The following is a 64,252-nucleotide window of genomic DNA, read 5'->3' as shown; positions in this document are numbered from 1 at the left end:
TTTGGATTACAGAAAATTATCACTAAAGTGCTATCTGTTGCAGCTGCACTGTTTTACATGAAAATACCATATTTGGATAAGTTTGACCATTTCTCAATCTGAAAATCATTATTTAATAAAACAGAAAAGGATCACCAAGTTACTCTGGATAAAAAAAAACTTTACAAACATTGAGACAAAGCTTCCTGACACATCTCCATCCAAACTCTTGGAAGAACTCATTGAAATCTCATCCGATACCACCTGGAGAGCTAGTTTCAGAGTGTGGTGCTGAGTACCAAGTATCTCATGATGTAGCAGTTAAGGTGTTGATACTATTCAGCACCACATATCTGTGTGAAGCTGGCTTTTCATCCATGACAGCTCTGAAAACAAAATATAGGGCCAAGTTGAGCCTTGAGGATGACATGCGTGTTGCCTTGTCAAAGATCTCCCCACGTATTGACCGTATTATTAGCCAGCAGCAGCAGACCTCGCATTGAGCTAGAAATGTCCACTGAGTTAATAACACTTTAAGAGCCAGCCGTGTTTTCCTTTTTACCCCCTTGAATGCCCAAACCCACTCCAATGTTAACTTAATATCGCCTAATCTATGTTTTAATATCGCCTAATCTATGTTTTAAATTATGGCTATGTGTCTAATCTGCCCGTCGCTTATCAAAGACTCATTTTCCAGTCAACATTGTTGTGGCAGATTGTTTTTTTAGCGCTTCATTTCCGTTTGATAGCATTTTGAAAATCACTCGTTTTCGCGGAAAAAAAACCCATTCTATGATAATCGCCTTTTACTGGAATATTCCAGAACGTTGTCATTTGTCGGCCTATTTATGAATCGTTTTCAAATAAACGCTAGATGATCGATAGTATATGTGTGCGCATGCACGCTCGTGCCGCGCGCTGATAATCGCTGCTCTTATTTCCTGATAGCTTTTACAGTCAAAACAGCTATATCACATATAGGGGAAACGCTTATATATCTGTGAAAACGAGTCTGATTATCCTAAGACTGATAACATAGATTCCTTACCTGAGGTTGGATGGTATCCAAATGGTTTATTCCAATTTCCGATCGCCATTCGAAAAAATCGCTCATTTGATTGATCCATCGTGTATACAGTAAAACACATATTCGCCGCGGCACCAAGGCTCCAGAATGAACTCTGGTAGACCCCGGTTACATCAGTGAGAAGTAAAATGTGGAGTCAGAAATCCTTTCTCCCATTCACTTTCATTGAGTCCAATCCAAAAGGGTGATTTACCATCTGGGAGACAATAGGGGGCGCTTTTTTCACATCTGAGAGCCTGGGGTGACTGGATATCCAACGGTAGGCTCGCTTGATGCAATATGATTTCAGATCGCTAATAAAAAACATAAAAACAGAGTATTCTCGTGATGGGCATTCAACCCGTGGGGGGTAAACCCGAGAAAAGCCGTGAGTGGCATTCAAAATGTTTAACAAGTGCTTATTTTCTATATTTATTTATATTTTTTGAGAAATGGTAACTTGGTGATCCTTTTCTGTATTTAAAAAAAATACATGATTTTCTGTTTTTGAGAAATGGTCAAACTTATCCAAATATGCTATTTTTATGGAGAACAGTGCAGCTGCAACAGATAGCACTAGTGATCCTTTTCTGTATTTAAAAAAAAATACATGATTTTCAGTTTGAGAAATGGTCACACTTATCTAAATATGCGATCTTTATGGAAAAGTGTGCAGCTGCAACAGATAGCACTTTAGTGATAATTTTCTGTAATTTTATTTAAAGAAATATGCTATTTGATTTTGCCATCCTTCTTATTACTGTGTTGTCATCCAAAAATACTTTAATTTAGAGGTAATTCACACCACAACCATGTTACTATCACAAGATAGTGACTTAACAATAACGTTATCAGCTCTGGAAACTAGTGATAAATTCGGTTTGGCAAAGAAGGGCAGCTATTTGGCTAACTGCAAACGCATTTTCTGCTTTGCGGTCCAATGTCCACCAAAACACACACTTTATAATTTTTGCCTCAGCGTTATATAGACAGGTAATGTTTTGTAAACTAACGTTACGTGGGACCAAGTAAGGTTTCGTGGATAATCCAATGTACAGTTACCCCACCCCGCTGCCAGGGGTGCCTTGAGATTTATAAAAAAATATATATATATTTTTTGGATTACAGAAAATTATCACTAAAGTGCTATCTGTTGCAGCTGCACTGTTTTACATGAAAATACAATATTTGGATAAGTTTGACCATTTCTCAATCTGAAAATCATTATTTAATAAAACAGAAAAGGATCACCAAGTTACTCTGGATAAAAAAAAACTTTACAAACATTGAGACAAAGCTTCCTGACACATCTCCATCCAAACTCTTGGAAGAACTCATTGAAATCTCATCCGATACCACCTGGAGAGCTAGTTTCAGAGTGTGGTGCTGAGTACCAAGTATCTCATGATGCAGCAGTTAAGGTGTTGATACTATTCAGCACCACATATCTGTGTGAAGCTGGCTTTTCATCCATGACAGCTCTGAAAACAAAATATAGGGCCAAGTTGAGCCTTGAGGATGACATGCGTGTTGCCTTGTCAAAGATCTCCCCACGTATTGACCGTATTATTAGCCAGCAGCAGCAGACCTCGCATTGAGCTAGAAATGTCCACTGAGTTAATAACACTTTGAGAGCCAGCCGTGTTTTCCTTTTTACCCCCTTGAATGCCCAAACCCACTCCAATGTTAACTTAATATCGCCTAATCTATGTTTTAATATCGCCTAATCTATGTTTTAAATTATGGCTATGTGTCTAATCTGCCCGTCGCTTATCAAAGACTCATTTTCCAGTCAACATTGTTGTGGCAGATTTTTTTTATTAGCGCTTCATTTCCGTTTGATAGCATTTTGAAAATCACTCGTTTTCGCGGAAAAAACAACCCATTCTATGATAATCGCCTTTTACTGGAATATTCCAGAACGTTGTCATTTGTCGGCCTATTTATGAATAGTTTTCAAATAAACGCTAGATGATCGATAGTATATGTGTGCGCATGCACGCTCGTGCCGCGCGCTGATAATCGCTGCTCTTATTTCCTGATAGCTTTTACAGTCAAAACAGCTATATCACATATAGGGGAAACGCTTATATATCTGTGAAAACGAGTCTGATTATCCTAAGACTGATAACATAGATTCCTTACCTGAGGTTGGATGGTATCCAAATGGTTTATTCCAATTTCCGATCGCCATTCGAAAAAATCGCTCATTTGATTGATCCATCGTGTATACAGTAAAACACATATTCGCCGCGGCACCAAGGCTCCAGAATGAACTCTGGTAGACCCCGGTTACATCAGTGAGAAGTAAAATGTGGAGTCAGAAATCCTTTCTCCCATTCACTTTCATTGAGTCCAATCCAAAAGGGTGATTTACCATCTGGGAGACAATAGGGGGCGCTTTTTTCACATCTGAGAGCCTGGGGTGACTGGATATCCAACGGTAGGCTCGCTTGATGCAATATGATTTCAGATCGCTAATAAAAAACATAAAAACAGAGTATTCTCGTGATGGGCATTCAACCCGTGGGGGGTAAACCCGAGAAAAGCCGTGAGTGGCATTCAAAATGTTTAACAAGTGCTTATTTTCTGTATTTATTTATATTTTTTGAGAAATGGTAACTTGGTGATCCTTTTCTGTATTTAAAAAAAATACATGATTTTCTGTTTTTGAGAAATGGTCAAACTTATCCAAATATGCTATTTTTATGGAGAACAGTGCAGCTGCAACAGATAGCACTAGTGATCCTTTTCTGTATTTAAAAAAAAATACATGATTTTCAGTTTGAGAAATGGTCACACTTATCTAAATATGCGATCTTTATGGAAAAGTGTGCAGCTGCAACAGATAGCACTTTAGTGATAATTTTCTGTAATTTTATTTAAAGAAATATGCTATTTGATTTTCTACTACAAGCAGTGTAATGTCAACAGTACTAAGCCATTTAGACCTGAAACACCTGTTAATAATGCATTATATAGCCTGCACATACACACAAATGTGTTTCCCGGTTTCTTAAATAAACATTATTTTGAAAGCAAGCACTTTTTGTAATCATTGTAGCAAAAAAACAGGACCGGAAAAGTCTTTATCGTATGTAGGGGTGCCCTGGAATATTTTATTGAACACAGGGGTGCCTTGGCAGCAGAAAGGTTGAGAACCCCTGGACTAGAAGATAAAATGAAGGAATGCATCACAGTGGTGGGTATATATCATAAAGGACAGTGGTGGGTATCATATATCATAAAGGACACAGGGGTATCATATATATCATAAAGGACACAGTGGTGGGTATCATATATATCATAAAGGACACAGTGGTGGGTATCATATATATCATAAAGGACACAGTGGTGGGTATCATATATATCATAAAGGACACAGTGGTGAGTATCATATATATCATAAAGGACACAGTGGTGGGTATCATATATATCATAAAGGACACAGTGGTGGGTATCATATATCATAAAGGACACAGTGGTGGGTATCATAAAGGACACTGTGGTGGGTATCATATATATCATAAAGGACACAGTGGTGGGTATCATATACACTGCTCAAAAAAATAAAGGGAACACTTAAACAACACATCCTAGATCTCGATGAATGAAATATTCCAGTTGAAAATATTTATTCATTACATAGTGGAATGCGTTGAGAACAAAATAACATAAGAATGATCAATGGAAATCAAAATCATTAACCCATGGAGGTCTGGATTCAGAATCATACTCTAAATAAAAGTGGAAAAATCAGATCACAGGCTGATCCAACTTCTGTGGAAATTCCTCAAGACCATTCTAAATGAGGCTCAGTAGTGTGTGTGGCCTCCACGTGCCTGTATGCACTCCCTACAACGTCTGGGCATGCTCCTGATGAGACGACGGATGTTCTCCTGAGGGATCTCCTCCCAGACCTTGATCAGGGCATCAGTCAACTCCTGGACAGTCTGTGGTGCGACGTGGCGTCAGTGGATGGAGCGAGTCATGATGTCCCAGAGGTGCTGGATTGGATTCAGGTCTGGGGAACAGGCAGGCCAGTCCATAGCATCAATGCCTTCGTCATGCAGGAACTGCTGACACACTCCAGCCACATGAGGCCGAGCGTTGTTCAGTTCAGAGTTTTTATTTGCCACATGGAATCATACAATCAGAGTTTCTTCATTACACAATCATAAATATCATTCCATGGACAAAAGGAGCAGGAAGAAAAATAAATCTTATAGTTACCTGCCCCTTATTCCTAAACTAAACAAGTATTTACTTAACACAATAGGGACCGGCCACGAGTTTATACGGGTTTCGGTGCCATGCGTTGTGGACCAGAGCCACGTATATAGCCGTGGCAAGTTGTTATTGTTTTATTCCATATTTATAACCGGATCATCATCCCCGATCGACTCTGCAGATCTACCCTCGGCAACATGCAATACCGGCCAGATTCTCTTAGGGGCGCCATCGCTCCACTGCAGTATAATTGTGGGCGAATGCAATTTTTTCACCCTCCAACGGAGCCTGATATTAAAGCCACACTATACACAGTGGATCACGTTTCGAATCGCAAATTTCACCATGGAATAAGAGGATTTATCATCAACCAATGGACATATCGATCTACCAGATGCCGATAATGGGGAAATGCTGGAGGGGAACCCACGGGGTGACGGTAGGAGCCTTTTCACCTAATTTATAGCCGGATCGGAGCTTGTTGTGCAACGTAAGCAATCGATCTGTGAATGTGGCTACTTACAACCCCGCCGCCCCCCTTTCATCCATAGATGCTCTGGGACAGTCCGGACCATAAGCAGTTTGTTATTTCATTATAATATATACAACGGAAATGCTGTTGAATATAACGTTAGTAGCCTTTAGCTCTATAACTAGCTTTCCAGAAAATATGATACGAAATATGCGATAAAGCTTATATTCACGGCGCTATAAAATGACAACCTACCGATGGATTTTTTTCTTCTTTAAGCCATTTTGAAGGGACGGTTTATGCACTCAAGTGACAATGAGAATGGACAGATAGCAATACTATAAAGCATAGATATAGCTGTTACAAAACCCACATGTTTGTTTACATTCCCCAGTCCTCTAGCCACTAATTAGACGGCGCCGAACGGTCGTCAAAGTGTTAATGGTCGGCGTACAACCTAATTTACACAAATAATAATTTATACCATTATACAAGACACACACAATCCACAGTTAAACAAGAACAAATTTAATAATAAAAGAATAAAGAATAAAAGAGAAAAAAAAATATCTCACTATTCAGATCACATTTGATTTTCATACTGACTAAATATATTTTTTTTATAGTTTTTTTTATTATTGATAAACACTATTACATCCCTTAAGCTCGCTATGGAGAGAATTCCACAACTTTACACCAATAACTGAAGGACACATCTGTTTAAGTGTGGTACGTGCAAACTGATGTTTAAAATTGTATTTTCTCCTACTAAACTCACTTTCTAAATGAAAAAGATTTTGTAGTTTTTCTGGCAGTGTATTATTTCTTGCCCTAAACATAATTAACATTGTTTGAAACTTAACCATGTCTTCAAGTTTAATTATTCTAGATTTAATAAATAATGTATTCGTGTGTTCTCGATAACTCACTTTGTGATTCTTACAGCCCTCTTCTGTAGTATATATAATGGTTTTATGTTGGTCCCATAAGTATTCCCCCATACTTCAACACAATAACTGATATAAGGTGAGATGAGTGAACAGTAGTGTTCTCATTGCCTCATACTCTAACACATCCTTTACTTTATTCATAACAAAAATACTCTTGGACATCTTTTTTTTAACGTGTGCTATGTGCAATTGCCATGTTAATTTATCATCCATAATCACACCAAGAAAACAAAATTCATTAACTCTCTCTACTATAACTCCATCTATGGTCAGTACTATATTTTCATCTAGTTTTCGAGTTAGTTTTTTTTGTCATGCATGAGAAGGAACCCACGTCTGTCACATGTGCTCAGTGTGAACATGCTCTCATCCGTGAAGAGCACAGGGTGCCAATGGCGAATCTGCCAATCCTGGTGATCTCTGGCAAATGACAATCTGGCTGCACAGTGTTGGGCTGTGAGCACAGGCCCCACTTGTGGACGTCGGGCCCTCATACCAACCTCATGGAGTCCGCTTCTCACAGTTTGAGCAGAAACATGCACATTGGTGGCCTGCTGGAGGTGGTTTTGTAGGGCTCTGGCAGTGCTCCTCCTGTTCCTCCTTGCACAAATGCAAAAGTAGTAAGTTTGACATTTCACTGAATCTTTTCTCCCAAGTGGATTTTTGCATGTTTTATCGAATATTCTAATTTACTGAATCTCTTCTCACACAGATCACAATGATGTGGATTCTCTGCTGTATGGATTTGCTGATGAATCAGAAGATGTGTACTTGTCCTAAAGCTCTTCCCACACTGGTCACAGAAGGATGCTTCCATCCTGTGTGAAATCTCTGGTGTGATTTCAGATGACTAAAGCTCTTCCAACACTAGTCATAGGACTAGGGCTTCTCTCCTGTGTGAATTCTCTGGTGTGATTTCAGATTATGTTGCCGAGTAAAGCCCTGTCCACACTGATCACAGGAATAGGGCTTCTCTCCTGTGTGAATTCTCTGGTGTGTTTGCAGACTAATCAGATGACGAAAGCTCTTTTCACAGTGGTCGCAAAAGTAGGGCTTCCATCCTGTGTGAATTCTCTGGTGTGATTTCAGACTCTGTTGCAGACTAAAGCTCTTCCCACACTGGCCACAGGAGTAGGGCTTCTCTCCTGTGTGAATTCTCTGGTGTGTTTTCAGATTACTCGGATGAGGAAAGTTCTTCCCACACTGGCCACAGGAGTAGGGCTTCTCTCCTGTGTGAATTCTCTGGTGTGTTTTCAGATTACTCAGATGAGAAAAGTTCTTCCCACACCCACAGGAGTAGGGCTTCTCTCCTGTGTGAATTCTCTGGTGTATTTTCAGACTCTGTTGCTGAGTAAAGCTCTTCCCACACTGGCCACAGGAGTAGGGCTTCTCTCCTGTGTGAATGGGCTTCTCTCCTGTGTGAATTCTCTGGTGTTTTTGCAGATTACTCAGATGATTAAAGTTCTTCCCACACTGGCCACAGGAGTAGGGCTTCTCTCCTGTGTGAATTCTCTGGTGTATTTTCAGATTCTGCTGCCGAGCAAAACCCTGTCCACACTGGTCACAGGAGTAGGGCTTCTCTCCTGTGTGAATTCTCTGGTGCGTTTTCAGATTATGTGGCCGAGCAAAACCCTGTCCACACTGGTCACAGGAGTAGGGCTTCTCTCCTGTGTGAATTCTCTGGTGAGTTTTCAGATTCTGTTGCTGAGTAAAGCCCTGTCCACACTGGTCACAGGAGTAGGGCTTCTCTCCTGTGTGAATTATCTGGTGTTTTAGCAGATTACTCAGATGATTAAAGTTCTTCCAACACTGGCCACAGGAGTAGGGCTTCTCTCCTGTGTGAATTCTCTGGTGTATTTTCAGACTTTGTTGCTGAGTAAAGCCCTGTCCACACTGGTCACAGGAGTAGGGCTTCTCTCCTGTGTGAATTCTCTGGTGTCTTTGCAGATGATGTTGACGACTAAAGCTCTTTCCACACTGGCCACAGGAGTAGGGCTTCTCTCCTGTGTGAATTCTCTGGTGTAATTTCAGTTTACTCAGAATACTAAAGCTCTTCCCACACTGACCACAGGAGTAGGGCTTCTCTCCTGTGTGAATTCTCTGGTGTGTTTTCAGACTACTTCGATGACTACATCTCTTTCCACACTGGTCACAGCAGAGACCTTTTCTTCCATCCAAGCCTTTTCTTCCATCCAAGCTTCTTGGTTTCTTCCCAGGCCTGACAGGACAGCTATCTGGATGGAGATAGTGATGGAGAAGAGTGTCAGAGGAAGGAGAGAAAGATAATTGGTTATTTTATTCAGCTTTAGTTTCTATTCCAAGAGGTTTATAATGGTATGTATTAGGGGTGGGACGGTTCACAAAATGGACGGTTCGGTTCGTATCACGGTTTTGGGGTCACGGTTTTCGGTTCGATATACGTTAATTTTCATTAAATTTTTTTTTTTATAGTTTAAGAACAGTGTAGTCCAGAGTCATCTAAGTTATAGACTTAAACCACTTTGTTTCAAGCACCAGTTAGTCAACAGTTTCTGGAGCAGAAGTGGTTATCGTGGCTATGTTAAGGTCAGTTTAATTTAGTCCAGGACTAAAGCCCCTTTAGTCTCAGGTTATGACAGATTTAAGTGTCACCTTATGGATAAAATATTACATCACACTATGGGAAATTTCATATACCAGTGTCTGTAACAATATATATCACGATGTATGTTTTCTGTAAATTGGATGAAACATTCGTCTACAAAATAACCACATAATCCATGACTACTTCTGAATAATCCTGAGTTTAAACTAAATACAAATTAAAGGCATTTTCTCTTTTTATTTGGAAGCAACGTTGAACAGAACGTGATGCTCATGTTTCTTACTACAGACCCAGACCCATGTACTGAATACTAGGGATGCCCCGATCGATCGGCCACCGATCGTTATCGGCCGATAATCAGTATAAATATGCGATCGGTGATAATGCTTTTCGATGACACGGAAAACATGATCCAATTCTCTGCAGAGTTCTCCCTCGCTCTTCTCTCCACAGAGCTGCTTGCAGCGTACGGCTCCACCTTCTCCTCCAGCCCCTCCCGCACCCATGTAAATAGAGGCTGCCTCCGGCAACAGTCTGCTCTAGTAGTGCATGCGACGTGAGCTAACGTTGGCTACCTACCGAGCCGTTGGCTACCTAACGTTACTGTTTAAACTAAATTACCCAGTGACTACATGAGGCATTGTTAACGTTATCTAGCTGGCTAGCTACTAATATCAACAAATGCTCCAGCAAGTCTAGTAGTGCATGATAGCTCACGTTAGCTCACTGTTCAAAACGAAACGTCCCATTAAACTAAATAGTTCACTGAGGCGTTGTCTTAACGTTATCTAGCAGTAGCTACAGATAGCTCCTGATATCAATGTCTTATAACACTGATTCGATGCGTATTCGAGCTGAGGGCATGTTGAATGTGATCAATAGGGTCCAGCTGCAGCTCCGGAGAATCCTGGCCGTAGCTGGAGGCTATTCGAGTACACACAGACAGTGGAGCTGTTTGCAGATAGCGAGCATTTTGACTTGTTGCGTGGTGGCGATGTCTCGCAGATAATACAACTACAAGTATGATTATATAATATATATTTTATATAAAAACATTTATTATTTTTTTTATTTTTTTTTTAATCAAAAACAATCGATATTGGATCGGTATCGGCGGCAAAAATCGTGATCGGGGCATCCCTACTGAATACCTCTTCACCTACGACTCCTGTACACGGCACCAACACTAGGGCTGCAACTAATCATTATTTTGTTATCGATTCATCTAAACTATAAATTTACCAGAAAAACAACAATTGATTCTATTTGCTATTTAATATTTTAAAATGTTTTACTAGTATCCTTATGCCGGCCCACCTGGCATTTTCATCCGGCCCGCTGCCTCACCCAGGAGCAATTCAACTGGCCTGTGATGGAAATCAAGCGCACCTCGTGCAAATGTTTAAGCAAACGCTGAGCGTTGTCTGCACCGGCATCGTGTTTTTGTTGAATAAAATCAGTCAGTCAGTCATCTGTTTTCACTCGACCCAAGTCGTGGTTATTCGTTTTCATCCAATTTTACTTTATCAAGTGGATTATTGTTCATTCATCAGCCTACACTGTAAAAAGAATTGCGTTAAGTGTAAATGCCATAGAAATACAGTAAATTACTTTTGATCAAAATATTAACCACCAGGACCAGTTTAACCTAGAATTGCTAATCAGGTGACCAAAACGTCCTCTTTTGCCCGGACACGTCCACTTTTCACACCCTGTCCGGGGCGTCGGTGGGGTTTTCTAAATTCATGAAAATGTCCATCACACGCAAACAGAGGAAGCGGACAGATTTGATTCTGCTCACGAAGCCAAAGCGCAAGTGTACATTTACAGATGAACTGCAGAGGGAATTCCCAATGTACCGACCCGGTCGGGACAAGAAGCTGTGTGCAACGCTTGACCATACGTTTCCGTGTCTAATAAAGGTGCCGGAGATCTCAAAGCTCACATGGACACAGAAAAACATGAAAACGCATGATAAGACATTTTAAAAGCTGTGCGAGGCGAGAGTTTGACGGCAAAGTTGACATCATGTATGCAGAGAGAAATTTAATTATTGAAAATTATTCATATGTTTTCATAACTGAATAAGCAAACAGGGACCCTGGAACTCTGAAGCTAGAAATCTGAATGAAAAGTTGCTGATTAACTGCAGACAGGGCCAATTCTCCACTTGCACAATGTGGAGGCGGCATATCCGGTTATGTCACTGTATGCTAGGGGTGGACGGTATGGTCTAAAATTTATATCACGGTATAATTTGAAGCATAGACGGTAACGGTATATATCACGGTATCAGTGTTTCTGTTAGAATTTTTTTTTTGCCCGATAGGCAGGCTATAATAAAGAATGACATCCTCAAGGCATGTAGATTTATAATATTTTAACTTAAAACTAGGCTACTTTTGCGTATAAAGTCATTATATTCCAAATAAAATAAGTCCAGAGTCGAGACTCCTGCTCCCATTGCAAACAGCGGGGCTGGATTTTGCTAGAAGCATAGGTAGCTGCAGAGCCGCAGAGCCAGGGGCTCTTTCAGGTCATTCATTTCAGCCATTGGCAATTCAGCCGTTGGGTGGGGGGGCGCTGTTTGACGGGCCTGTGACCAGACCTGAAAGAGCCCCTGGCTCTGCGGCTCTGCAGCTGCATGCTATTCGCAAATCCACTGCTGCAGCCGTCCTCCCGGCTCCCGCTGCTGCCGTCGTTATCATAACACTACACACATATCGTAATGTTTACAGCAAACTGTAGTTGATCACCAGGTATGTTTTATTAACGTAGAATAATTCATATAAGAAAAACGATATCTTACCTTTCTCCACTGGTTAAAAATGCCAGGAACTGAAATTGAAACTTGCTGTGCGCCGCGGTGATATGTGTTTATTATGAAATGACAATTGCGTGTTGACACGCCCACTGCGCGAAGCCTCCTAAATAACTTTTTCCAGTTTGCACATATCTATTATCTATGACTAATTCTATCTATTTTTAGGGGCAAATGCGATTGAAATAGTCACGCTGTGGTTACATGACGTCATTGCTATTTTAGAGCTGCTCTACCGGTTACACGGTATAGTCAAAATCCATACCGTAGAACAAATTAATACCGTTTATACCGTCCACCCCTACTGTATGCCCTGGTATGTATGTAACAAATAATAAACCTCTTGAATCTTCCGCATGTAGGCTTCTTCTGGTCCCATTACAATACATAGACTTTAGCAACTTTTCACCCGTCAATTAAACAACTTTATCGTTGACTTCCGGTATGAGAGCAGACGGATAGCACACGTGCGGTGGAGCTCCTGGTCAAATGAGCGAAAATACGGATAAATAAAGACGCGAAAAGAGATTAAAAATAAAGATGCACACGAGAAGTAAGGAGGAAACAACAAATGCGAAGTCAAGTCAAGTCAAGTCAGTTTTATTTGTATAGCACATTCCCAGGCAGCGGCAGCTGACACCAAAGTGCTTCACAAGCAAGTTGATAAAAACAAATAGTGTGAGGCAAGGTATAAGATTAAAAGAAAGAAAAAACAAACATAGCAAACCAATGAAAGCAACAAAAACAAAACAATATGGTGCAAGATATAGGATTAAAAACATAATAAAGCAATGAAAGTAATAAAAACTGGTAGGACACAGTAAAACAAAGAGGATAGAAGGGCCAGGGGTCTAGTGGTGGTTAAGTAGGGGGGAAGGCCAAGGAGAACAGGTAGGTTTTCAAGAGTGATTTAAAAGCCTGTACGGTCTGGGCAGTCCGTACGCTGAGGGGGAGGCTGTTCCACAGTCTAGGCGCTGCGGTGGAGAAAGCTCTGTCTCCCCTAGTCTTGAGCCTGGTTCTGGGTACCACCAATAGCATCTGGTCAGCTGATCTGAGGGATCGGTGGGGGGTGTGGCGGTGCAGGAGCTCGGACAGATAGGAGGGAGCCGTGCCATTTAATGATTTAAAAACATTTAGTGCTAATTTAAAATCGATCCTGAAGCTAACAGGCAGCCAGTGGAGCGAGGCCAAAACTGGGCTGATGTGTTCGTGTTTTCTTGTTTTGGTGAGGAGGCGAAGGAGAGAGAAATGGAGGACTCACGAGAAGAAGAGAATTTGAAGGAACAGAGCCCCCAAAACGAGGACGAGAAGAGACAGGTGGAGGAAGGGGGAGGATCGGCTGAGACCGACACAGGAATGCCAGGCTGAGCCGTGATCATGCAGGCCGGAATATTGGCAACTATACAAATGAACACGGACACGATAAGGAACGATATTGGGAGGCTACGGGAGGAATTGAGGAAGGAACAGGAGGATTTCAGAGGTGAAATAAATACAGGACTCAAAGCGGTTGATGAGAAGATGGCGGAGCAGGGTAGGAGTGTAACCGTGCTGCAAATAAGAGTGGCGGAAGCAAAGGAATGGAACACAGAGATACACAAGGTATTAACGATAGCAATTCAACAACAAGAAAAGATGAAGACAAAGATGTCGGACATAGAAGGGAGATCACGGAGAAATAACATCAGGCTATGGGGATTGAAGGAAGGAGTCGAAGGGGAATCGATGGCCCTATATGTGGAAACGCTTATCAAGAAGGAATTGAAAGAGACGGGACTGGATAAAATGGCGATACAGAGGGCTCACAGGGTGCTTGCTCCGAGACCACAAGCGGACAGACCCCCGAGAGCGGTGATTATTAACTTTCTGAGATTCGAGGTAAAGGAACTGGTACTTAGAACCGCGTGGAGCAAGAAAATAGAAATCGAGGGGAAAAGGCTGTCGTTTGACCACGACTATTCAACAGCGATGGCAATAACACGTCGGTCATACGCGGGGCTTAAGAGAACTCTGAAGGAAAGCGGAATAAAGTTCCAATCGCCCATGACCTCGCTACGGATTCACTGGAAGGAGGGGACCGTGACATACGTGACTGCGCTGGAGGCGGCGAAGGAGATGAGACGGAGGGGGATGGAGGCAGCGGAGGAAGGAGACGGGAGGAATGAGATGGAGCAGACGCTGAGCCTGCAACGGAGATTGGAGAAGGCACGCGTGTGGACCAGGGTAGGCGACCGGGGTCCTGGAGCGGAGAAAGGAGGACCGGAGTGAACCGAGGCAGACCGAGGGCGGAGACAGACGAGGAGGCGAGAGATGGAGTCAGAGAGGAGAGGAGGCACGGGGAAACGAACGATGAGTACACACACAAAGAATAGAATAAGCAGCCCAGATAGAGACAATGTATAGGAACTGACGAAACACTGAATATAATATGATCACAAGCTGTAGTAAGCTAGCTCTTAGGGTTAACGTTAGCCATCTGACGGTAACTAATGTTAACACTTTAACTGCCACACAAGAGATATCTCTGGTTTATTTTTACGTGGTTGAAAGCCACTCACGAGAATTCTCGGATTTTTTTTTTTTTTTGCGATCTGAAATCATATTGCATCACGCGAGCCTACCCGAGTATACACGAGCTCCGCCGGAGAGCATATGTGGAAAAAAGCGCCCCCTATCGTTTTTCAGATGACATAAGGGATTTTGGAATGGACTCAATGAAAATGGATGGGGAAAAAAATCCGGTACTCGACATTTTCCAGTCCACTGATCCAGCCGGGGTTACCACAGTTCATTCTGGAGCGTCTGAGCCCCGCTGATCATGGAGTTCTACTGTATCGCGTTGGATCCATACACTTATCGATTTTTTCGAATGGTGATCAGGAATTGGAATATACCAGTTGGATACCATCTGATGTCAGGTAAGGACTCTATGTTATCAGTGTTAGGATAATCAGACTAATTTTGATGAAGTTATAGGCTGTTTTGTGAAATGTCCTCTTTCGGTTTCACTGTAAAAGTCCGAGAGGAAATCAACGGGGCGATTATCCGTGCGCGGCCCGAATGTGCTTGCGTGCACGTATAATATTGATCATCTAGCGTTTATTTGAAAACGATTCATAAAAAGGCAGACGAATATCAACGTTGTGGAATATTCCAGTAAAAGACTATTTTCATAGAATGCTCCAGAATGGGCTGTTTTTTATCTGAAAACGGGTGCTTTTCTAACTGCTCTGAAACGGAAATGACGCGATAAAAAAACAATCTGCCTCGACAGCACTGACTGGAAAATAGTCTTTGATAATGCGATGGGCAGATTAGACACATAGCCATAATTTAAAACATAGATTAGGCGATATTAACGTTAACATTGGCGCCGATAGTGGCATTCAGGGGGTAAAAAGGAAAACCCGGCGTGGCGCTCAAAGTGTTAATGCAAGCATAGCTTAGCTATGTTAGCAATGTATGTCATGACATGAATGTGTGATTATTACCCGTTATTACTAGGGATGCTCGATATTGGCTTTTTTACCGATACCGATATTGTCCAACTCTTAATTTCCGATACCGATATCAACAGATATATGCAGGGTTCCCCCCCCCCAAAAAACGGAATAATTTCAGGTAATTAACATTACATATCTCTTGTTGTGGAATTAACACAACATTATGCATTCTTTTGACAATAGATTAAATCAGAATTTGTTCTTACTTGCTTGCCTGGGTAAATAAAGGTTATAGAAATGTAAAAGGAAAAAAATGAAAAATATTTAAACCGTAGATATTTTCCGAGGTCACATTTTAATGCCAATATCGGCCGATAATATCGGCAGGCCGATAATATCGGACAGAGACGGAGAATACAAATAGTGCATTCTTCTTTTGTTCATTTCAGATTGACATGTCAAGGAAGAAATTCTTATTCGAGCCCTGTGACGGCAAGGACAATGACTTCAAGACATCTGGACAAAAAGGCATTACAGCTTTGCTTCAGAGGAGTGAAGAGCTTGACGATTCAGCTACAACACATGGTGTGTCAGCATCTGTAGTTTGTCACAAATCATGTTATAGCTCATATACTTCTATGTCTAGAAATGCAACCAAACACAAACTCAGCTCATCTGATGGTGCCTTTGAGTTTTCTAAACAATGTCTGTTTTGTGGTATCATTTGCAAACCCAAAGACACCAAACACCCTGATAGATGGAAGCCAGTGAAACAATGCCAGACTGTTGAGAGACCAGGAAGCCATCCTTCAAAAACATCATCTTGTCTAAATGTGATGAGCGCCAGGATCAATGGGCTGAGGAAGTGGCTCTACGGGTAAATGCCTCCTTGGACCTGCATGCAGCTGATGCCCAGTATCACACCAAGTGCTACGATGACTTCAAGAGTTTCCTCAAGTGGAAGTTCCCAGTGCAGACCATTTGATAGCTGTTTAGCTGCTGTCATTGACCACATGAATGCAGACAAGTCATCAACCTGGACAGTGTCAGAGTTACATGATATATATGTAGCCAACTCCGGGCACCTCTGCAGTTAACTTGTGTGACTTTTATGGTGATGCTGTAGCTGTCATGAGGGTGGAAGGGTGCCAGACATTCCATGAGTAACTCACACACTCAAGTCACTCAAACTGGTAAAACGAGATAAAACCACTGCCGCTGATGATTTTATCACCAAGCTTGTGAAGAGAGTGCAAGCTGAGGTGCAGAATGGGGCGGCGTGGCTCAGGGGTAGAGTGGGTCGTTCAATGATCGAAGGGTTGGTGGTTCGAATCCCGCTCAAGCCCATGTCCATCCCACTGCCGTTGTGTCCTTGGGCAAGACACTTAACCTACTTGCCTCGTATGAATGTGTATGCATGTGAATGAATGTTGGTGGTGGTCGGAGGGGCCGTAGGCGATGATTATTCGCCACACTTCCGTGAGTCTGCCTCAGGGCAGCTCTGGCTGCAATTGTAGCTTACCACTAGGGATGGGTACCGAATTCGGTACTTTTGAGGTACCGACCCGAAACACGTCGGTACTACCGAGTATCGAATCAAGTGAGAAACCGGAAAAAAAATATTTTTTAATTAAATTTTTTTTTTTTACTTTTTTTTCATGTCAACGTTCACACCCACAATATATGCTTACCTAGGATTTTACTTGATTCAACAACAAAGCAGTCGGAGCAATGACAAGCCGAAAACTGTCGAAATTGTAGTTATTTGAAGTTTGGATTTTTTTTTTACGACTGAGGTAGGTAAATTAAATTTCTTGAGACTAAAGTACCGAAAAAAGGTACCGTTGGGTACCGGTATCGATTCACAGGTACCGGTATCTGTTAAAATGTGAAAGGTACCCATCCCTACTTACCACCACCGGTATGACTGTGTATGAACGAATAATGGACTCTGTAAGCGCTCTGGGGTCACTGGGGTGTCACGAAGTGCGCTATATAAATCCAATCCATTATTATTATTATTATAATATTCCCTTGCACCGTGAATATGACCTTGGCAGCTTCCAGCATGACAAGATCATACAAGCCACAAGTCCATCCCTTTTGAAGTTTGTCTCCTGTCTGGTATCAAAGGAAGGAAAAGTGACCAAACCATCACTTACACTCGCTCAGTGCATCCAGCAGCACATCAGTGGGAGCTGGAATCAGACAACCCTGGGGCTTGCCGTAAGACTCCACCATAAATATGGTAGCACAGAGCTGGTCAAGAATCTTAACGAGCATGGCATTGTCACCACCTACGATGAAGTCAAACGGTTCCCGAAGTCAGCTGCCAAATATGCTTCAGAGGACCCAGATAATTATCTGCGCACAGTTGGAGAGGCAGATTGGCCCCATCCACAGTTGGGGTGACAATTTTGATCTTGTGGTCTTCACACCGAACGGTGCCACACGACTCATGCCATGGCCACTCAGTTTGTTCAGAATCCTGCAGGTATTCTCTTCCCTGGAGGAGCCACTCCTGGTGGTGGGGTCATGTCACTAAAACTACCTCGTCTGACAAAGCTTGACGCCAACTACTGCTTCTGCAAAGGCAATGACCGCACATGTTGCAACTCACTGACACTCGCAGCAAAAAGATGATGACATTAAAGTAAATTCAGAGGAAGATGAAGACAGTGGGGAGGAGTTTGATGATGAGGAGTTTGATGATGTGGATTCAGAGTTCTGAACACAGTAGACACTTTCTGAGTGAGAAGTTTCAGGAAGACTTACAATCCAAAACAAGTAATTATCTATTATTAGGCAGTAGGAGGAAGTAGAGCTGCCGTGGTATCGGTATTACCGCGGTATCGCTGTTACATCATGCCCACCGCAGCGTTGGGCTGAATACCGGCATCACCGCTGTTTTTTATTATATTATTATTATTATTACGCTCTCGTTGGGCTTGCGGCTCTGCAGATATACCCTACTTCTCTGTCGAGATTCCAAGCGACCCTATTGGGTACCAGAAAAGTCACATGAAACACTGCAGACCACTGATTGGTCAGAAGAGATACGCGTCACATGCTTGGAGCATCTTGCAGTGCTTTTATTTCCTGAATCTCAGCCATCACAACACGGCTAATAGTACGTTAGCTCCCACCGGAGACCCGAGTGGATTACCGACGCCGTCGCTCCTCAGGGAACGAGGCATAATGATTTTACTGCAACGAAATGTTATAATAAAAGCCCTTCGTTCTATACACTTGTCTGATTGAAAACTTTATTAACAGACCGCAGAATGGGTACAACTCGGCACGCTCTGAGCAAAGAAAGGAACTTAGATATTAATTGAGTAACGCTTGCCTTGATATGGTCCGGTAAATACGAACGTGTAACTATACTAACGTTAATGCCACAAATCGAATGCCTTTGTAATCATAAGTAGTAACGTTATAATAATAAGAAGAAGAAAGGGTCGGGGGGGTACCGACACAAAGTGAACGGCGCACGACCAGAGGGGAGATTTCGAATCCGTGTTTCACTTTTAATAACGAATGCGTGCATGCCGAATCCCAAACAATATTCATGCTGCAAAGTCATCCTCTAAAGATAGACATTTAGACTAGAGGCAGGCAGGCGATATGCTATATAAAGAGTAGACTACAAAAAAAATGCATTCAAACTTTTTTTTTGTGTGTGTGTGTGTGCGGTAATACCGCGGCGGTAGGAAATATTTTGCAAATGTGTGCGGTAAGGAAAACATCAATACCGCGGCAGCTCTAGGAGGAAGCGCATATTGTTATTTTGTGGACTATATGCTTGAGTAATGTAAATACCTTTCTTTTGTTATTTCTGTTTTATTAAGCTATGTTATTGTATTAAGGAACACAGTTTGACCAGTTTTAGTGTTTTTCCAATTTGCTGTGACGTTACAGGTAGTAAATAAAATAGCGGATGCCCTTCACATCTGAGTATTTGTCTTGACAACGCAGATCTTTATACACCTGCCTATCTAGTATCTACTGTACTATGACAATATGACATTACCATAGGAACTATTTGGAGTCAGTAGAGATATTGTGAATACATCATGTCTGTGCTGTCCAAATGTAATCATTTCAGTATCCTCTAAAACTTTCTAATTGACTGAAAATGCACCAAAATTGCACCAAAATGAGTTGCAATTTGGTAAATTCCAGTAAATATTGCAATATCGAAACTCTTGAGTATCATAAATGGATTCAGCATCCCGAATAACCCCCAAAACCCCTCCAACATTGTTGAAATTGATCAAGTAGTTTCCGAGATTTGTCCATTTAGGTGATTATGCAAATGTTGGCCAATTGTGCAAATAAAAAAAATTGCCCAACATGTACAACTTAGCATCCGGCAGTTTCTAAGTACTGGTGACCCATACTATCCATATCTATCATAAAAGTTTGGTGGTTCCAAAATTTCCGGGTTCATTGTGTTGGCAAATAGACTAACCTTGGCGTTACCATAGGGAATGAGTCTGAGATCGCCAAAGTGCAATACCGGCCGCATCCAGCTAGACGGCGGTATCAAGCACCCTATGAAACCTTGTATATTGGCCTGTGCGTCGATGAAATGTCTCAGGGTCTGCTTTTTTTAGCGGTTATAACAGTCGGATTGAGAAGAATCAAATGCTGCCGATGCATGATGTGTGGTGGATTATGTTGGCGATCAATACTTGGAATCACGATCAGACAATTGGAATATTCTTTTTGAGGTACATCCTAGTCAAGGTAAGGGCTATATGATATCAATCTTGCGTTGATCCAACCATGCCTTCACCTCGAACTGAACGTGTGTGTAATGTTACTCCACAACATATGCCGTTGGTGACGATCAAAGCATCAAAAAACGACCCCCCCCCCCCCCCCCCTTTCATGTATTCATGATGAAACATAATACCTATGATATAGATTTGATTTGAGAATAATAGCTGGTCCAGGCAAGAAACGGCAACAGTTATAGTATAATACACGCATAAGGCTATTCCTCAGCATTACCCCAGACCGATCTAAAAACATACTTATATGCACCACGGTATAATGCGCGAATGTATGCATGGACAAATTATTGACCGGAAGAAAGTCACTGTCAAATGACCATAGTATTGTATCCATAGCTATAATATAGAATATAGTTATAGCTCTACAAACAAGGTGATGGACTTCTATCTTTTAAAGCGTGGCAGTGCTTAAGACGGGGCCCGAAAACAGCAGTCAATGAGTTAATGCTAGTAACACAATATTTATGTTGTTTTCAAGAGCCAGAAATATTGACTTTGAGGCTACGTTTAGACGAGCGTTTTGTGAACAGAAACCGCAAAAGTCGTCTTGCGGTTTCACTTTTAATTTTGCGTTTAGACGAGCGTTTTGGGGTGGAATTCTCCGTGCAGACGAGGCTGTAACGACAGAGCCCCGCTGTCACACGATTGGCGCATATGTCACATGACGTGCTGTGAAGACCCGCCCTACTCTGCCTCTGATTCGCAGACTGTGGATGGGGAATGTGATTGGACCAAAGCAGAGTCACTCACAGACCGTGGGTCCACTCACGCCGCGGGACACATTCTTGTGTTAACCCTTTCACTGCCACACGACAGCCGGTTGTGTGATAGTAAAGGGTTAACCTTCTGTCGTGTGGCAGTGAAAGGGTTAAAAGTACTGCCAATGTCCAGGTCTCGTCCAAATTCGTCTGGTTTGCCTCCGTCGAATTGGTGCATCAAAAACTTGATGCAGATAGTTTATGCGTCTTCTCTGGTCGGTAATGCTGTATGTAAATAGTTGTGATAGGCGCTGGACTGATTCTTGTGTCTTTAAAAGTACTGCCAATGTAGCCTTCAAGTGATCTCTGTTGATATAGTCAGACATACTTGCTTTGTTTACGTCTCGGCTACTGGCGCTTACCTGCTACTTGTGACATAAGCAGTACGCGCGACCAGAGCCGTGACAACCCTTTCGTCATCGTTTTAACAGATTTATACGGTTTGACAGTTTAGACGAGAGCGCAAAGGTTGAGTTTCTAGGAATTCCACCCTGGAAGGTAGTCTCACTTTTTTGCGGTTTCACCCCGTAAAAACGCTGTTTCCGTATAAACGAAAGGCACATCCGAAAAAATATTTTTGCAGATTCACCTGCTAGCGTTTCCGTCTAAACGGGGCCTTAATGTGCAGGTATCTACTGTCAGAGTCACTGAGTATAAATATCTTGGCCTGTGGCTCTACGGGAAATTTACATTTAAGTTCCATGTGGATAATCTTGCCTCTAAACTGCGACAGAAAATTGGTTTCCTGTACAAGAAATTTGGTTTCCTGTACAGAAACAGATAAAATGTTCCTCTAATTAGTAGGAAAATAATTGTTGTTCTTATCAGTTTTGGAATATGGTTATGTAATTTATAGGCATGCTGCGGCATCAGCTCTTAAACCTCTGGATTCTGCATATCAGTCAGCTCTTAGCACATTGGGTGCCACGCCCCTTTGACCAGATAACCCCTTGAGTGCCAGCGCTTTATTCAATGGGAGGTCGGGGATATTTGCGAACGCTTAAACTATATCTTAAAGTATGGGTCTAAAACAACCCTCGCTTATCAATGACTTGCTTGCAGTCAACATGTACGAAACAGATTGTTTTTTCATTGGTACATTTCCGTTTTGAATAAGAGTATAGTTTCGGAGAGTTCTAGTAATTTCAGAGAAATTCCGCGATAATAGCCCTTTAGTGGAATACACAAAACACGTCGAAATTTTTCAGCTGATTCATGAATCGTTTTCAAATAAACGCTAGATTATCGATAGTATATGTGTACTTATGGACGCTAGAGAAGCGGGCTGAAAAATCCATTATCCATGACCTGGTCAGCGCTAACGTCATACACGCACACACAGACACGTTGTGATCGATATGAAATAAACATCTGATTAACCCAATACTGGTAAAATAGAGTCCTTACCTCACATCAGATGTTCTGCAAAAAGATTAATCCAATTACTGATCGCCATTCCAAATATTGATCGAGTTTATTGATCCAACGCTATAGTCCGAAACACATAATCGACGCTGCTCTGAGGGTCCTCAGTCAATCTGGTAACACGATACTGCATGCCAGAGATAGGAAAACCCTGGACCGGACTTTTTTTCTGATGCACATGGCCACCCAATCCAATCCAATCCAATGATGTGCATTACCAACCGGGAGACGATAGGCGGCGGTATTTGCCCTTTTCGAGCTCAGACCCATTCACAATGATAACGTCAGGCTGGATGGATGAAAAATGAATGGATATCGCTAATAAAAGAAATAATCAAATAACGAGAAAACTCGTCATTGGCACCCAACGCATGGCAAGTTAGGACGACTAATCTTGTCGTTGGCACTCAGTGTTAATGGTGACAGATACGATACTCACCATTGTGTCCTGTATGATAGGGTCGGTTGGCCTCCTCTTGCAGAAAGGCGCAAAAAACACTGGTATTTATTTATTTAGATTTTTTTAATTATTTTAGAACATCCTTTTTTTTAATATTATTATTTCTCTTTTGTGTTTCATTTTCTGTGAATATTGCTTTTAATATGTACCGTTTACATTTGCACAATCGTCATTTCTGTAAATGAGGGAAACTTCAGAAGCTTAAGATTTTTAAATAAAGGTTGAAATGAAATATCTGCAACCCTGTTATATATCGTATTTGCTTATCGCCTCCCGCTCTGAGCCTTATGAGATACCCCTTATCTCCTATGGTACCTATTGTACCCCAACGAACAACTAAATGCACCCACACCTGAAGGAGCCCCCACCCCTATGGAGGCGTAGCCTATATAACCATGACTCTGGTCACCAAACACTCTTCCTCTATTTTCGTTCCATCGTATCGGCTGCGTGCACCATACGTAACTAGCAGGATGAAAAAGATCAGAGTCATAATGTTGAAAGCTTACCGGAGGTTGCTGGCCCCTGGCATCTTCGAATCATGTTTTCTGCGACACGACGGGCCTATGTTGATGTTCCTCGTCTGATGACAGCAGATCAAGGTTCAGCTGTACAAGATTGGCTGTCGGGTCAGCTTGTACCCAGGTAGGCCCTGTGTCTTCAGGCATGGGTATTAGTGTTAGTAATGCTGGTTTGTTTTGTTACACAACCATGTTGTGTGTTGGCGCCGGGGGCAGGATGGTTTGGTGAACGTTCACTGCAGTGAACGGTTTCCAAACTGTCTTGGGCGTGCTGCTAAACATCTAATGCTATGCTACATGCTATCGCTAATGCCACATGCTACCACTACTGCTACATACTAACTGCTACGCTGTTCTAATGTCTCCGCCGTGAGATGTTGTCACTTCTCCCTCCTCTTGCCCGGTTCATCAATGAAGGTCAGTCGGTGGCTGTTGTGGTTTTTTTTGCTGAGTCCTATTTACCTTTTTTCGGGTAAATGGGTTGACAACAGGGTAGGCCGTGGCTAGGTAGCCTAGCCAGGTATGTTACCTTGTGTTCCGGCGGGGTCTATGGAACGGTGTCCCCATCTGGGGCCGATGCGTGAGCTCGGCGGTGTAGCAGTAGAGCTATATTACTGCAGGATGGGACTTAACGGCGGGTTATGGCTCAGCTGGCTAGTTCCTATCCACATTGGCGTCGGGTAGTGGGGCTATGGGTCCAGCCGACATGGTAAACATGTTGTGTATCTGTGCGCAGGCGGTTGTTGATCTGGGTTCCACATCGCCTCACGCTAGGCTGTAGTAGTATAGGGGCAGGGCCGCCTGGGAGAAATGTGAGGCCCTGTGCGAATTTAAACGTGAGGCCCCCCACCCCCTGAGGCGGCCCTGTGTATTGGGCTATTGTTTCGTTCTGTCACTCTGCTATGAGAAGGTCTGTCTTGCTACAGCTTTCTCTCCTCTCAACCATTCATACTGACGGTCAATCGGTATACTGGGGAGTAGTGCGGGGGGGGCTTTGTTTACCTTTTTTGGTAAATGGGCTAAGCTAGGGCTGGTGTGCTGTTGTGAATATTTTGAATGAAGGCGGGACTAGTTCGCTCTGGTCCGCCTCCCCTTAACGTTGTGTATATGGGTTTGCTCATTCTACAGTATTTTGTGGTTTAGTTCTTTTATTCATTTAACCCTTTCATGGTGCACACCACAGTGGAGGTTGCTGTTTGCAACCACCACTGGTGCTCCGTGTTAGCATCAGTCCTTTGCTTTTGACATATTGAAACAGTGCCCCGCCCGGCCGACGCCATGGGTGGGTCGGCCTGGCGAGTGGCTGGTGGGCTGTTAAAGCCTGTACCGCCACGGTATGGAATTGGCAGCGATTAGAACTGTGTTCGAATTGCTGTTTTTTTCTATTAAAAAAATAATTGTGTCTGGTGGCGGGGCCTTGAGGGCCAGCCGACGTCGACACATCGCGCAAGGTTTTTGACGTCATTAGCTTTGACCCAGCCGCAAGCTATAACCGCTCAGGGTTCCCCTCTCCGCAGGGGATTTTGGTCTTCTGCTGGAGCGCGGGCGGTATTGTCCTAGGCCCTACACCGCCTCACACCGCGCAGCCAGAAGAAGAGAGCATGGCCTCGTCAGCGGCGATGACGAGGCCCTCGATAGGCGGCCATGTTTTCCCTCGCCGGAGGTATCCTGGGCGTTGATTCGACAGGTGTCCACAAGGCCGACAGCCTTGGCGGCCGAGGGATCGGCCATGTAGGATGGGTTCGGCTTGAACAAACAAGCAGTCACCGTCCTGCCGCGAGCAGCCCGCTCTCCGATCACTCCCTTCCCCAACACCAGCGGAAAAAGTGGGCTCTGATTGTTTCCTTTGGCTGCGGGCCGCGTGCCTTCGTTGAAGCGCGGGCGGCCCCCCTTTCGCTTCTCATGGGGACAGGGGCTGACACCCAGTTGATGGCTGAGCCTGGGTCTGTCCGTGAGAATGTTGTGCTGTCAAGCGGCTCCCACACCTTAAGCTGTGTTGGTTGAGCCTGGTGTTACGTCTGTCAACTTAAGTGTTGTCAGCAGGGGGGCTCGAAACCTTTTGAGGCACACAGTGCGGGCTTCCCCGGCCTCGCCTTCGCCAGGCCAGGTATCATGTTGGTGCCTCCCACTCCTGAAATATTGGCAGTGGTCGCAGGCACGCGTGATTTGGGGTGGTAGTAATATCACTGCAGGGCTACGGTGTGTAGGAACCCATGGGGTCCTTACACCTTGCATGTCCGGCTGCAGAACAACTCCTCAGCATGTTCTGGAGGGGTGTTCAGTGGGGGGGCTTTTTTCATCGGAAGCCCCCCGTATCAGACCGGCCCTTTCTGTCGGGGTCCCCCATTGGGTGCGATTGCCTCGTGGGTGGTGTCAGGGTCAGATGTCCCGACACGGAACGCGCTGCTCGCACGGTTCCAGGGTTGGCTACGCACAGCGGGGGGACCGGGCCAACTATCTACAGTTCCTGGCGGACCTGCGCCACGTGACGGCGGGTGCGTTGGGAGTGTCATCACATATGACTACGGCAGTACCATATGTCGAGGTGGATGGAGAGAACGCTGAGGCGGGGACTTGTGTTTACACAACCCCACCTGTTTTCAGGTTTGGTACAGACCCTATTGTCAGAACGAGATTTGGCGAGGAAGAGTGTTTGGTGACCAGAGTCATGGTTATATAGGCTACGCCTCCATAGGGGCGGGGGCTCCTTCAGGTGTGGGTGCATTTAGTTGTTCGTTGGGGTACAATAGGTACCATAGGAGATAAGGGGTATCTCATAAGGCTCAGAGCGGGACGCTCAGCCAATACTAATATAACTAGGTTATATACATAACCTATCGTTAATTGTGCTGTTGCCTGTCTTGGCTAGGACGCACTTGTAAAAATAAATGTCAAAAAGATCTCAATGTGAATTATTTTTTAAATGAGAGCATTTATAGCCTTACCTCCTCCTTCATTCACAGTTCCTTTAAGTCCTGGTGTTTTAATGCAGTCCACCAAGTAGACAGATAGTTCCTTTAGTTCCAACAGAGAGCGGTGACTGCAAGACGCCATATCCTCCACTGTACTGGATATCAGTGGGGCTGTGGCCTAAAAATACCAGATAAAAAACAGTAACAATAAGAGTCTTGCAAAGTACAACGTTCACCGTCCACAGAGTAATTGTAGATGGACAGGTTTGGCTTTTTTTTTTTTTTATGTTAGACATGTCTCGTCACTGGTACTTGATGATGAGTCACCTTAAAGGGATAGTTCAGAGTTGTGGACATCAAGTGGTATGAAATACTATTTAAGCATTACATCACACGCAGGAGTGGTTTGTGACCAATAAACCATGCCTAGGGGTGGTTGTTAGGCCCGAGGCGCAGCCGAGGGTCGTTAGACCCCCCTAGGCATGGTTTATTGGTCACAAATCACGACTGCACGTGGTGTAAAGCTTTTATACAACTGCCAGATTCATCCAACCTTATTTCTATACAATAAACACATTAATCGAAGATTTATTGAAAAAACCATCCGCCAGAAAAAGTAGTTCCCACAACTCCATGTGGAAGCAGCTTGAAGTGCATCCAACCAAACTAACACATCCAACTGTGTATTATTGGAATGATTGAGAGAAGTTGCCTCATGTGGAAGCAGCTTGAAGTGCATCCAACCAACTAACACATCCAACTGTGTATTATTGGAATGATTGATTGAAAATTTTATTACCAGATGCAGAATATAAAGTAGGTAAAACAAATTAAAACGTTTTCTTTGCCCTATAGGAAAAAAACGTTTTCTTCGCCCTATTTTTTTATTTATTTCTTTTAGCCTAAACTTAACCAGTTGGAAACCAGGGGTACAGTAATAAAATTAGCAATCAACCAATCAATCAATTCAATAGACCATGCTCACTTAAAACAGCGCTGCTTCTCTCTCAGTCTGACTCCCCCGCTGTTGCAGACAGGAGTGTGTGTGTGTGCGTGTGCGTGTGTGTGTGTGTGTGTGTGTCACAGTGTGTGTGTGCGTGTGTGCGTGTATGTGTGTGTGTGTGTGTGCGTGTGTGTGTGTGTGTGTGTGTATGTGTGTGTGTGTGTTTGTGGGTACGCCAGCGTCGGACAGTGTGTGAGAGAGAACGCTGCAGTCAGAAAGTAGGAAGGAAGAAATTTAAATCAATCAATTAATCTATCAATCAATCCGCGATTTTTCTTTTGTTCTAGATTGAGTCAAGACCCATCAATTACATCATCCAACATTGTTTAAAATACTAACACATTCCCCTTGACAGAATCGCTTCATATTTAGTCGTTATGGTGCTTTCAACATAACCATTTATTGTCCGCGATCCTGTTTTCTCCCGGAGTGAGCCGGGGAGGGTTATGTGATTTGGTTGTGGGCGGGTCCTGAGCCCAGGACCGTGGATTGTTGTCAATAAAGACGTGTGAATGGCCAATCAGAATCGAGAAATTTGCATGCCGTTGTATAAAGTAGTATAGTTGATGCAGTGCCCTCAGTTTACACACCGAGTCTCGTGGTCTGAGTTCTGACCTGACAGAAGTTTTAATCACCCACAGCAGAAAACAGCGTGCCTCATTTTCTATGCTTCAAGACCCAGCATTTAGTGACTACCTCACACTGAGACTAGTTCAACACATCATGTCACTCTGAAGCATTTAGTGACTACCTCACACTGAGACTAGTTCAACACATCATGTCACTCTGAAGCATTTAGTGACTACCTCACACTGAGACTAGTTCCAACACATCATGTCACTCTGAAGCATAGGAAATGTTTTCTGCTGTGGATGATTACAACTTTTGCCTGCAAGTTATTGTGTGGTGGAATAACACTTTTTTGTCTCATGACCTCGTTTGCTGCCTGTCTGAAGCTTCCCGGTTCACTCAGAACGAGGCCAGAACTCAGACCACGGTACTCTGTGAGTTAAGCTAATGGCATCGCATCAACTATACCAGCGGTTCTCAACAGGGGTTCCCCGGCACACAGGGGTTCCGCGGAGAGCTGCCAGGGGTTCCACGAGATGCCTGGCAATGTTCTTTAAAAATATAGAATGACAACAGTCTTATTTTGAAAATCCTATAGCGGGTCTCATTTCTGACCACGCGCAGCTCCAGCTAAATAACTAGGCTCCGAAAGCTAGCAACATTTAGGTCATTATGATACTCTTATTTTGAAACTCCGTGGTGTCGTGACTCATATCCGCTCTACAGCACACAGCCAATAAGGATGCATCTCAACACAGCAGGCTGAGCAGTGAGCTTAGCGTCTCTCAGCTCAGCAGTAGTAGCGTACTCTGGATCTGGAATGCGGACATTGAAACACAGCAAGGATAGTGTTTTTGCGACCCAAAACAAATCCCTGCCGTTTTATTCCGCAACGGGTCAAATGCATATAACATGCTTTGCAATCCTTGCCATTCCTTTGTGGCCACGTTGTGTTTAAGACCGGAATTAATGTCCCTTTAGCATAAGCTAACAACAAGCCCTGTTCAGAGCGACAGAGAACAGCAGGGTGGGGACTTGGAAGGAGGACTGGGAAGGAGGGGGGGGGGGGGCATTCTCCCTATATGTGTGTGCGTTTGAAAATATATGATGAAGTCAGACTACTATATTATATTGATAGTAAATGTACTGAGGGTGGACAGACAGATTATGTTGATATTTAAACATAAAAAATACAATACATAATAAATGTATCCATGATCATCATGCAACATAAAACAATTGCAGGAACGGTTTGGGAGAGGAAGGTGTTTTAGGTTGCGTGTTCCAAAAAATGTACTTAAAGTTTAAAGCTCAATATATCAAAACGTGGCACTTTATAGTGAACAGGCACTTTATAGTGAATCCAAATTATTTTTTGGATTACAGAAAATTATCCCTAAAGTGCTATCTGATGCAGCTGCACTGTTTTCCATGAAAATACCATATTTGGATAAGTTTGACCATTTCTAAAAATCTTTAAATCATTAAGTCACTCTGGATAAAAAAATACTTTACAGACAACATTGAGACAAAGCTTCCTGACACATCTCCATCCAAACTCTTGGAAGAACTCATTGAAATCTCATCTGATACCACCTGGAGAGCTAGTTTCAGAGTGTGGTGCTGAGTACCAAGTATCTCATGATGCTGCAGTTAAGGTGTTGATACCATTCAGCCCCACATATCTGTGTGAAGCTGGCTTTTCATCCATGACAGCTCTGAAAACAAAATATAGGGCCAAGTTGAGCCTTGATGATGACATGCGTGTTGCCTTGTCAAAGATCTCCCCACGTATTGACCGTATTATTAGCCAGCAGCAGCTAGAAATGTCCACTGAGTGAACGAGTGCTTATTTTCTGTATTTATTTATATTTTTTGAGAAATGGTAACTTGGTGATCCTTTTCTGTATTTAAAAAAAATACATGATTTTCTGTTTTTGAGAAATTGTCAAACTTATCCAAATATGCTATTTTTATGGAGAACAGTGCAGCTGCAACAGATAGCACTTTAGTGATCCTTTTCTGTATTAAAAAAAAAACACATGATTTTCAGTTTTTTCTTAAATAAACATTATTTTGAAAGCAAGCACTTTTGTCATCAGATTCAGACAACTTTATTGATCCCGCGTGGGGCAATTCATATTTGCAGATTCACCAACAAGCAACAAAGACAAACAAACAACAAAACATCTCAACGACAGCACGGCAAATAAAGAATCATTGTATCATCATTGTAGCAAAAAAGACAGGACCGAAAAAGTCTTTATCGTATGTAGGGGTGCCCTGGAATATTTTATTGAACACAGGGGTGCCTTGGCAGCAGAAAGGTTGAGAACCCCTGAACTATACTACTAGCTAGGGCTGACCTTCGAATTTTTTTTTGGCAATCGAAGCTTCGGGGCTGTTGTAGTTTTGGCTGGGTTCCGTATAGCAATAACTGGACAACACACACAAGCTCAGTTGGTAGCCACAGCAACAGGTTTAGTGAGCGTCAGGTCAGGAATGCACTACAGACATCATTAGTCGATCACAACACTCTTCAACACGCTGCTCTTAATCGAACCTGAGTACCATATATCACATCCCCCTTTATTAAGGAAAAGTTATTACTTTTAGTAAAAGTTATTACTCTCTTACTGCAGAACAGAATTAGCAAAATACTTCAATCACTTTTCCCAATAGCTTACCAACAGGAATAATGTAACAAATAATAAATTCATATTGTCAGTATCAGTTGCTTGGGGCCAGAGGTTCCAGAACATAGCCCACCGGTGGAGCTCAACCTTCAGCGTTGGCTCGTGTCATAATCGCTGTCGCTGTATCTCACAGGCGGCACGACAGCTCTCCCAGATCTGGTGCGGCATGTAGGGGAGTCGCCCGTGCTGGACTGGGAGGGCTGGTTCTGGGCAGGCGGCTCATCCCGCAGAGTCCATGGCTCGTCCCGCAGAGCTTCTGGCTCGTCGATAGACTCAGGATCAGCATACTCAGGATCAGCATTCTCAAGCAGACTTGGATGAACCGTCCTCAGGTGGCATCCGTTTCTCCTGAAGATCACGCCTGCCGGTGATTCCACACTGTAAGAGCGCGGCTCTACTCTCTTGCTCAACACGACAGCAGGCTTCCAGCCTTGCCTTGTTTTCATGTGTACTGTGGTTCCAGGAGTCAGTACAGATAGTGGTCTGGTTCCCACATTGTAGTACTTCTCCCTTCGTGCCTGCAGATGTTGGAGCCTGTTATGTATGTTACTTGGGGTGGATGGCTGCAACACTGCGCTGGTGCACGGCAGCGGGCTCCTCAGGACACGTCCCATCAACATCTGCGCTGGGGAGACATCTAGGCCTGTCACTGGTGTATTTCTCAATGACAGCAAAGCCAGATGCGGGTCAGTGCCTGTTTTAGCTGCCTTCTTCAGTGTGCGTTTCACCATTTTTACCATACTCTCTGCCAGGCCATTGGACTGTGGGTATCCAGGGCTAGAGTGTGTGATCTTGATGCCCCATTCTGCAGCAAACTTCTGCATCTCACAGCTCGCAAAAGGAACATGATCACACACTAGCTCTTTGGGAATCCCATGTCTGGAGAAGACTGACTTCAGCCTTTGTATGACTGAGTGGGCAGTCTTGTCTGGTAGGTTTAGCACTTCTGGGTACTTGGTCAAGTAGTCAACAATCACTAGATAGGATTGTCCATGCAGCTCAAATATGTCAGTCCCCAGTTTCATCCATGGCAGTTCTGGTATCTCATGTGACTGGAGAGGTTCTCTTTGATTTTGTGGCTGCATCTGTTGACATGTGGCACACATTTCCACTTTTTTCTCTATGTCTTGTGCCATTCCTGGCCAGTATAGGACCTTCCTGGCATGGGCTTTCATTCGCTGGACACCTTGGTGTGCAAGATGCAATTTATCCATGATTACTGCTCTCATGCTCTGAGGAATGATGATCTTGTCTTCAGTTATTACTACACCATCTCTGATGCTCACTGTGTGACGCATCGGCCAGTATTGGTGTAATATGCCATCACAGCGTTGTCTCCTTTCTGGCCAGCCCTTTTGGTGTGCTTGTATCACTGCCTGCAACACTTTGTCTGCTGCAGTTGCTTGCTGGAGTTGCTTGAGCATGTTTTCACTCAACGCATCTGTGGCCTCCATCGCATACACCACTTTCTCATCAAACAGATTCTCAGTGAGATCTCCAACGTGCCCTTTCACCACTGCACGAGAGAGAGTATCGGCAACATGCATGTCTTTTCCTGGAGTGTATGTGATTTCAAGATCATAGCACTGCAGCTGGAGAAGCATCCGCTGTAGTCTAGCTGGTGCTTTGCTCAGATGTTTCTTAAAGATGACTTCCAGAGGTTTATGATCCGACTGCACACTCACTGTCTGCCCATATATGTACTGATGGAACCGCTTGGCTGCAAACACAATCGCCAACAGCTCCTTCTCTATTTGAGCATAGTTTTTCTCTGTGTCTGACAATGCTCGGGAGGCATAGCTCAGCGGGTAGCCTTCCTGTAGAAGACACGCCCCCAATCCATCTTTAGACGCATCCGCTTGGATCGTCAAGGGTTTGTGTTTGTCATAAAACTTGAGACTTGGGGCTTGAATGAGAGCAGCCTTCAGGCTTTCCAGCGCTGCATCATGTTCATGGGCCCACTGCCATGCTGCATCCTTTCTCAGCAGCTGTCTCAGAGGAGCCGTTATTGTGGCTTCCCCTGGAATGTATTGGGCTAAGTATCTTGTCATGCCTAACAATCTCTGGAGGCCTTTCTTGTCTTCCGGTGCCGGCATGTTGGCGATGGCTATCACCTTTGCATCATCAGGTTTAACACCCTCTGGTGTGATGATGTGGCCCATGTATTTCACTGTGTCGACTTTGAACTGGATTTTGTCTTTGTTGAACTTGACATTGGCAGCTTGTGCCCTCTTCATGACCTGCTGGAGAATTTCAGCGTGCTCTTGGTCTGAGGATGCAGCGATTATCATGTCATCAGCTATGATATGTACACCTTCTATGTCACCGAAGGTCTCACTGTTCTTCTGCTGAAACACTTCACTGGCTGACTTGATGCCAAATGGCAATCTCTTAAAGCGGTAGCGGCCCCATGGTGTGTTGAATGTACACAGCCCAGACGATGGCTCATCCAGTTTCACTTGCCAATATCCATCCTTCTCATCCAGAATGGTGAAGATAGATTTCCCTGCCAGTTTGCAGCAGACATCGTCTAGAGTGGGAATGGAGTAATGTTGCCTCTGTATGGCCTTGTTCAGATCACAGGGGTCCAAGCACACCCTGAGTTGAGTATTTTTTTTTTCTGTGATCACCAAACTGCTCACCCATGCTGTTGGGTCATTCACAGGGGTTATTACATCTGCTTCCACAAGGTGGCGCAGTGTGACCTTCAGCCTGTCCAGGACAGCAAGGGGAATCTTCCTGCACCCATGTACCACAGGTGTAACTGCCGGGTCAATGTGTATGTGATGTACACCCGGGAACTCACCCAGCCCGCAGAAGAGAGATGGGTACATCTCCAGCAACTCCTCTTTAGTGGCTGGAGGTCTCTTCAGCTTCTCTGTTGTGGCTGGAGGTGTCTTCTCAAGTGCATCAATTCGTTTCACAAGCCGCAGTACTTCACTTGCCTCTCTGCCCATGATCGGCACGGTTGACTGGTTGATCACATAGAAATCAAGCTTGGCTTTAGCCTTAGCAGTTTCACACATCAGTGTCACGGTCCCTTCAGGCTTCAGACGGTTCCCTCCATAAGCTACCAGCACTGTTCTTGTGGGCTGTAGCTGGATACGACCTGGAAATGTCTTTACAATGGACATAGGCAGCACGTTTCCATCCGCCCCCGTGTCAATCTTGAATTTGACCGGGACATTCCTCACATTGGCCACAGTGTACCATGCAGTGTCTTTACTTTTAGTGACTGCATCCACTTCCACACATAACACAGTACCTATAAACAGTGAATCTACATCTACCTCAGTCTCAATGTCGCGGACACCACGTCTTATTACTTTTCTGTATGTTTGGGTGCCCGTCCTGTCAGCTGGTATAGAACACATCCTCGCAAAATGGTTTTGCCTGTTACATTTGTGGCATACAGCACCATAAGCCGGACACTGGCGTGGTTCATGTGTTCTCCCACACTTGTTGCATTGTGCAATCCACTCTGTTTTTCTTTTCTGTCCTGTCTTTGTAGAATCTTCCCCTCTCTGGTTGAGCTGGAGCTCTACTTATGGCTTGCACATATGATTCCCCCACAGCCTGTGTTGTTTGCATAGCTTGCAACTGGCTCCTCGCAGCTTCTGATGCTCTGCACACATCTACTGCTTTCTCAAGGGTTAAATTCTTCTCCCTCAGTAGCCTTTCTTTCAGAGCAGCATTATTCAGGCTGAACACCAATTTATCTCTGATCATTTCGTTCTCACTTATTTTAAACTCAGTTTCTGCTCTTCTGGCGCAGTTCCGTGACAAACTTGTCCACTGTCATCCCATCAGCCATAGAATGGGACCAGAACTGGTACCTTTCAAAAACAATATTCTTCTGTGGGCTGCAATATGTTTCAAAAGCCTTGAGGATTGCATCCACTTTCTTCTCGTCACCCTCAACAAATGTGAACGTGTTGAATACATCCAAAGCATCTTCACCAATTGTGTGTAACAGTATGGCCACTTTAATTTTTTCATCCTTTGCAATTGCTCCAGAGGCTGTCATATACAGTTGAAAACGCTGCTCCCACCTGCGCCAATTCTCTGCCAGGTTTCCCGTGAGTAGCAGCGAGGGCGGTGGTTTGAGCTGCTCCATCTCCTCTGTTCTGTGCTCTGCTGCGCCGTCGAGACGCTGTTGCTAGCGTTAGCAACAACTAGCCCAACAAAAGTTCATCACTCACTCCGCAAATCCGCTGGGTTTTATAATCTGTGAGATCGACGTGCGTAGAGTGAAGATTCAGCCGCTTCTGACACCATGTTGTAGTTTTGGCTGGGTTCCGTATAGCAATAACTGGACAACACACACAAGCTCAGTTGGTAGCCACAGCAACAGGTTTAGTGAGCGTCAGGTCAGGAATGCACTACAGACATCATTAGTCGATCACAACACTCTCCAACACGCTGCTCTTAATCGAACCCGCTGCTTTTAATGCGAAGCTTATATATATTTTATATATATATATATATATATATAAATATAAATATATATATATTTATATAATATATATATTAGAGCTGGGTAGGGCTGCAACTAATGACTAATTTGGTAGTCGACTAATCTGCCGATTATTTTTTCGATTAGTCGACTAATCGAAAACCAATGTAAACAAAAAAAACAAAAAAAAAAGGATTTTTTTTTTTTTTTTTTTTTATGACCCATCTTTGTGAAAGTGGCTTCTCAGCTCTGGTCCAGCTGAAGACGGAGCAGAGGAACAGATTGGACATTGAGCATGACCTCAGAGTTGCTTGTCTACCATCGCCCCAGACTTTGAGACTCTTGTCAGGACCAAACAACAACATCATAACATGATCATCCCATAGCAAATTAAAATAATGACTCATGAAACATTTGAATTTGGATCTTTAAGCCACTTTAAATGAAAATGTATTTGAAGAACAATACAGCAATCACTCATAACAAGATAAATAAATTAAATAATACAAATTAAAGTGGAAGTGTACTTTAAATAACTTTTGTTTGCTGTGTGTGAGAGGAGTCCGTGTGTGTGTGTGTGTATGTGTGTGTGTCTTACTCTGATCGCTGTGAGTGAGAGGAGTGTGTGTACTGTGTAATTTGTGTGCGTGTCTTACTCTGATCGCTGTGTGAGTGAGAGGTGTGTACTGTGTAATTTGTGTATGTGTGTGTGTCTTACTCTAATCGCTGTGTGTGAGTGAGAGGAGTGTGAATGTGTGTGTGTCTTACTCTGATCGCTGTGTGTGAGAGAGAGGAGTGTGAATGTGTGTGTGTCTTACTCTGATCGCTGTGTGTGAGTGAGAGGAGTGTGTATGTGTGTGTGTCTTACTCTGATCGCTGTGTGTGAGTGAGAGGAGTGTGTACAGTATGTGTGTGTCTTACTCTGATCGCTGTGTGTGAGTGAGAGGAGTGCGTGTGTAATGTATTGTGTGTCTAGTCTGATCATCATCTCCTGCAGGGGAACAATGTTTTCAATGTCCAAAATTTGCTATGGGATCATCATGTTATGATGTTGTCTGGAACCCTGAGAAGCCACTCTCACAAAGATAGGTAGTGCACAAAAAAAAGAAAGAAAAAAAAATTAAATAGTTTTTTTTTCTTCTTTTTTTTTAATGACTAATCGACGCAACAATTTCTCGTCGACGATTTTTTATAATCGACGTCGTCGATTATGTCGACTAATCGTTGCAGCCCTAGAGCTGGGCCGTTAACGTGCTGCGTTAACGCGTTTTTAACCACAGTTGACACCATTGGCCAATGAGCAACTCCATAGTTCAAGTTTGAAATGCTTCTTTCTGTTTTGCTCCTGAGAGTTTGCTAGATACTGTACTGGTAATATTATTTATTTGTGTTAACTTCTGAATAAAACAACTTATTAAACACAAGTACATCTTATTGAACATTATTTTGATATTTCATTACCAATTATCATAGCAAAACAGCTTTTTCAAACAGTCTGTAATGCATTTTAGAAACGGGAGATGGGCTCATGGTGTAATGGGCCACCTGGCCTGAGAAACATAAGGAGGAAAGAAAAAGTAAGGACTTACTTCTGGTCATTATTTGGGTAGAACACACATATTTTGAATGCCTTCGGCAGGTTTTTTTCTTTTTTTTTGAGCCATTTTAATCTAGATTAAATCCAGGATTGCAGATAGATTAATCTAGATTTAAAAAATTAATCTATGCCCACCTCTAATATATATATATATATAATATTTTTTTTTATCTTATGTTGTGGGACTTGTACAGCACTTTGGTAAACTTTGTTGTTTTTAAATGTGCTCTATAAATAAAGTGGATTGGATTAATGAATTAAGTAGCCCCTTTCGTGACTGTGACGCAGCCAACACAGTGTGATTTAATTCAAGGTGGATCGCTGTTGTCGTTTGAACAACTTCAGATTTCATGGGAACTACCAATCCCCCAAATCAAGAATGTTTAAGATGAATGAAGTAAGATTTTGATTATTTGAAATATGGCCTGTGTAGACTAAACTATGCACAGAATTATGTCAGTCTACAAGGTCCGGATTCTACATGGTCCGGCAAGGTAGACCTTGTAGACTCCACTACAGACCACTATTTCCTATTTTGTTTATTCATCCCAGTATCTTTCTTTCTTATGTGTGGAATTCTACAAGGCATTTACATTCACATTTAGTCATTTAGCTGACGCTTTTATCCAAAGCGACTTACAAGTTCTGTACGACAGGTCATCAGGAAGGATACAACTCTATCAGCTGAGTAACAATATTCATCAAAGTGTTGCGTGTTACAGTGTAGGTTAGTTTATTAGGACAAGTGCATGACAGTAAGGTTAGTTAGGGTTAGATTTTTTTTATTTTTTTTTTTACATTTTTTTTCAGATAATGGTTGAAGAAGTGAGTCTTTAGTCGACGGCGAAAGATTGGATGGGATTCGGCTGTCCGAACTGGGGTGGGTAGTTCATTCCACCATTGTGGGGCAAGGACTGAGAATAGGCGTGTAGGTGGTGTATGTGTGTTTGAGGATGATATCCTTCAAACAGGCAATAGTGATGATATAATTTGGGCAGTGCTGAGCTGAGTTACTTTCCTCCAGTGTATTTGTCCCCCGGCCCCACCCAATGGCCCCATGCACACACACACACACACACACCGAAGTAAAAATAAAAAAAACGTTTCTTTTTTTTTTAAACTTCGATTTTTTTTTAATGTCCGAAGCTTGTGCCATCGAACGAAGCTTCGAAGTATTTAAGACAGCCCTACTACTAGCAAGTATTTCATACCACTTAAGAGTCCAACAATCCAAACTATCCCTTTAACTCACAAGTCAGACTCAGTGTTTGGCCATGCCAAGTTTCCCCACATGCTGGGATACAAGATGGGCCAAACAGGGTATTATGCTGCTTGGAGTTTAATCAAATCACACTCTCTTGGTGTCAGATTTTAGCATTGGGGAAATCCCCCCCCCCCAATACCGCTACTCTGTTTTAGCCTGGCATGGCCCGATACCCGTATCAATACATCCCTGGAAGACAATCGTTCACTAGGTCAAATTTTTTATTTGTTCATAACATATTCACTTATGCTCAACCAATGTATTGAAGAGTATACTCTTTGTTTGGATTGTAATAAGGGGGGGGGGGGGGGTGGACAGATAACTGGTTTGCCAGCTAACCACTTATTTGAAATCAACCAGATATTCATAACGGTTCATTTGGAAATAATTTTGATACTGATATCAAATAGATGTCATATGTCATATCACATTGTAACTGGTATTGGAAAACTCAATACCATAATAATGTCAAAACTAGCAAAGAGTCTACCCAAAAAGAGTAGATTCCTGAACTCCTACAGTCTATGGTCGCTTTCACACCTGAGCTCTTTGGTCAGCCTTAATCGAACCCTGGTTCGTTTTCCTCGGATAGTCCGGTTGGTTTTGGGTGGTGTGAAAGCTCATTCGAACTCTGGTGTGGACCAAACAAGTGAACTCCGATGTAGCTCTGTAGCCAAAATGGCCAATATGTGCCCACTTCTATCATTGGAGTGGATGCGTCAACTCTGCTTGACTCCAATGGTAGGTGTCTCCAGAAACCCTGAAGTCCTGCATCCACTAGGCAAACCTAAGACATATGTGCTGTATTTTGTTCATCTACTAGTCAAACCTAAGAAAGATATGTGATGTATTTTGTTCATCCACTAGTCAAACCTAAGGAAGATCTGGTGATATGAGATTTTGTTCATATAGCCCAACCCTAAGCATAACAACTGAAGCATAATACCACCTTGGAGAGCATATGGTGTCGGCTAGGACCGGCTATGTGGTCATCCTTCTTGTCTGCAGCCGGGGAAACAGCTCCGACACGTTTGTTGGGGCCGTCACTGAGGTCATTCTTTCCCTGGGACATCTTCATTGGACACGGCTCTGTAAAGTCCATACAGACAAAATCATAATTTAAAGCAGATGAAACATTTCAGTTAGGCTGTATGGTTATAGCAATTGTACACTAGAAATGTAGTAATGTCATATTACGTTGATCATAAAAACTTGTCGACGCCGAATTTTTTCGTCGATGCGTCGTATTAAAAATATTTATTTTTTTGCACTACCTATCTTTGTGAAAGTGGCTTCTCAGCTGAAGTCAAAGCAGAGGAACAGATTGGACATTGAGCATGACCTCAGAGTTGCTTTGTCTACCATCACCCCAGACTTTGAGACTCTTGTCAGGAGCAAACAACATCCCCAGTTATCCCATTAGTTCCCTGGGATGTTGAGCTAAGAAGTCTGCTAAGAAGGATATATTATTTATTATTATTATTATTTTATTTCATTGTGTTTTTAGCCCTAGTTGCACCCCCAGTTATCCCATTAGTTCCCCCAAACTTACTGTCGGTCTGTTATGTTAACACTTTGATCGCCATCATTAAAATTCATGATATACCATTACCATCCCTCGCCAGCTCTATTTAACATGGCAGGGCTGTACGCTAAGCTTTTTCACTAGGGGCACACTTGCCCCTAAATTAGAAATTTAGGGGCAAAAAATATGTTTTAGGGGCACATTTTTAAAATAACAATTTTACCATTATAGTGCAAAAAAATATGTTCCTCCTGCCTCATTACTGTGGTCGTTTTATTTAACATTTAAGTGCTTTTGTTGTCAGGTTTGTATCTTTTATAATGAACCAACTAGGGCTGGGCGATATGGCCTAAATATGATATCACGATATTTTCTGACCTTTCGGCGATACACGATACACATCACGATGTTTTTCTTTTTTACCCCAAACAATTCATTATGAGGCTTACCAAGACAGTATGAGTTTGCAAGCTAACATTAAAGACAAAATAAAATACCCATGCATTTAGCATTTTTATATTATATATTAGATTATTGGATTATTAGATTATATATTGCATATATTTAGCAATGAGATATTATATGATTTAGATATGAAATATGATGAATTGAAAATGGGGGACCCTGATGTAAACAAGACAAAAGTCTTTCTCTGGTCTGCATCCCCTTAACAATTGTATGTATTGAGCTGTACTGTACCCATTCTGCAATATGTTAATAAAGTTTTAAATCAATCAATCAATAGCATTTTAATGAAACTACTGTATATTTGTATGTCTCTAAATGTTTTGATGAATTGAAAATGGAGGACCCTTATGTAAAAAAGCCGAAAGTCTTTCTCTGGTCTTCATCCTCCTGTACTGTATTGTACCCATTATGCAATCTGTTAATAAAGTTCTCATTCATTCATTCTGACGGAAAACAGAATAATTTTGATTGACAGTAGAGTCTGCCAATTACGTCACAACCAGCGTTTCCGTTAGAACATATTCGTGCCGGTCTGGATGTCCTGCAAGATTTCTATCCCCGGACATATTCGAGAAATGCCGGTCAGCCTGGTTTTCCTTTTTACCGGCTGAATGCCACCATCGGCGCCAATGTTAACGTTAATATCGCCTAATCTATGTTTTAAATTATGGCTATGTGTCTAATCTGCCCATCGCATTATCAAAGACTATTTTCCAGTCGGTGCTGTCAAGGCTGTTTATCGCGTCGTTGCCGTTTCAGAGCAGTTAGAAAAGCCCCCGTTTTCAGATAAAAAACAGCTCTTTCTGGAGCATTCTATGAAAATAGTCTTTTAGTGGAATATTCCACAACGTTGATATTCGTCGGCCTTTTTATGAATCGTTTTCAAATAAACGCTAGATGATCAATATTATACGTGCACGCAAGCACATTACGGCCGCGCGCGGATAATCGCCCTGTTGATTTCCTCTCGGACTTTTAGTGAAACCGAAACAAGAAGACATTTCACAAAACAGCTTATAACTTCATCAAACTTACTCTGATTATCCTAACACTGATAACATAAGAGTCCTTACCTGACATCAGATGGTATCCAACTGGTATATTCCAATTCCTGATCACCATTCGAAAAAATCGATACGTGTATGGATCCAACGCGATACTGTAGAACCTCATGATCAGCGGGGATCTGAGGTTCCAGAATGAACTGTGTCACTGGTAACCCTGGCTGGATCAGTGAACTGGAAAATGTGGATATAATGTCGCACCTCAGCCAGGAGAATTAAACTTTCCACTCGGGCCTGAACGCTCGACATTTCTGTTTCTGTTTTCTTTCACCACGGCATCAGCGGTCTCTGTGGTGGGCAGACAGACAGGCTCAAAAAAAGAAAGAAAAAAAGATTCACATCCGAGCGGCGCCATCCGCGCTTTATCAGCGTGAAGCAACATGTAATGATTGTTTTGTTCATCGCATAGGCTATTTAATTTGAGCCTATTTTAATACAATTCAAATAATAAAATTGTGCTTAGAGAAATTATTTTCACCGGACATTATGACCGGAGATATTTAAATATTCTGACTTCAACATATTTTGCCGGTCAAAAACCGGTAATTACCGGCTAACGGAAACGCTGGTCACAACGCTTGCACCCGCCCTGCTGTTCTTAGCACCAATCGGCAAGCGCATTCGTTTTTGACTTCCTGAATGCCCTGTGTGTTGACAACAACAAAGCTACTAACATTAGCTCCCCGCGGCCCACGAGTAGGAGACCAGTGCTCTGCAGGATGACTAAATGAGGCATAATGATTTTACCTCAACGAATGTTATAATAAAAGCCTTTCCATACATCTGTCTGATTGAAAACTTTATTAACAGACCGCGGAATGGGCATATCTCAGCACGGGCTGAGATATGAACGAGTAACGTGTGGACCAGATTGACGCGACACAAGGTTTACACAACAGCCCCCACCCCTTGTTTTATTGTATTTGTACCTGTACTACCTGCTGTCAGCTGTTTATCTCTCTCTGTGAGCTTGATTAGCTCACGTTAGCTAGCGTTAGCTCCGCGGCTAACCCTGAACTAAATCAATGACTAGGGTCTAAAGCATTTCGAGTAGTTTTCACTGCACATAGAAGCAGCCAAACAGCGGGAGAATTTCGGGAGCATATGGCCAAAACCCAGTTAGGAACCATCGATTCCCATCCCTACTACTAACTTTACTTTTCTTCATAGCTAAATCAGACAGTCAGCCAGTCTATCAGAGTGAGTGCTCAGTTGATTTTCCCCGCTGATCATACCTGAGTGCTCAGTGTCATCACACGCCTTGGATCATTTAGGAGTGAAATGCGAATGCAAGGCTTGAAATCCCTACTCGCAAGCCCGCCCCCAAATATTATTTACCAATCGCAACGGCCAATTAAAAGGGGCAATTTGCGATGAGATCATTGCAGCGTACAGCCCTGCATGGTAGTTCCCCTTCTTTGCAGGGCTATAACTTTTTTAATTCTATTGCTAGATTGCCATTATTAGGGCCCATTCAATGTCCTATATGTATTGTTCAGGGTGTATGAACGTTAAACTTTTTCATTCACATATTCATACTAAAATATGGTCTAAAGTAGGGCTGCAACGATTAGTCGACATAATCGACGACAGCGATTATAAAAAATCGTCGACGAGAAATTGTTGCGTCGATTAGTCATTAAAAAAAAAACTTTATTTCATTTTATTTTTTTTTTGTGCACTACCTATCTTTGTGAGAGTGGCTTCTCAGGGTTCCAGACAACATCATAACATGATGATCCCATAGCAAATTTTGGACATTGAAAACATTGTTCCCCTGCAGGAGATGATGATCAGACTAGACACACAATACATTACACACGCACTCCTCTCACTCACACACAGCGATCAGAGTAAGACACACACATACAGTCCTCTCACTCACACACAGCGATCAGAGTAAGACACACACACATACACTCCTCTCACTCACACACAGCGATCAGAGTAAGACACACACACATTCACACTCCTCTCTCTCACACACAGCGATCAGAGTAAGACACACACACATTCACACTCCTCTCACTCACACACAGCGATCAGAGTAAGACACACAGATTCACACTCCTCTCACTCACACACAGCGATCAGAGTAAGACACACACACATACACAAATTACACACTAGGGGTGGGAATCACCAGTTTCATCATGATACGATACGATATCGATTCTTTGGACAACGATACGATATTTGCCGATATCACAAAGTCTCTCACGATACAATACGATTAGATTAGATTCAGGTGCCTGCAATCGATATGAGATGATATCATATGCCCATTTAACACAATCGGTAACATTTAGATCAACTAAAAAAAGGTAACGAAAATATCATTTGACATTTGTATTTTTGAGCTCTTCCAGACATTTAAAGGAAAATCAATCTATTGTTTTTAATACAAATAGACCTCCTGTTCACTGTAAAGTGCCACGTTTTGATATATTGAGCTTTAAACTTTAAGCTCCATTTTTTGGAACTCAAAACTCACAACCTAAAACCCCTCCCTACCTCCCTCTCCCAAACCGTTCCTACAACAATTTGTTGATGTTGCATGATCATGTATAGGCCTACATTTATTATGTATTATATTGTTTATGTTTAAATAACATTTAAACATCAAACTCCTCTGACCTCATCTGGTCTTTCCAAAGACACACACAGAAAGGGAGAATGCTATGCTGTAGCTGTAACGTCCACACACACACACACACACACACACACACAGAGCTACTGCTGTTGTTCTTGGGCGGATATGAGACTCGCCACAGGATTTTCAAAATAAGAGTATCGATATGAATCGATCTTATTACATTGCATCGATCCGATTCGATCGTTGATAATTACATCGATGTATCGATCTGGATCGATGTATCGTCCCACCCCTAGTACACACCTCTCACTCACACAGCGATCAGAGTAAGACACACACACAAATTACACAGTACACACACTCCTCTCACTCACACAGCGATCAGAGTAAGACACACACACATACACGGACTCCTCTCACACACAGCAAACAAAATACCTAGAAGTCTGTCTGATCTGACTCATCCCCCTCTCCCCTTATAGCTGTTCCACGTCACCCTCCTGGTCCTGGACCAAGTTACAGCCCCATCAGCCGCGGTGCTGGGGGAAGATGCTGCTAGTTATTTATTTTTTATTATTATTTCTTTAGTTATTTAAAGTACACTTCCACTTTAATTTGTATTATTTAATTTATTTATCTTGTTATGAGTGATTGCTGTATTGTTCTTCAAATACATTTTCATTTAAAGTGGCTTAAGATCCAAATTCAAATGTTTCATGAGTCATTATTTTAATTTGCTATGGGATCATCATGTTATGATGTTGTTGTTTGGTCCTGACAAGAGTCTCAAAGTCTGGGGTGATGGTAGACAAGCAACTCTGAGGTCATGCTCAATGTCCAATCTGTTCCTCTGCTCTGTCTTCAGCTGGACCAGAGCTGAGAAGCCACTTTCACAAAGATAGGTAGTTTAATAAAAAAAAAAAGAAGAAAAATCTATCCTTTTTTTACATAATTGGTTTTCGATTAGTCGACTACCAAATTAGTCATTAGTTGCAGCCCTAGTCTAAAGTATAAGTATGTTTTTATCTTTTTCTGCAGCTTTCTCCAGAACTTGATTTATAGCCCCAAATGCATTATATTGATGATGAAATACAGTTTGATAGCAATCTGTGCCAGATAAAAAATTTCAACTGGACGTGGTTCTGGAAGTTACTACACGTCATCTGATGTTGACCGGATGGGCGAGGGGGCGTTTATAATTCCGTGGGCAACGTTATACCATTCGTCTAATGTGGGTCATATGTTCATCATAGCAGTTAGTATAGTTAAGCATTACATCACGCGCAGGAGTGGTTTGTGAACAATAAACCATGCCTAGGGGTGATCGTTAGACCCCCCTAGGCATGGTTTATTGTTCACAAATCACGACTGCAAGTGGTGTAATGCTTTTATACAACTGCCATATTCATCCAACCTTATTGCTATACAATAAACACATTAATCGAAGATTTATTGAAAAAACCATCAGCCAGAAAAAGTAGTTCCCACAACTACAAAAAAGACAAGTTGCCTCCATGTGGAAGCAGCTTGAAGTGCATCCAACCAACTAACACTTCCAACTGTTTATTATTGGAATGATTGAGAGAAGTTGCCTCATGTGGAAGCAGCTTGAAGTGCATCCAACCAACTAACACATCCAACTGTGTATTATTGGAATGATTGATTGAACATTTTATTACCAGATGCAGAATGGGTACAATACAGTACGGCTCAATACACACAATTGTTAAGGGGATGCAGACCTACTTTCTATAGAACTTCATTCTTAGATGCTTCTATAGAAAGTAGGTCAAACAAATTAAAAAGTTTTCTTTGCCCTATTTTTTTATTTATTTTTTTAAACCTACTGTAGAGGGCCTAAACTTAACCAGTTGGAAACCAAGCGTACAGTAATAAAATTAGCAATCAATCAATCAATCAACTCAATAGGCCATGCTCACTTAGAACAGCGCAGCACCCAGCTCTTTCTCAGTCTGACTATCCCCCGCGTTGCAGACAGGAGTGTGTGCGTGTGCGTGTGTGTGTGTGTGCTTGGGGTGGGTGGAGACTGAGCCAGCGTCGGACAGTGTGATCAATCAATCAATCCGCGATTTTTCTTTTGTTACACAATGATTCAAGACCCATCAATTACATCATCCAACATTGTTTAAAGGACTAAGACATTCGCTGTGACAGAATCGCTTGATATTTACTCGTTTAGTCGTTATCAACATATCCATTTGTTAAATTATTGTCCGGCATCTTGTGATCCGGCGGAGTGATGTGATTCGGTTGTGGGCGGGTCCTGGGCCAGCAGCGTGGAATTGTGAAGAATAAACGTGTAAAATGACTGTTTCAGCCAATCAGAATCGAGAAATGTGCATGCCGTTGTATAAAAGATGTTAGAATATAACGTTGAAACTCACTGTGGCTTCCTCGCGCCGCTGGCAGATGATCGTGGAACAGAATTTCCTCTATTATGGGATGGAGAAATGCCCGATCTATTTCCAGGTTGTATAATAGTATATACGTCCAAATCATGTTGTTTTTTCGAGTTATTTCCACCGATCGATGTTCACTGTGTGAAGACGGAGTCTCTCTTAACATTAGCGAGTGCCCGGACCCCATATGGAGTGCGTCCTGCCGGGTCAAAGGTTGATATCCGGTTTCAATCTGCCACCGGATAGCGCTCTTGAACCGCTAGTGAGTTGAGATCAGCAGTGTGTGTCAGGGCTCCGGAGGGGAAATATGATTCCGATCACAGATTTTTGAAATATTGATAAAGACGAGTTAAGGTGTCTTCGGCGGAATGAGCATGGCGGGGAATGACGAGTTCCAGCGTTTTCGGCGGTTAAAGTGTTAAAGGGGAACTATTTTACTATTTCTTTCACTATTTGGGCACTTTTACACAATTCCTGTGAGTCTATGGAACACCTCTGTAATATATATATTTTTTTTATTCATTGTTTTGTATTTCTAATCAAGTCCTCAAAAACAGCATTTTTCTACCTCAAGATCTCGAGCTGTTTTGAGCTTGGCTCCTAAACCACTGTGTGGCCTGCGCCGCCTGCTGAACATTAACATGCAGCAGTGACTATATGACATCACATATAGGCACATTTTCAAACGACTCAGTTCAGTGAGGGTGAATATTGTGAGAGGAGAATTGGAAGAATGCGCCAATATGAGAATTTTAAGACATAGATCATATTAATATAAGTTCACATAGCTAGGAAACAATGCTAAACACTCAAAAAGGCCATTTATAAGATAGTTCCCCTTTAAACTAAGAAGTCTGCTAAGAGCCCGGAAAAGGAGCCGCGCCCACAGGAAGCAGAGATAACAACATTGTTAGATTAGTCGACTAATCGAAAAAATTATCGACAGATTAGTCAAGTACCAAAATAATCGTTAGTTGCAGCCCTAGAGTTCAACAATATGTCTTGTATTTATTGAAAGGAACAGAATTAGAATGACATCTTTACGTAGGGTTGTCCATGGAACACTTGGACACAGGGGAAGAAATTAGGCCACTTTACTCGCCAAATTAGTATTTTTTACATTTGGAGAGTGATTCATGAAGAGCACTCGCCAGTCTGGCGAGTACTAGTAAACATAAGTTAAACAAAACAAAAAAATCATTCTGCAATCTGCTGATTCGCTCACTGGCACAAGCCGAACTCTGACTCCCCCCTTGATTCCTCCCATTTGCGCCTCATAATAATCCATAACCAATGAACATCATCGTTGCGCTCTAAGCTCCTCCAATGAACACTCGTTTTCTAGAAGATGCCGCCCATCTAGGGGAAGTGGACAGACCACTGCGGCCCTACAGACTCCTGTCACCGGCTTGACAACGTAGACAAAAACACATCAGTGGATGAAAATAATTGCATGTAGAGTCGTCGCTTTCGGATATCAGTGCGGTCTGACATAGGGGCGAACAACAGCACGCGACGCGTCTCCTTCGAGTCGGATGAGAATGACAAGTGGGCGTGAGGCTAACGATTCCATAGCCCCTTTCGTGACTGCAATACAGTCACTGGCTCCCACGTTACTAGCCATGTTAATGTGCACATCAAGCACTGGTTAAAGACGAGCGGTGGGTCCAAAACATATCAGATATACATTTCAAATAGGGATGCCCCGATCGATCGGCCACCGATCGTTATCGGCCGATAATCAGTATAAATATGCGATCGGGGAATTCCGATAATTAGTCATATTCGCCGATCGCAGAAACTGATCAAGTGGATATCTCACTCGCTTGTCTCAGACGCACAGGACCTGCAAACTGCTCCTCCTCCCTAGCCCCGCCCGCCCCCGTGTAGAGTTTGTAAACAAAGAGGTGCGGCTCCTCTGCTCGAGTCTGTAGTGCATTCGACCTGAGCTAACGTTAGCTACCTAGCTATCGTTACTGTTTAAACAAAATTACCCAGTCAACTATTCACTTTTAGTAGGCATTGTCTAACGGTATTTAGCCGGCTAGCTACCGATAGCTCCTGATATCAACAAATGCTCCAGCAAGTCTTGTAGTGCATGTTGATACCTCCGTTAGCTCGCGTTAGCTGACGTTAGTTCACTGTTCAAAACGAAATGTCCGATTGAACTAAATAGTTGTCTTAACGTCATCTAGCCGGCTAGCAGTAGCTACAGATAGCTCCTGATATCAATGTCTTATAACATTGATTGAATGCGTATTCGAGCTGAGGGCTTGCTGAATGTTAAATGACCAAAGCATAACGTTACCAATAGGGTCCCGCTGCAGCGCCGGAGAATCCTTTTTGGTAGCTGGAGGCTACTAGAGTACACACAGACAGTGGAGCTGTTTGCAGATAGCGAGCATTTTGACTTGTTGCGTGGTGGCGATGTCTCGCAGATAATACAAGTACAAGTCTAATTATATAATATATATATTTTATATAAAAAAAAAAAATTATAAAATAAGTTTTAATTTCTTTTTAATCAAAAACGATCGGTATCGGATCGGTATGGCTCACGACGATCGGTGGCAAAAAACGTGATCGGGGCATCCCTAATTTCAAAAGGTACTCACCGTTGCATTAGGGTTTCACACACACGCGGCAGGGTTTGAAAGCTCGGCGTTGCTAATAAACATTTAAAATCATTTTTATAAACGAGTAAGAAAATCACTGAGCTAGCCTTGGCTAAAATGGCTGCTTCCGCATTTTCACGCAGGAGCGCTGTGATTGCTGGGCGCACCAGGCACGTGACAAAGCAGCCAGCAATCACAGCGCTCCTGCGTGAAAATGCGGAAGCAGCCATTTTAGCCAAGGTTAGCTCAGTGATTTTTTTACTCGTTTATAAAAATGATTTTAAATGTTTATTAGCAACACCGAGCTTTCAATGCAGCCAAGTGACATTTTATTATTACCGAATTATTACCGGGTTTCCCCCCATATCACCACTCGGCCATATGCCCTTCACAACGGTGATGTTGTCATACTTGTCATTCAGAATACACCTGCTGAACCCCTAGCGTTGACATGAGATTAGATTCCAATGTATTGTCATCATACAGCACAAGTACAGTACAACCAGAATACGTTTGGCATCCAACCAGAGTGCAAATGTAACAAGTCAAGTTCAAGTTGTTTTATTTAGCGATTACATTACAGTGAAATGCTTGGTTCTTTCACTGCCCAGCCCAGTCCAGCCCAACCCAGTCCAACTTAGACCAGCCCAACTTTCCCTGCCCAACCCAGCCCAGCATCTTTCACTGCCCAGTTCAGCCCAACCCAGTCCAGAATAGTTCCCTCTTTCATGTTAATATGGGATATCCTAATATTTTGAAGAGTAGAGACGGTGTGATTAATATGTTTTATGCTAATATTGTGAAGAGTAGAGACACTTATTAATGTTTTATGGTAACAAATATTTTAAAGAGTAGAGACACGGTGTGATTATTACTATGATTGAAAATCAATTTAGACGAAGATATACAAAGAAGTAATTATCACAATTAGCGATTTATTTATGGCTGGTAAAAATTCTGTTTGGCTGGTAAAAAAAAACACTCGTCAGTTGGCTGGTAAGCCAAAAAGTTAGTTTCCTCCCCTGGGTGGAACGGTACGCTTTCGAACCGTACACCGTTCGGCACGACCTCCCCGGTTCGGGGCGTGTGTGTATTGTTCGGTTCACCGTAGGCTTGGACGATATGACTGTATTACGGTATACCAGGGTATTTCGCAATCCCGCCGGTATGATTCTCTTTTTTTTGTATCAAATATTATTCTTTTCTTTTTTCCAACATGAAACAAAACATCACAATACAACAACAACAATACATAAAAAGACTTCCCAAGACAGTAACTCAACACCACATGACAAGACAACAACTGATACAACTGTACAGTGATCATCCTAACATGGACACTCGCTCGTTCTCTCCCCCCCCCCCCCCCCTCCCCCCGCTCACCCCAGGACCTCAACATGAGTCACCCTCACAATAAATCACAATACATCACTCAGCAAAAAAAACAAGAATCAAAACAACCATTTCCAAACTTATATGCGTTATATGATTCTCAATACCGTGACGTCACAGACTGTGCACCAAATTACAAATGGGATGAGTTTCCTTCTAGACACGGAGTTGATTGTAGTGCACAGCACGCGCCAGCAGAGGGCAGGGCAGTCTGTCTTTCCATCTCTCAGTCAGAGCTCAGCAGAGCAGGATGACGCAACGCGCGTGTTCCTTTGAAATGTATTCACATGAGTGGACTCTGGGACACGTTGTTTACCGGTAAGTTATGTTATGGTAGGGCTGGGCGATATGACCAAAAACGTTATCGCGATAAAATGATAAAATTATTTTCATATAACTCTATATGGATAATTATTGTCGATAGTGTCTGTCAAGTTTAATTAACTTCTTATGCTGCTGCGAATGTCTCGAGTCGAGTTGATGTCGTACTCTCTTCCGCCCCAATATATTGAAACGACGTCCACTGTATACCCCACACTACTATAAACGTGGCCTCAGAATTCACGCCACACACATACTCGGCACGTAAATATATAAAACAGCGCCGTGCAAGCTAATTAGCCTAGCAAGCCTTGTTGTTGAGTCCTACCTCTGGGTCTCCTTCCGGGTCTCCTTCGCTCTCTGCCATCTCCTTCACTGATTGGTTGTTAGTGCGTGTGCTCATATCCAAGCTTGGAAAATCGATATATCGAAACTTTGCGACCACGTTTCATGTTTATTTCGAGGAAATAATTTATCGCGATAGTTATCGTTATCGTTTTATCGCCCAGCCCTATGTTATGGTTAAGCGATTGGAAGATGAACGTATGAGATATGAATACTGGTGGTAGTGTATGTTTGGTAAAGCGTTCCAGTTCGACTGTGTGTGTGTGCGTATTGGCTTCGCGATTCACTACATTGGTTTAATGGCTTAAGCTGGGTTTTGATTATCACTTAACACTTTCAGTGCCAGCAGGGGGCGCACGATTTAGTGCTCGAGTCAGTGCCACCACCCACTTCAATGATAGCGTTAAAACGCCTAATCTATGTTTTAAATTATGGCTATGTGTCTAATCTGCCCGTCGCTTATCAATGACTCGTTTTCCAGTCAACATTGTCGAAGCGGATTGTTTTTTTATCGGTTCATTTTAGTTTTTATAGCATTTTGAAAAGCCCTCGTTTTCAAGGAAAATATAAAGATTCCATGATAAACGCCCTTTACTGGAATATTCTAGAATACACAAACTTTGTCATTTTTCAGCCTATTTATGAATCGTTTTCAAATAAATGCTAGATTATCGATAGTATACGTGTACGTATGCACGCTAGAGATGTGCGCTGAAAATCAATTATCTTTCCTCATCAGCGATCGCGCACACAGACAGATCACACATAGGGCAAAAGCTTATATCTCAGCAAATACAACTCTGATTATCCCAAGACTGGTAAAATAATACATGAGGCGTTGTCTAACGTTATCTAGCCGGCTAGCAGTAGCTACAGATAGCTCCTGATACCAATGTCTTATAACATAATTGACATTATTCGTTTTTGCAGCTGTTGGCTAATTAGCTATCATGCTTCATAACTGAACACTGCGAACATCTTATACGTTTCAGACCCTGTTAGTCAAGTTGAACTATCGCTCTGACTGGGGACGCTGAGGGCATTCTGAATGTGATTTGACCAAAGCAGAGTATGTATACACACAGACAGTGGAGCTGTTTGCAGATAGCGAGCATTTTGACTTGTTGCATGGTGGCGATGTCTCGCAGATAATACAACTACAAGTATAATTAATTATATATATTTTATTAAAAATATATATATATATATTTAAAAAAATATATATAAAACCAAAAACCATCGGTATCGGCAGTGTATGGGCCGATATATGGCTCATAGACAATCAGTGGCAAAAAAACGTGATCGGGGCATTCCTAATAGACAGTACTGTTACATCTAGACATTTATGACATACCAGATCTACAAATATACAGTAGGGCTGGGCGATATGGCCTAAATATGATATCACGATATTTTCTGACCTTTCGGCGATACACGATACACATCACGATGTTTTTCTTTTTTACCCCAAACAATTCATTATGAGGCTTACCAAGACAGTATTTGAGTTTGCAAGCTAACATTAAAGACAAAATAAAATACCCATGCATTTAGCATTTTTATATTATATATTAGATTTAGATTATATATTGCATATATTTAGCAATGAGATATTATATGATTTAGATATGAAATATGATGAATTGAAAATGAGGGACCCTGATGTAAACAAGACTAAAGTCTTTCTCTGGTCTGCATCCCCTTAACAATTGTATGTATTGAGCTGTACTGTACCCATTCTGCAATATGTTAATAAAGTTTTAAATCAATCAATAGCATTTTAATGAAACTACTGTATATATGTATGTCTCTAAATGTTTTGATGAATTGAAAATGGAGGACCCTTATGTAAAAAAGCCGAAAGTCTTTTTCTGGTCTTCATCCTCCTGTACTGTATTGTACCCATACTGCAACCTTTTAATAAAGTTCTCATTCATTCATTCTGACGGAAACATAATAATTTTGATTGACAGTCGAGTCTGCCAATTACGTCACAGCGCTTGCACCCGCCCTGCTGTTCTTAGCACCAATCGGCAAGCGCTATTAGTTTTTGACTTCCTGAATGTCCTGTGCGCTGAACATCAACAAAGCTACTAACGTTAGCTCCCCGCGGCCGTCGAGTAGGAGACCAGTGCTCCACAGGATGACTAAATGAGGCATAATGATTTTACTACAACGAATGTTATAATAAAAGCCTTTCCATACATCTGTCTGATTGAAAACTTTATTAACAGAACGCGGAATGGGCATATCTCAGCACGGGCTGAGATATGAACGAGTAACGTGTGGACAGATTGACGCGACACAATCCTCTTGGGCAAAACATCACGATATCCACGATACGTTGAAAAAGTGTATCGTTAATGAACTGTACCCGATATTTATATAATATCGTCATATCGCCAAGCCCTAATATACAGTACTGTTTAAGAGTACAAAAAGAGTCTAAAAAGAGAGTTTGGGTAGGTGGGGTGGGGGGGGTTGGGTAGATGGGTTAAAGTGTACATTGGAGGTGGTTGGGTGGGGGAACTACATTGGAGGCAGGTGAGAGTATAAGAGTCCGTTTTCTTAGGGCGGCTGGGTGGCGCAGCGGACATTGCGCTCGTCACCAACGCAAGAGACACCGGGTTCAAATCCAGCTGTCAGCGTTGCATCCGGCTTGGGCCGGCCGTCATACTGGCTCAATTGGCAGAGTCAGCGGGTGGAAGTCGATGGGTGGTAATCTGGACGTTGTGGACAGCGACTCCTACAAGTCAGTTGGGGGACGCCTGCCTGCACAGCAGAGACAGGAAATAGCGGGGGTAGTGTGAGCCTCCCACACGTTACACCTCGCCAATGAGAGTCCGCGCTGGCAGGTGAAAAGATGTGACAGGCTGCCTCCTCGTGTACCGGAGGGAACACGTGATGCAAGGCTTCTATCCTCCCTACGACTGACTGTGGTAGGCATATGCGAGCAACGTTCAAGACAGGGGAGAATTGGAAACAGCGAAAGTGGGATGGGAGAAAAAATGGATAAAAAAAAAGTCAGTTTTCTTTCTAGCTCTGGTTTAATTAACCTATATAGTATTACTTAATTAACCTATAGTATTACTTTAAGCCAGCGTTTCCCAGACTTAGGGTCGCGACCAAAAATGGGTCGCGGACCTGTTTTTATTGAGTCGCCAATAAAATTAATAAATAAAATATATATATTTGAATACATTTTTTTTTCGTTTTTATAAAAAAAACTGTAGATGTGTTGATTCAGTTTGGCACCACATACTTATGTGAATCTGGGTTTTCTACTCTAGCATACCTGAAAAACAAATAGAGAACAGACTAAATGCTCAGCATGACCTCAGAATAGCACTTTCAAAAACCAAGCCCAGAATGATCTGCTGGTTGAAAACTTCAACCAGCCACATACCTCTCATTAGATTTCATTGTGCAATAGATGAAATATTATACCTCTTCTAGCATGATGTCAGGTCAGTAGAATTTAAAAATAAGTCAGTACAAATTAATCAGAATGTTGCTCAATGTTGGGGTTTAAGGTTGAGGGACGGAGGGAGGGGGTAAGAAATGGAGAGTTGAAAAAGGGGTGAGAAATAGAAAGGAGAGTAGAACATGTTTGTTCATTTAAAAGTGTTACAAAATTGTATGTAATGTACATCATTTTATGAGGTGGTGAGCAACTTAACTCTTTCAGTGCCACTCACGAGATTTCTTGTGTTTTTTTATAGGTGGTTGCTAGCCACTCACGAGATTTCTCGGATTTTTTTTTTTTTTTTGCGATCTGAAAAATTCTTGCATCACCCGAGCCTACCCGAGTATAGCCGAGGGGCGCCGACGATCACTGTGGAAAAAAGCGCCCCCTGTCGTCTCCCAGATGATATAAGTGATTTTGGAATGGACTCAATGAAAATGAATGGGGAAAAAAATCCGGTACTCCACATTTTCCAGTTCACTGATCCAGCCGGGGTTACTAGAGTTCATTCTGGAGCCTCAGATCCCCGTGGATCATGGCGTTCTACTGTATCGCGTTGGATCCATACACGTATCGATTTTTTCGAATGGTGATCAGGAATTGGAATATACCAGTTGGATACCATCTGATGTCAGGTAAGGACTCTATGTTATCAGTGGTAGGATAATCAGAGTAAGTTTGATGAAGTTATAAGCTGTTTTGTGAAATGTCTTCTTTCGGTTTCACTGTAAAAGTCAGAGAGGAAATCAACGAGGCGATTATCCGCTCGCGGCCGTAATGTGCGTGCGTGCACGTATAATATTGATCATCTAGCGTTTATTTGAAAACGATTCATAAAAAGGCTGACGAATATCAACGTTGTGGAATATTCCACTAAAAGACGATTTTCATAGAATGCTCCAGAATGAGCTGTTTTTTATATCAAAACGGGGGCTTTTCTAACTGCTCTGAAACGGCAACGACGCGATAAAAAAACAATCTGCCTTCACAGCACTGACTGGAAAATAGTCTTTGATAATGCGATGGGCAGATTAGACACATAGCCATAATTTAAAACATAGATTAGGCGATATTAACGTTAACATTGGCGCCGATGGTGGCATTCAAGCGGTAAAACGGAAAACCAGGCGTGGCACTGAAAGAGTTAACATTACACTCCGATTATTGCTGTGGTGTACTTTTATAATTAAATACATTTCATATACATTTGAAATTCATGGTTTGTTGTGTTCTTTATCAGTAGTTTATAAATGTATGTTATGGCAATTCATGATGTATATATACGTTTGGGTCTGGGGAAACACCAAATTTCTCTTTTGGGTCTTGAGCTGAAAAAGTTTGGGAACCCCTGTTCTAAGCATTCATTATTCTTCGTTGAAAAAGAACCAAAGATGTCTTTCAGTGAAAATGTAAGTACCACTACCTATTTGGCTATTTTGCCAATATTTTCCGTATGTTACTTTATGTTTCTAGTGTCCTATATTATATGTTACTTTGTTTCTCGCAAGCGCAGTAGTGCACCGCACAGTACAGGCCCTGACGCACAGTACAGGCCCCGGGCTGCAGCACTGCAGATTTACCCTATTGCATTACCGCATGTATATGTCCCACTGTAAAGACTGCCTTGGACATCTACAGATAATAGTCGTACTCGAGACGAAGACATTTCATTTAGAAGAGAATGAGCCGACAATACCATGGACACCAAAGGTGACAAGCTAAGCTAACAGCAGCTAAGGGAACACTAGCCCCAGATACAGAGGGGGAAACTACCGAGATATACCACATAATAGTAACTATTGGAATGAACGTGGAGCAAGACCGAAAACAAACAGCATCCCCTGAGAAACAGGAACAGTTGAAACGAGAGAGAGCTAATGGCTGGCTATGCTAACTAGGCCAACATCAACCACCACGAGCGATAAGAAGCAGCTGTGGACGCTGCTAACAACACAGTAAGAGGAGAACTCCCCTCAAACACTGAAGACATGCAGCTAGAAAACACATTTCAGTCACTACCTGACGAGCCTCAATCAGCAGGAGGACGGGGCTCAGACGTCAGTCCCACTAGAGACACGACCAGGACCGAGGAGCAGCAGCGCAGCAGAAGCAGGACCGCGTGTAGTCTTCTTCTTCAATGGGTTTAATGGCCGACGGCGACGCCGGCTGCCTCTTCTTTAGTCTTTTACCAACGGAGTTGCAGTTCCGCGTTCGGGTTCCACGATCTGATTGGCCACTGACGTTTCTCTCAGCGCCAATCGCGTTAAGGCCGATCATGAGACCACCGCAACACTTCCGGGATTCTGAAATCGGGGAGGAGTTATGAATGAATGTGGATGAGAGCCGTGATGTAAGTGGTTGCAGATACGGCTGTGGGGGGGCGCTAGAGACATGATCCAATAGACTTTTATGCGCCTTTGATTGATTGATTGAAAACTTTATTAACAGATTGCAGAATGGGTACAATACAGTACAGCTCAATACACACAATTGTTAAGGGGATGCAGACCAGAGAAAGACTTTCGTCTTGTTTCCACCAGGGTCCCCCATTTTCAATTCATCAGGACATATATGACATACATGACATACAGATAGTCAGTACTGCTACATCTATACATTTATGACATACCAGATTTGCAAATACAGTACTGTTTGTGATACAGAAGGAGTCAAGAAAAGGGAGTATATACATTTGACGTAGAAACTGTACATTGGAGGAGGTTGGGTGGGGGGGGTTGGGTACACTGGGATATTGACAACCATACTGGGTAATTTACATTGGAGGTGGTTGGGGGGGGGGGGGGGGGCACACTGTATAAGCAAGCAAAACTGTACATTGAGGGGGGGGAGACTCTGTACAAACAAACAAAATTGTACATTGGACTATTGACAAAACCATACTAGGTAAATGACTGTACATTGGAGGGGGTTGGGTTAGGATATTTACAGGGGCCAGTGTTGAATTGCAGTCTCCCGTAGGTGTCTCTTGAGAGAGGTTTTGAAAGTGGGTAGTGATCCACATTCCTTTACAGCTTTGGGTAGGGCGTTCCACATTGATGTGGCATAATTGCGAAACGTGTTTAGTCCCTTATTTGAGCCGAATCTGGGTTTAACATGATTTGTGGAGCTCCCTCTGGTGTTGTGATCGTGGTATTCACTGACCTTTGGGAAGTATTTTGCCATGTACATGGGTACCTTGGTCGTGTAGTGTATCTTGTAGACCAGGCCCATTGCAAGTTGCTGTACTCTGTCATCTACTCTAAGCCATCCTAGGTTGTCAAAGTGGGCAGGGGTGAGGTGGGTTCTAGGAGTAAGGTCAAGCAGTAGTCTGACCAGTTTGTTTTGAGATGTTTGTAATTTTGTTTTTAGCGCCTTTGAGGTGCTTTGGTACCATGAGGTGCAAGCATAGTCGTAGTACCCCTGAATGAGTGCTCCTGCCAGAGTCTTCAGGGTATTCTTGTTTACCAGAGAGGAGATCCGGTACAAGAATCGAGTTCGTTGGTTGACTTTTTTTATTACATTGGATGCCATTTTGTCACAGGAGAGATTAGCCTCTAGGATGGAACCCAGGTAGGTAATTTCATCTTTCCTTGTTGTTCCTGAGTTTCCTGAGTTCCTGAGTTTCCTGAACAAGGCAAGACCCCTAATCGATCAGAACTAAATCGGCCGAGATCAAGTCCCTTTTCCAGCACCTACTCCCCATACACATGCACAGATTGTCAACGGAGTCTGGACGACGCGCGATGACGCACGTATGAATGTGGACTGTTCCATCAGAGGGGGGAGAAACAAGGTTTGCATACAGAAAATACTGTACGACGTGGGATTGATTGATCGGAAACTGTTTGCAACTAAACAGATTGCAGAATGGGTACAATACAGTATGGCTCAATACACACAATTGTTAAGGGGATGCAGACCAGCGAACGACGTTTGTCTTGTTTACATCAGGGTCCCCCATTTTCAATTCATAATGACATTTATGACATACACAACATACAGGTATACAGATATATATCATGACATTTATGACATACACGACATACAGATATACAGATATATATCATGACATTTATGACATACACGACATACAGATATACAGATATATATCATGACATTTATGACATACACGACATACAGATATACAGATATGTATCATGATGACATTTATTTATGACATACACGACATACAGATATACAGTACTGTTGTGAAGGATCAGATTAAACCGAATATATATATTTATTTATGGATATATATTTAATAGTATTTGTATATCGTTTGATATCCCCTGTATATTCCTTGTACAATATGCACTGAATATCCCTTTAGTCTACTAAACAGCCCATAATAGTTTCATTCTACCATTGGACGAGAACCTGGCGCCAGCAGCCATACCCCTAGGTTCAAGTTCAATCGTGCCGCCCAACATGTCGTGGCAAGCCCGGTTCCGCGTAGGAATACGTCTGGCGAAATACGAATGGTACTATTTGTTCACAGCGCATATATATATGGCGCAAGTAAAGTAGAACTTTCTTTTAGTCCATTAGTTCTTTACCCTCCAACCGAGTAACAGACGCGAAGCCTCACCCACGACGCACGTGTGGTGCAGTAAGGCCTACTTGGCCTCAGAATAGGCATTGAGATATCGTGTGGATTAATAGTTGAATTGTCATAGTTTGGCACTATACCGTCGAGTTGGACGTATTTCTATTAAGCTAATAATAGTCTATTATGTATGGTGCATCGTTCGGTTAGAGTTATAAAGTTATCAGTACCCCCATCGTTCCTGACGTTATCTGGAGTCTTAACCAGGCTGGGCAGACCACTAGTGGTGCTTGCATCCGAGGAGCTCCGGGCCAGGACGAGGAGACCTGTACATTGGATTACTTTACCCGGACGACGGCGAGCCTTCCACGGCTTGGATTATGCTTTGGGTGCTTTGATTATTCCATGGATAACGGCCAACACTGCTGAGTGTTGGAACTACCCCCCGGAGAGGAGTCCAGGTGAGACGGCGCTCTACACCAGTGAGGTCGCCTCACGTCTCTCCGTTGTGGACCGGCAGCTACCGTCCACCAGAGGGTCCAGCTGTATTCATCTGCGGACCGAGGTTCTGTGGGCACCGTGTTCAAGACTTTGAATTCTCCCAAGAAATCGTCGGCCAGATGGGATACCGCCAGCGGCTCTTCTAACCCCCCCCTCCTACTGTCTTACAACCAGCGGGACCCCCCCCCCCCCTTAGTGTATCCAGCTATAATCATTTAAGTACCATCGCTATAGTTCCCTAAAGAACCAGGTTGTATATTTGCTCCCTGCGTAACCAGAGATTGGACATTCAATATTGATTTACCTACGAATACTCATTTGCCATACAAGTGCATTTCAAATCATAAATGTCAACAAGTGAACGTTGTATATACCTTTTGCTATATTAAATATTCGATTTGTACATTTGTGTGGACTTCGTTTCATCAGGTGGGAAAGTGTTCATCATATCTATATCATGTACTGGATGGCCAGAAGTTAAAGTACAAGAGGTAGTGGTTTAATAATACCATACTTATCAATACAGTCAGGGAATTGTACCCCTCAGTTACAAGTACTGTTACATTTGTGACATACAAGATATGCAAATATTAAGTACTGTTAAACAGAGATCCTAACAGAAAATATATACATACGAGGGGGAGGAAACTGTACATTAGGAGGGGGTGGGTGCATGGGTGGGAGGGGGGTTTGGACATTTTACAGGGGCCAGTTTAGAATGGCAGCCTCCCGTAGGTGCTCTTTGAGATCTCTTTGAGAGCACCTATACGGGAGGTGTCGATGTATAGATGTGTTGACGTCACTGTCTTCTCTCTCTTGATGTTTCATATAGTTCTGTGGTTTTTTCTACAGTAAGGAGTGACAGCTTCTGTTACCTGTCTGTAGCCAAGGTTTATAATGAACTGTTTTACTATGTGGCGCTGTGTGTGTATATGTACAGTATGTGTATGTATGTGTATATGTATGTGTGTATATGTATGTGTACATGCCTGTGTCTGTCTGTTTGTGATTAACTACCGTCATTGCAAATTAGTCGGCTTTCAATGATCTTTCAAGATTAAATAAAGATTGAATGTTTGCCTGTCTGACACTCTCTCTCTCTCTGTCTCTGTCTCTCTCTGACACTCTCTCTCTGTCTCTCTCTGACACTCTCTCTCTGTCTCTCTCTCTTTCTGACTCTCTCTCTGTCTCTCTCTGACACTCTCTCTCTCTGTCTCTCTCTCTCTGACTCTCTCTCTGTCTCTCTCTGACACTCTCTCTCTCTGTCTCTCTCTCTCTGTCACTCTCACTCTCTCTCTGTCTCTTTATGTCTCTCTTTCTCTGTCTCTTTCATTCTCTATCTGTGTCTGTCTCTCTATCTGTGTGTCACCCTGTGTCTCTCTCTCTGCCTGTCTCTCTCCCTCTGTCTCTCTCTGTCTCTCTGTCTCTCTGTCTCTCTCTCTCTCTCTCTCTCTCTCTCTCTCTCTCTCTCTCTCTCTCTCTCTCTCTCTCTCTCTCTCTCTCTCTCTCTCTCTCTCTCTCTCTCTCTCTCTCTCTCTCTCTCTCTCTCTCTCTCTCTCAGGTAGTCATGACAGTATGAGTTACTGTCTGGATGTTCAGTCTCCAGTCTTGGGTTCAGAGTCTTGTTTCCTGAGGCTGTTAGATGCTCTGTTCCCGTCCTGCACCAGAACCTGTGTATCCTGCTGGGCCACCACTCAGGTGAGATGTTCCTTTATTAACCACTCAGGTGAGATGTTCCTTTATTAACCACTCAGGTGATATGTTCCTTTATTAACCACTGAGGTGAGATGTTCCTTTATTAACCACTGAGGTGAGATGTTCCTTTATTAACCACTGAGGTGAGATGTTCCTTTATTAACCACTGAGGTGAGATAAGATAAGATAGTTACACACAGTCCTCATATCTCTCCTAGTTACACACAGTCATCATATCTCTCCTAGTTACATACAGTCATCATATCCCTCCTAGTTACACACAGTCCTCATATCTCTCCTAGTTACATACAGTCCTCATATCTCTCCTAGTTACATACAGTCCTCATACCCCCCCTAGTTACACACAGTTCTCATATCTCTCCTAGTTACACACAGTCCTCATATCTCTCCTAGTTACACAGAGTCCTCATATCCCTCCTAGTTACACACAGTCCTCATATTCCTCCTAGTTACACAAACAGTCCTCATATCCCTCATAGTTACACAAACAGTCCCCATATCCCTCCTAGTTACACAAAGTCCTCATATCTCTCCTAGTTACACACAGTCATCATATCCCTCCTAGTTACACACAGTCCTCATATCTCTCCTAGTTACATACAGTCCTCATATCTCTCCTAGTTACACACAGTCCTCATATCTCTCCTAGTTACACACAGTCCTCATATCCCCCCTAGTTACACACAGTCATCATATCTCTCCTAGTTACATACAGTCCTCATATCCCTCCTAGTTACACACAGTCCTCATATCTCTCCTAGTTACATACAGTCCTCATATCCCTCCTAGTTACACACAGTTATCATATCTCTCCTAGTTACACACAGTCCTCATATCTCTCCTAGTTACACAAACAGTCCTCATATCTCTCCTAGTTACACACAGTCCTCATATCCCTCCTAGTTACACACAGTCCTCATATCTCTCCTAGTTACACAAACAGTCCTCATATCTCTCCTAGTTACACACAGTTCTCATATCTCTCCTAGTTACAAACAGTCCTCATATCTCTCCTAGTTACACACAGTCCTCATATCCCTCCTAGTTACATACAGTCCTCATATCCCTCCTAGTTACACAAACAGTCCTCATATCCCTCATAGTTACACAAACAGTCCTCATATCCCTCCTAGTTACACAAAGTCCTCATATCTCTCCTAGTTACACACAGTCCTCATATCTCTCCTAGTTACATACAGTCCTCATATCCCTCCTAGTTACACACAGTCATCATATCCCTCCTAGTTACACACAGTCCTCATATCTCTCCTAGTTACACAGAGTCCTCATATCCCTCCTAGTTACACACAGTCCTCATATTCCTCCTAGTTACACAAACAGTCCTCATATCCCTCATAGTTACACAAACAGTCCCCATATCCCTCCTAGTTACACAAAGTCCTCATATCTCTCCTAGTTACACACAGTCATCATATCCCTCCTAGTTACACACAGTCCTCATATCTCTCCTAGTTACATACAGTCCTCATATCTCTCCTAGTTACACACAGTCCTCATATCTCTCCTAGTTACACACAGTCCTCATATCCCCCCTAGTTACACACAGTCATCATATCTCTCCTAGTTACATACAGTCCTCATATCCCTCCTAGTTACACACAGTCCTCATATCTCTCCTAGTTACATACAGTCCTCATATCCCTCCTAGTTACACACAGTTATCATATCTCTCCTAGTTACACACAGTCCTCATATCTCTCCTAGTTACACAAACAGTCCTCATATCTCTCCTAGTTACACACAGTCCTCATATCCCTCCTAGTTACACACAGTCCTCATATCTCTCCTAGTTACACAAACAGTCCTCATATCTCTCCTAGTTACACACAGTTCTCATATCTCTCCTAGTTACAAACAGTCCTCATATCTCTCCTAGTTACACACAGTCCTCATATCCCTCCTAGTTACATACAGTCCTCATATCCCTCCTAGTTACACAAACAGTCCTCATATCCCTCATAGTTACACAAACAGTCCTCATATCCCTCCTAGTTACACAAAGTCCTCATATCTCTCCTAGTTACACACAGTCCTCATATCTCTCCTAGTTACATACAGTCCTCATATCCCTCCTAGTTACACACAGTTCTCATATCTCTCCTAGTTACACACAGTCCTCATATCTCTCCTAGTTACATACAGTCCTCATATCCCTCCTAGTTACACAAACAGTCCTCATATCCCTCATAGTTACACAAACAGTCCTCATATCCCTCCTAGTTACACAAAGTCCTCATATCTCTCCTAGTTACACACAGTCCTCATATCTCTCCTAGTTACATACAGTCATCATATCCCTCCTAGTTACACACAGTCCTCATATCTCTCCTAGTTACATACAGTCCTCATATCCCTCCTAGTTACACACAGTTCTCATATCCCTCCTAGTTACATACAGTCCTCATATCCCTCCTAGTTACACACAGTCCTCATATCCCTCCTAGTTACATACAGTCCTCTTATCTCTCCTAGTTACTAACAGTCATCATATCCCTCCTAGTTACATACAGTCCTCATATCCCTCATAGTTACACACACAGTCCTCATATCCCTCCTAGTTACACACACAGTCCTCATATCCCTCCTAGCTACACACAGTCCTCATATCCCTCCTAGTTACACACAGTCCTCATATTCCTCCTAGTTACACACACACACACAGTCCTCATATCTCTCCTAGTTACACATACAGTCCCCATATCCCTCCTAGTTACACACACAGTCCTCATATCTCTCCTAGTTACACATACAGTCCTCATATCCCTCCTAGTTACACACACAAACAGTCCTCATATCTCTCCTAGTTACACACAGTCCTCATATCCCTCCTAGTTACACACACAGTCCTCATATCTCTCCTAGTTACACATACAGTCCTCATATCCCTCCTAGTTACACACAGTCCTCATATCCCTCCTAGTTACACACACAGTCCTCATATCCCTCCTAGTTACACACAGTCCTCATATCCCTTCTAGTTACACACACAGTCCTCATATCCATCCTAGTTACACAAACAGTCCTCATATCTCTCCTAGTTACACAGAGTCCTCATATCCCTCCTAGTTACACAAAGTCCTCATATCCCTCCTAGTTACATACAGTCCTCATATCCCTCCTAGTTACACACAGTCCTCATATCTCTCCTAGTTACACAGAGTCCTCATATCCCTCCTAGTTACACAAACAGTCCTAATATCCCTCCTAGTTACACATACAGTCCTTATATCTCTCCTAGTTACATACA

The 64,252-nt window shown here is 42.7% G+C and overlaps 1 protein-coding gene across 1 annotated transcript; it reads right to left on the bottom strand.

The window, feature by feature from the left end:
- Positions 1–6,411: 6,411 nt before the first annotated feature.
- On the bottom strand, positions 6,412–56,351 carry LOC311234204 (uncharacterized protein). Its single transcript, XM_084321328.1, has 4 exons — positions 56,241–56,351; positions 38,959–39,098; positions 26,457–26,601; positions 6,412–8,931 (listed from the first exon to the last, which is right to left on the bottom strand). The coding sequence occupies exons 2-4, from the start codon at positions 39,085–39,087 to the stop codon at positions 7,577–7,579; spliced, it is 1,629 nt and encodes a 542-aa protein (XP_084177454.1). The 5' UTR covers positions 39,088–39,098; positions 56,241–56,351; the 3' UTR covers positions 6,412–7,576.
- Between the last annotated feature and the right edge of the window lie 7,901 nt (positions 56,352–64,252).

This window comes from Notolepis coatsorum (assembly GCF_963971535.1).
Source record: "Notolepis coatsorum genome assembly, chromosome: 9".
Lineage (NCBI taxonomy): Eukaryota > Metazoa > Chordata > Actinopteri > Aulopiformes > Paralepididae > Notolepis > Notolepis coatsorum.
Note: the sequence above shows the minus strand (reverse complement) of the source record. Positions and strands in the feature narration are given on the sequence as shown.

Bases quoted from the DNA above. Each gene is read 5' to 3' on its own strand.
- LOC311234204 (XM_084321328.1), bottom strand. From the start codon at position 39,087: ATGAAGATGTCCCAGGGAAAGAATGACCTCAGTGACGGCCCCAACAAA. The intron at 26,602-38,958 runs GTGGTATTATGC...TGGTATTTTTAG, and splicing joins GACACCATATGCTCTCCAAG to GCCACAGCCCCACTGATATC. The intron at 8,932-26,456 runs GTAAGGCTATAA...ATCTCCATCCAG, and splicing joins AACTGTGAATGAAGGAGGAG to ATAGCTGTCCTGTCAGGCCT.